This window comes from Cottoperca gobio, chromosome 13 (genome assembly GCF_900634415.1).
Source record: "Cottoperca gobio chromosome 13, fCotGob3.1, whole genome shotgun sequence".
Lineage (NCBI taxonomy): Eukaryota > Metazoa > Chordata > Actinopteri > Perciformes > Bovichtidae > Cottoperca > Cottoperca gobio.
The window spans coordinates 17635850-17707938 of record NC_041367.1 but is presented as its reverse complement, the minus strand read 5'-3'; the positions used below and the strand labels follow the sequence as shown (position 1 = coordinate 17707938).

Sequence of the window (72089 nt, the reverse complement as noted above, 5' to 3'; positions counted from 1 at the left end):
TAGTGCACTCTTAACAATGTCTTTGATTTGCAAAGAAAAATATGCAATTTGTCATAAAAACAAGAGTCTGCTCTTGCAGACTTGATACAATATGACACGAATTTCCACTGCCAGATTATGGATACAGTATCAGTATGTGATGCGTATTTCCATGTGCAGTGAAAAGCTGCTTCTCATAACGCTCCAGTGTTTATAGACCTGTTCTGTGAGACGCCCAGGAGAGGGCGACAGAGGGACTTAAAAAGAGCAGGTACAAAAAAAGTTTAAAAACTGATAAACTTTTTCTGAGGAGTATTTTGGGAGTTCTCTTAATCAAAGCACTGAATAACTTATTCTTTTTTTTCTCTTTCTTTTCTTGAACAAACATTCACAGTTCACACCATGTCATTTCCTCCTTAGTGCTCCTCCTGAGGCATCTCCTCCGTCCCCTCTGAAGACTGCTGTTCCTCTTCCAAAGCCTCCAAGTTCTGGGTTTGTCCCGCGTCCTGTACCTCCTCCAGATCTCCCCTGCCATCTGGGTCACTCTTTGCTACTTCATTCTCTGTTTGCTCACAGTCCTTGTCCTTCTCTTCAGCTTCTTTCAGACTTGCCGGCTGTTCATATTTGAAAACCTGGTCTATGTCCCCATTTTCTTTTGGGCTGTACAGTTCACAGGGGGACAGTAAACTCCCGAAGGCTCCTGCCTCCTCTCCAGCTGATCTCCTGTGAAGTCTCGTGGGCGGTCGCCTTTTGAATGATAGACGTGCACGAGACTGTGTGGAAAAGACAATTTAGATCATGTTATTAAACTCAATTTTAAAACATCAAGACAGCTTAGAGACAGCCAAGAATCTATTAAAAATCTATTTATTTATATCATCAAACTATTTCTGTTAACTGTCAAAGCATATGCGTGAGAGCACTGCACAAAATGGTACCTAGGGACTCTAACTAGGCTAAGGGGATTACATCTTCAATCTCCCTTGCAGCAGCACTCATGCACTACAGGGGCATCTTGGTCCAGATTATCCAACACCTGCTGAGAAACACGTCAACGGGGACTGGGACTATGTGACCGGCTGTGACGACACAGCCCTATTGGCTAATAATGTGAGAAACACATCAGTGGCCTCAATGTGACAGCAGCTGGTGTTTGTCATTTAGTGATTTAGAACTCTGAATGTGCAAAAGCCCCACGCAAATATATGAAATATAAAAGTACTAACAACTCTAAAATTAAAAACAGATTTACAAATGCTTACAAAAATTCTAACTGGAATAACATGATGTAGGATGCTCTTCAACATGACACAAGTATACCTCAAAAGTCCAAATGCATTATAAGGAGATGTTGTAACAAATAGTTCAGATCTATTTGTCCTATATGTCAAGCCAATGTGCAGCTTTGCACAAGTCCATATGTTTACCTTGTTGAAGCTTGGCAGTGGGATGCCTTCAGGAGGGCTGTCGAAGCTGATGGGATCCTCCTCTTCACTGGACAGATGTGAGGACAGCAGGGTGGAGCTCAGGGGGCTCTGCGGGCTGCAGGGTGTGATGGGGGACAACGGCACCGGCTGGAGCTTCACCTCAGGACTCTTGGGTGAAGGCAGCAGAGCAGTTGGTGACAGAGCAAGATTGGCCTATAGGGGAAAGGAAGAACCTGAGTCCTGGACACTATAGTCTCTTTAGTACATTGTTTTATAAAAATATCTAATTGTAATACAATGGAATTTAAATGTATTCAAACAGCACTTTTCAAAATGAATTTATACAACCCTAAAGTGAGATTGTGCCATAAATTCATCATTAGAGTCATTATATTAGGAAATATAATAAAGTGAAGGAAGATTAAACAATGCTATGGTACTTTAAACATGGGTATGTTATTAACATATATAAATAAAAAACAGGAATTATCCCACCTTAAAAGTATACAGGTGTGCACATAGAACATTGTTCTGCTTCACCTGTCACCTTCCTATTTTGAAAACTGCTAGAAGTACGGCCTGAAATTCTCTTTCAAGTGTCACAAGCAAAACATATTCACACTGAGAACTAAAGTACATAAAAGCTCAAATGAGTCTCCAAACCCACTGTTCAAGCTTAGAGTAGAGTATCCTACCTGCACTGGGGAGAAGAGGAAGAGGGAGAAGCGGCAGCCCTTTTGTCCCATGGCTGCCCACCGTGTGAATTGCTAACTAATGGAACGATAATGGCGAAAAGAAGAAAGGATGTTCGAGCCTCACTAGAGGCTGGACGGCCCATGATCCCATTATCTCATTTAACTGAGCCGATTGTGGCATGAGTGACAAGCTCTTCCCCTTTTTCTCAGCATGCACAGGCTCAGGCACTAGTGTCAACTGAACAGTGGGTGGCAGTATTGCTTTACATTATCACAATGTTCTGATTATACAAACTCCTGGCTATTTCTGCTTGTACACTACATCCTATATTACCAAATGATTGGTCAGGCGAGCATTTGTTTTGGTTCCTATTTCCCTTGAAAATTATTATTATGATGAAAGATGCAGCTACCTGAAGTTTCTCAATAACGGAGGAGTTCTTGATCTTGACTTTAAAGGGATTTGGTGAGACGTTAGTTTTCTGCAAGAGAACAGTCAAACCAGAATTAATTAAAAGAAAGATTCACAAAATCATCACGAACCGCATTTAAAACACGGAAGACTAATACGGACATACAAGCACATTTCCCAACAAAGTGTTAAGTCTAAATGATGAAGATTGAATCAATTAAACTACTTTTTATGTACATGTTTGAGATGTATACATTTTTGCACTTTTGTTGTGCTTTCGATTTGCCGTAATTTAAAGATAGGTTTGTTTAGTAGTTATTTCACTGGTAGAAAAACAGCAGCACTAACACTTTCCCAATATTTTAGGCAGAAGAAAACATAGTGTACTGTCGCCAAATCAACTGTGTTAAAATTAAATTGCAATGACAAAACAAAATAATTTCAAGTCTGTTTTCTGGAGACTTCCTTTGTGTATCAAGAAGACAGATTAGTAGCACATGTATTCAGTAAAAGAAAATAATTACTTACATCCGATTCTTCATTATCATCTTTTTGATTTTGCAACTTTAGGGAACATGGGGGTCTTCTTTGAAATGGAAACTAAAAACAAAAGGAGGAGATATTGTGAATAAAATCTTTAAGTACAATCAGTCCGTGTGTAATCACAAACGTCTCTACTTAAGTATGTATAAATAAGGTACCTCGCCATTTGAGGTGGGCATTGTTAGAATGTGACCTTTGAACCTTCCAGCCAGCTCAGCCACAGATGGCTTGGAGGGAGAATCCTGTTGGAAAATATATATATTTGATCCAACAACTGAAATACTTTTAATAAAAGTCTTAACATATAACATATGCTTGTCACATTTTCAAAATATAGTATTGTGTAACTGTAAAACTTTCCAACAGAAGTTTTAATGAATACAATACATATACATGCCTTGTTAGATGAGGCACACAAACAGTATGACGTTATTTAGGGTCAGTGACTTGCTTAACAAAAACAGTATATTCTCATTAAACATTGAATGTGCAGGCAAGCATTTTGTAGCGGAATAAGGAGATGTTCTAAGATAAAGAGCATGTTTCACTTCCCTCTGAAAAATGCAAATGGGTTAAGAAACACAGCAGGGAAGAGGGGGAATATGCAAACAAACCAAAAACAACTTGGTGCTGTTCTCGGAGGAACTCGTCTCTCATCCTGCTAAAGAGCATATTTTTTGGCTTTGGACACAGGAAGTGAGCCCCTCTCTCCACAGCTGTTCAACATCACCCTGCAGCCTGTGACAGGAGGGACCTGTCCTTGCAGCTTCACACTGTTATCACTTCTTGGCCCCTTTGCTTTCCGTCTCTCCCACTATTCCCAAGCTGATTGCATCCCTCCTCTACGCTGCCCTCTAATGACCATTCACTCACTCCACATATCTAAGGCCTAAGTGATAAGTAAGCTGATGTATGAAGGCTGTAATATGCACCAACATGCATGAGCTGTACCAGCTAGGACGGTGCAGCTTCTCATGCATCATGTAGCCATAATTTAATGATTTAAAATGTACGGTAACTGCTTACGGTGCTCCTCTCTTTCTCTTTCTGTTTTAAATTATAGATTTAATTTCCATAATACTTTTATTGATTACTAAGAAACTCATGGGTCTCCTCACAGCAGGCAATCCTGTCAGATTGCCTGCTGTGCACGCTCAGTTCCCTCTCTCTCTGCACTGTTGCCCATGGAAACATGGATCTCCCAAGCTTCCCAGATATACACACATTCCACATTTTAATCACAAGCTTTATTTTCCTTTTTCCCCCTTGTTCTCAACATGACCTCACCACCTTGCTACCGCCATCCAAACGTATTACAGCATCAGATAGCCTCTACTAATGCTCCTCTGCTCCGCCTCTGTGTCCTAATCCACAATCCCAACCCTTTTCCTGAGTTCTCTTTTCTTATCCGTGATAAATAGTAATCACCAGCGACCACCCACCCTCCACACCATTATTTCATAACCTTTAATTGTTTAACTCTTTCCTGTTCTTCAAAAACAAATGCCTCCTTCAGAACAAACACTCTAGTCACAACAGTGCAGGCAAAGGAAGTGGGGCCTCGATTTAGAAGAAAATCAAGGTTTCAGTTTTTCTGAAACTTAATTTAAATGACACACAGGAGAAAGATCCCCCAGCTCCCTCAAACATACAATCATTCATTTCTTTATTCTTTCCAGTCAGTTACTTTTATTCCTAACATATGGTTTGATATTATGTGAAAAGTATATGCTGAGGGTGACTTCCATGATGTTACTGTTAATTTCGGGGATGAAATTTAGTCATGTTCAGCAAAGATGACATTTTCCATATTTTGATTATTTTAGAAAGTATTAGTTACTTGCAAATGTGTGAGAGCTACATGGATATTTAAAAGGCTTCAGCAGCATTAAGAATTCAACAGCTTTTTAGTTTAAGAAGAGGTCATTTCAGATCCATTAAGATCCTTCAATGAGTTCTTTCGAAGCGAGCCCTTATCTTAATGAGCTTCTTCATAAAAAACGAAAATAACGTCAGACTCAGATTTAAACTACACTGACCACGCATACAGAATATAAGGTAAGAAATGCAGTTTTACACATGTTTAGTTAAAGTTACAATGTTGGAGGAATGTATTACAAGTATCAAAAACTTCCACTGTTACTTCAGAACTACAGTCTAGCAAGGTTTGTTGTATGATTTTTATCTGCTATAATTTAAACAAGAATCTTTAACAGAGGCAGTGTCAGCAGCCTTACGCAAAATATACAATATATAAAGTAAACTAATATGAACTAATTGCCTGTTTGTCTGTGTTTTTTAATTGAAAATATCAAAACAATCATCTTTTTCTCTCAGTTAAACACTAACTGTTTCACTCAGATGACAAAGGACACACATTATTTCAATGAGCCATACAAGGCCCAGTATTGCACATGTTTATCTCAGCTGGGACCCCAAGCTCTGTGGAAGAGTGGGAAACTGTGGTTCACTACAGGAGAGAGCAGAGCAAACGCTATTTCTGGGGCTCGAGGCCTGGGAAAAAGCCCCAGAGCTGAGCAGGCAGCCTGGATCACAGCTCTGCTCTGTAACCCCTCAGCTCCTCAGAGAGTGTCCCTGGATATGCTACACCACATCTTAAAACATACTGTAATCTAGCATACAGAGCAATGGTACATGTCTAAACAAGGAAACGTATTATTTTTTTTAAAAGAAGGCTTTTAAAGCATGTGATTCAATGTTCCAAAAATGGGCCTGTGTTGACACTTAAAAGAAACAAGCTATTTCTGAACTCTGCTTTCCATGGAAACAGATCCTTGGATGTGGCTTGCTTTACACAGTTAGTTACACATACAGTACAGACTTAATGCACTGTTATCAAAAAAACAAAAAAACAAGAGCATTTCCATTATTATAAGCAAGACAAAAACTGTAAATTTATGGGAAAATATGGTGTGGTTAATGCACAGATAATACTTTTTTAGTGCAGTACATGGGCACCAATGGTTTTCTTAGTTTGTTTTCCCTCCCCAGACACTCATAGGGCTTCAGTAGTTGCCAGAGACTTTGGTGTCCCTGTAGTGTTGGTATCAAAAAAGACACTGACAAACAGCAATGCATACTTATTCCCCAATGTCACAAAAATAATGCTGCTATAAATCATATAAGAAATCCTACACAAAGTGTCTCTAAATACCTGACAAATCAAAGTACTTAACGACAATGATGCTCTAATATCGGAAACCAAAATACAGAAATAAAGAAGTCTTGCTTTTGAATTAACAACATTGCCCACAACAATCTTGTACAAAGCGAAATAATAAAGGAATTATTCAGCCACAAAATTACCTTTTGTATATCAATTACTCAACCCGTGTAACCTTAAGTTCATGAATAAAACTTGTATGTTCCTGCATGCCTCCACAGTGAACAAAGAATCAAAAAACGGAGACTAAATGGAAGTAAATGGTGGCAGTGTTTAACAGCAACTATAATAAAGCATTAATTTACAAACTGTCATACAACTCGTGCAGTATAATCCAAGTCTCATATATCCATATGCTGACTACTTCACAAACACATTTTTACTAAATGATAGAGGTCTTGGAAGGGGTGGACAACTCTTTATCATCTTATGATATATATACATCATAATCGTACTGTCCAGTCCTACTGAATAGAACTGTTTAAAGATGTAATCAGCGGTTTTGAGCCAATGTTGCTAAAAAGAAATGTTGACCTCCAAAGTGTGTGCATCCTCAATGAGCTGTGTTTGGATAAGACAAGGTTAATCCCAAGTAACCAGCGTCTTACTTTCCAGGCTGTGGCTGGAGACACGAGGTTAACTGTATGACCGGCAGATGTGGAAAGAGAAAACAGAAACCAACAGATCACACAAAGTCTGCTATTGTCCATTCCTGTTCCCAGAGGCAGCGGAGAAGAAGCACATGATATTAGGCTCAGTGAATCCTAACATATCTGCTTGATATAACAGCGATGATCAGAGAGCAACAGACCATGTAATCTACCATGGAACTGATAAAGATGATGTTTGGCTCAGGATCTCTAACCCTGCTCTAGGACCTATCAATCCCCATAAGCTCTCGCTGGTGAGCCACACAAAGTGGAAATATGTTAAAGTGAAGATAAATAAAGCCCAAAAAAGCACAGTTGTTGAGCAAGCGCTTGTTCAATAAGATAACCAAGCGTAATGGCTTCAGTTTCAGTCTGCAGACTCTGTTTTCACAAGTAGCGTCTTCTGCCAGGGGGGAAACCATCAGACAGACACCTTCTCGCTTGCTGCCTTTCCAGGAAAACTTGATGTGTTTTTGGACTGGACCTTATCTGAATATGTCACTTTTCTGTGTGTGTGTGTGTGTGTGTGTGTGTGTGTGTGTGTGTGTGTGTGTGTGTGTGTGTGTGTGTGTGTGTGTGTGTGTGTGTGTGCGGAAGTACACTAGAAAGACCCTCTATCAGAGGGATGATGTAAATGGTCACCCTCATTTACAAGACATGCCCCTGCCTCAAGGAAAATGGGAGGTGCTGCAGACACAGGCTCGTACTGTATGGTGAAGTATGTTATAAATAATAATCATCCAGAGAGAAGGAAAACAAATCCAGATGACCCCTGAGAACACAAAGCTGCTGATGAAGTTAGAATTCCACAGAAAGATCACAAGACCAAAATACGTCTTTTTTCTTAAATGTGACAAAAGCAACAACAAACTAGTCAAAACACTAAAAGTCTTTATAGTTATGCTATTTATCTGCAATTGGAGAAGCAAATTATGAAGATATGAGAACAGAAGATAGAGCCAGGCACTGTGATATTTCAATGTGATAACTACAGTAGCCTGCTAAATCTGAACTGCCGTGCAATGAAAAGGCAGCGAATGGAGAGTGAATGATGAATAACAAAAGATATCAAACAATGTAAACAGCCCACAGCAGACAGTACGTCCTCCAAGTGTTTGAACCTAAGCAAGTAAACGTTGATACAAGCATCTGTCGGGGATTCTACTTTGTGTTCTGGTATTCTCATCCACTCAGATCCAGCGATTACAAAGACCAAAACCATCTGGGCTCAGTGGATCAGATGGTTAATTCAGTGAAGACCTGCACCTTCCACTACAACACTATGTAGTCCCTGCAGAGATCCATCGCCACAGGGTTTGGCATCCATCATCCATGGCAGTCTTAGGACATTTCATACTTTAGTATTAAATATTCTGCATGCAACACTCTGAAAGGGATCATTCTCCATAATGAGTCGGGGTATTTAAATACTTGCGTACATTTTGCTGATAACATTTCTGTCTTTTTACTGTAGTACATGTTTGAAGGCAGGGCTTTTACTTTTTACACATGTTGCTGCTTTTACTTAAGTTAAGGTTCTGGTTAGATAGGCTTTCCTATAATGGAAAGGTCAAAGGTCACAGTCCGTTTCCTAAGCCACTCAATAGTCTCAATAGTACTTATTCGGATACGGAGTTATCTTGGTTTCAATCTTCCAAAAGATTAATGGGTTTCTAAAATGTTTAAACTTGCAGCATGCACCTGCCTTATAAGCCTAAAAAAAGCTAACCTAAAAATCTAGTTCTTTCAAAAAATGCGAAACCTGAGTTAGAAAAAAATGGTACTTGCAAAGTACAAGCAGCGTGCACCACTTAAAGTGTTTGCCCTCCTTTCTGCCAAAAAAGGAAATAAAGAGCATGGCTTGACGCCAAGTTTAGAAGAGGGTGGTTGAGGAGGTGCAGGCAGTATGGTTTAACTGTTCTGCAGGGAGTTGTAGAAGATAGATGTTTTTTTGAGAGTTTGTACTTTCAGTTCTCAAATTTGGTCTGCACGTATCTCACATTTGTAAACTTTATACTGAGTAAATTCAACATGTTTGTCAATCTGCAGATGTCTGAGACAGCTTAAAGACTGACACAGGCTGCCTCAGTCTACATGTGTTCATCCATGACATAACTTCCTTCAAAGCCAACAGCATGTGTGTTTTTTCCTTTTACAGATCACAGCGTCCTCCTCACTATCTTGTCTCTCACCCAGGCTATCTCTCTGCCCCACGCACTGCTTTAGACTGAAACTCAGAGGTGCAGGCCTCTAATCCCTGATGGCAGGACTCAGAGAAAAACACAATTCACGTATAGTATGAGGGTCTGTAATGGCAACACATTATAACAATGTTTAAGAAAATAACCAATAAAACTCTGCAATAAAAACAGCTCAAGAATTATGAGCATTTATAAACCATTTAATTGATCGTAAAGGTGCACATATCCTCCAACGAGCCACACAGGAAGTCAGCTTGGAGATGGAAATACAGGCAACATACCAGAGAGTAAAACTCAACCAATACGATATTTTAGATCAAATTCAGGATGATCACACATTTACTACAAACTATTTTAATGCTTCAGCCATATATTTTCTTTGATAAAGAAAATATGTCTTCTGTTTGTAAGAGCCTGCTGAAAATGTTCCAGCTTGCACTCCATGTCCTCACGTTCAGGGTACACAGTGTTACAGAACCACATTAAAGTTAACAGTTTGAGTTTTCACTGTGACTATGTCCACTAAACACATCATGTGCATCCTTCAGGCCTATAAAACATGTTGAATGCATTTCCCACTTTAGAAAATATTTGCAAAGCCATATTTTTGCAAAGTGCATTGTTTGTATTGACCATGCTAACTGTGGATATGCATTAATGCCCACTGCGGTCAACAGAAATCAATATCACTTCAAATTATTCTTAATGCGACTATAAGTTACTTTTGTGATGAGAGTAACCCAACTCATATGGAAACAACACTAGTTCTAGTTTTCACACTCTTACTGTTATCACCAGGGAAACTAAAGTGAAACAGTGAAGAAAAACTGCAGTAACTTCAGTGAAAATATGAATATTCAGCAGAAACTATGCACCTCCTAATGTTTGCTTCTCTTTCAGAGTAAAGTGCTGGTTTCAAAAGAAAACAGAGTTCAGATTCATCGACAGAAGGTAGGAAACACGCTATAGAGATAATATCAGAAAAAGCTTATGTAGTTTGCAGGAAGCATCAGTGGAGTTGTTTTTCAAAGTCACATGACGTGGTTTATCCTATCATCATTATGTGCTCTTCATCCAGCTCATCTCATCATGGCTCAGAAGCGCGTTTTAATCACGAGACTTTAATGAATTGTATAAGCTGTAAAATCAGATAACATCTGTACATTTTATACATACTGCTGAACAAAAATCAAACCATAACTGTACCGTGACTTAGAGAACGGGTTTAAGTTTCGTAGGCTTTCCTTGATGCTGATGCTTTACATTCCACTGAGCTTCATGGTCAGTTTGATGTCTGTTTTATGTTAAGGACAGAGTGAACCATTCATACTGCGCTGAAACACATACAGCCTAACGTAACGCCCTAACATAGGGCCACATTTCTCATGTTTATGAACTATTTGAATAATAGAAAGGCTTGGATGGAAATGGTGACACTGTCAGGCCATGGGAATTTCAAAATAAGGGTGTGTGTTAAAGATGACAATATGTAGCGATGTTTTCACTTTGCATCGATGATATTGGATGCTTCATCCTTTAATCGATACATCGTTCCATACCAATGTATTGTCACACCCCTAGTCATATTAACACAAGGCTTCAAAGGATGCTACAGTACTCTTATTTATTTACCGTGACACTGGACTATATACTTGGTTCTAATGGTGCTGACTGTAGTACAGGTGGTAGTTGTAGTAAGGATAGAAGTATTTTGTTAAATAGTGTGACACTATTTAAGTGACATACTGTAGAGCAAAATGGGAAAAAACTGACTCATAAGTGTCTGGCTGGTACAGACTGAGTTCCTCTGTTATTGGTCTCTAAACTTTACTTTGGATGACATAATAAATGTGCACACCATATGGTTGGCAAGGCAATCCGAAATACTCACTCCTCCAGCTGTGGTGTTGTTTTTCCATCAAAGGAAAACCACCAACCCACTACACGACATGCACATACAGTACAAATCCTCAGGTGCATGCACACACACATGACACACGAGTGCAAAACATTTCCAGGGTGTCTACTGCGTAGCTTGTCATTGCAACACAGGAAACACAAAATTTAAGAATTTCCATGCGTCAATCTGTTTTTAAGGCTTGCTCAAGGTAGTTGTAAATGAATGTTTGTGAACATGAACAGCTCTTTCATAAAGCTAGAAACAAACTGACTGCATGATTTAAACTAATAGGTGATGTCATCAAAGGGCAAAGTTAACGCAGTTTAAATGATGGTGAGTGTGAGACTGACTTTACAGGCTAGTTTAGCACTTGTTTACAGGTGCTTTAGGCAAAATGCTGCATACAAAAATACCATCCAATCAAACTCAAACCGAGGCTGCAGCAGACGAGAGAGTCCCATTCCCAACAGCGGGGAACATCTGGGAAAACTGATCCATTTTAATACATATTTATAAATACAAATACGTTTTAGGATTGTTTACTGGTAGGAATTCTGAGCAAATAGGAAATGACAGTAGCAACGTGCCTTTGTACAACCAGCTGATTTCCCTTTACTATTGCAAGATTCAATAAGCATTGCTTGGGCTCACTGAATCTCCATGCAGAAGGAAGCGAGCATCTACTTATGGACGAGACGCTTGTGCTCACTCGGTAGAAAGAAAATAGTTCCTACATGAAACTGCTTATAACAAGGTCTGTGGTCGTAACCATGTCACTATTTATGGAAATAGACATTGATGTTGAGTTTTCAAATGTATTTTGAGCACCACAAGTGCCATCTAGTTCCATTATATTAGAGAGAAGACAGACATCTCCACGGGCGATTTCTCCAACACTTGTCAACTCACATAAAAACAATCTAGAGTATGATGAATAGCACTACAGGTAAGAGGAGAAATATGTATTTTTGAATTTGGGATGGACTGTCCCTTTAAGGTTTAAACCACGATGGCTCGCATGAAAGTGTCACGTGTTACCTGAACCATCAACAGCAATGTGTTTCTCATTTAATTTGAGGTGAGAAATCACTGAGCAATAAGCTTGAAGTGAAAACTGAGCTTGTGAGATTTGGGCTGGGTTTGTGAGGCTGCTCTAAGAAAAAGTTTGGAATCACCAATAATAGTTGAACCTGCTTTCTCCATCTCAGTATTATAAGCGTAATCGTGCAAGTTCAGGTTAGTTTTTTTCTCTCTCTCAAAACAGCTTTATCTCACAGAAACTAACTATAACAGAAGAATGCCCCCCCCCCACTCTATATTTTTTATCATTATTTTATCATTTCCAGATCTGGCAGCAGTTCAAATTATTTTCTATAAATTTTGGCAACAGGAAAAGAAGAATAAGGTTATGAATACAAGCTGACCAGGCCTAAAGCACATTTTAGTCCTAACGTTGAATGGTGTAAGTATGTGAGAGTATTTCTGTGGCACATTACTAATATGCTCCCTCACATGCTGTGGGGAAGAACATGGGCGTTTCTCTTCCTATTTGCCGCATGACATTAAATACTGAAAGAAAGTTGTTAAAAGTCAGAGGGAACAGCTTGTTTTGGAGGGAGGAGGCAAACCCTGAAGGAAAAACGGACTTGGACATGAAGAAGCACACTTTGTTTTTCTTTTTTAGCTTCAGTGCATGAACTATTTGGCCTTTGAGAAGTGAAAGCATGGCTTGTCAGCTGAGGGTACGATGGGTGAGATATTGCTGATGTTCAGAATTCCCACCCATAGACAAAATTAGGCTTACAGTGAAGAAAAAATCTACCCATGGCTTTTACTTCACACATTTATCACAGCACAAACACTGGCTCATGACAGATGTTGTGTCAGCTCTATTTCCCTCTACTCACACTGTGGTTAGTTGTTATGAAGTCACTACCACAAACCTGCTACTTATAAACCATATCAGCCTGAGCCAAACAGGTACCATCTTTAAGGTACAGTGTGTGTGTGTGTGGGTGTGTGTGTGTGTGTGTGTGTGTGTGTGTGTGTGTGTGTGTGTGTGTGTTAATAACAGAAGAACCACACCCTCAGGAAACAGAAGTACAGATATCCTTTCACAGAGTTTAAAATGTAAATGATGGGAGTAAAAAGTTAGTATATCAAAGTTATGAGGTAAATAAAGTAAAGCTCATTAGGAACACAAGAGTAGAGAGTAGCAAACACAACTACATGTGCATAGTACTTCATAGGTGTACTAACACAAATGTAGGGCTGCAAATAAGGTAAAAAAAACTGTGAAAAATGTCTTGTTCTGTCAGTCCAAAACCCGATATTTAGTTTAATATGATATAAAACAGAGAAACGCAGAAATATTGGAGAGGTTTAGAGGCTGCATTTTCTGCCATTTGTTCTGGAAAAATTGGTTTGTCGATTATCAATATAGAAGCCGATTAATTTTCTGTCAATCAACTAATCGACTAATAGTTTCAGCTCTACACAAATGCAATATTATTATTTGGTAAACTGTCTCACAGACAGGCCATAGTCCCTCCAGACATATCACAGTAATAACACAGACCCATTAAAAACACTATTCAGTTACTCACTGAGCTCCAATGATGTAATGTTTTCACTTCAACCACACATGGCTGCACAAAACCACATTAAATGTTAAAAACATCTGCTCAAGTGGCCTAAAAGTACAGGATACAACAGAGAACTACGCTCAGACTCATAGAGTTGTTACCTCCATCCTGGGGAATGTGCCAGAGATCGTCCCCTCTTGCTTTTTTTCTCAGCTTTTCGGCCTCTTGGAGCAAACTGCCTGCTAGTTGTGAGGAGACGGAGGAGCGCAGCGAGAACAGAGAGCAGCTCTGTTTTTATATCTGGAGCCAAATGAGCCTCATGGACGAGGAGGAGGAGGAGGAGGAGGAGTGGAACTTTAACGCGCATTTGGCTCCGTCAGCGCTGTCAAGACAGTCATGATAAAATAAAATAAACCTACTTCTGCTAACGACTTTCAAAGTAAAATAAAAAACTGCAACGGCTGCACTGTATTATTAAACCTTCGGGCCTGCATACAACATTATTGAACATCTACTGTATATATAATGTACATGTGTATTACCATTGAATGGATACAGTAACAATTTAAAACCTTGTGGCCGTGCACGCTTTAATGATCGTTGCAAACGAGAAAACATAATTGGATAAAAAAATTATCCGACAACTTTGTTATTCTCACTTCACTTTTCCATCAATTTACCGATCAATCAAAGCCGCAGGCCTGATGTCTGTGAGCACAAACTTTCAGGCATGTATGTATACTTCTGGCCACAACCAAATGAGTTAAATCACTCATGCATTTTGCATTTGCCAGCTGATGGAAAACACCTGCTGTGACATCATTGATTGAAATGTGGCCAGATAGCAACAATTTGAAAGTGTCGATCCACAGTACAGTGTAGTACCAGTTTTCTTTTTATCTTTCAAACTTTAAATGCACTTTCTCCTGGGAAATACCTATAGCCTATATGATACTATTTTATAGCAATGTGTTTTTTCCATTTTGTTTTATTTATACTGAATGAAAAAATGTGTTTGTATTCAAACAAAGTATATGTATGGACAACATGAGTCAGTAAATAAAAAGTCAAAAGAAATAACTAATAATTTCCCTCCATACTTGTAAATATTTATACTTTTATTTTGAAGGCAGTATTTCCTTGCTGGCTGTCTTGACTCCGCTGTGTAAGGTGAGCATCACCAAGTACAAATCTATAATTGGGCTCTAGAATAAAATTTAGATTAACAAAAAAACATCAACATCTACATCTTCAATATCTACAAGCAAAAAAACAGTTTAAATATCAGACATTCAGCCTTGACAACAGAAAAAGGAGACATTAAAGCCTGCAGGATTTTCATTATAAATCCAGGCCTACATGCGTGCATGTCTGAAATGCCGGCACTTTAGGTCTCAATTTCCCCCTGCAAAGACTTTAACAAGTGCATTGTAAGAGTTGGCTTTCACCATTGTATATTTCTAATGCTCCCTGTTCTCTTCCGAAAGTATTGCATTTGGCAGGTTCTCTCTGGTATTCCTATAACGCAAATCCAGGACACTCACAGCTGGAAAGCATGTAAATAATACTATTAGCTGCTTTTTTTTGTCTATTCTCATTTCAATTGTTCATGTAAGGTTGAAAGATATTTAAGTACTGTATCTCTGTTGTCCTGCTCGGGGGCAGGATGAAGGAGAGTCAGTCACTTAAGTGGTTTGTGGTGTAGAAATGTAGAGACTCCATCTAATGGATTGGTTTCTAACTCACCAACAACACACAACACAACTGCAGGAAAGATCCTGCTGGTATATAGACTACACAATATTCTTTACATTATCTTAGTCAATAGTCAGGATGGAGAGGAACAATGTTTACTGGCCTAAATTTGGTAAATTAACAGCTGAATATGCTCTGTTTCTGATCCTCGTCAAATCCTATCATTTTTATTTGACATTACTTCCATATTTTGTTTACTTGTCAAATAGCCTGAAGCAAGATGTGATCTAGCTTCAAAGGTTTGAAAAGGACGGACAAACAGGTTCTGTTTAGAGAGTTTACATTTGTCTGTCAGTAGACCTAATGCCAAACACTGTTCATGAACAAACGTACATTAGCCTCCAAATGGCAAGGCACTGGCAATTTGGAGAAAGAAGCAGGGCATCTGCAATTCTGTGTGCAACATGGTTCATTAAACAATGGAAACTGTTTACTAAAAGTTTTAGAAGGGGTGATGAGAACTTTCATAAATCAAGCCTATTATTAATACTATTATTACTGCCTTTAAAGGCGTCTGAAAGCACTGTGGGAGTGCCTGATGGTTTGCAAAAGCCAAGGACACATTTGTGTTTGTTGTCTCACTGTCACCCAGCTGTGACATCAAGAGCGCAGAGTGAAAGCGAGCTGGCATTGGCACACGCCTGGCTCTTTGTGGCAGGGAGACATGATTGCCAATGGGTGAACTAGACTGACCATTTCAGGCTTATCACACATTACCTTTGGCCACCAAATTCCCTGAACTCTCCATTATAGCAGCTTTCACAGCAAACATTTTCAGATTGGCAACACAGTCAGCTGGGAAAAGCTTTGGGTTTGGGGAAGGAGGAGAGGGAAAGGATGGCACTGGAGGCCATGTAGATAGCAGCAAGACTACAACAGAAACCAGCAAGAAAGATAGTGAAGCCCTGCAGACCATTCTCCTAACTAACCTCCATTTTAATGAAGCTTCCTGTGGCCACATGCAGGGACAAGCAGGCTCAGGGAACCAAACAGGAAGTGAATATGTGTTACTGATAATTTGTGGAAATGGGCTTCAAGGGGGAAGCTGATAAGCTGATTTCTTACAGGGAGGAGTGAAAACAAGAAGTTAAGTTATGTAAGTTAAGTTAAACTAAAAGAGCAATGTTTATGAAGTTTGAAAAGCAACATTTGACCAATCTTAAACCAAGGAAATGTTTGTTATTGTTGTAATTTGTCTTTGAACATGCATACATATACAGCTTGTCTGTGCTGACAGCAGAAGTCCCAGGCTCCCCCCTCTGGTGGAAAAGACCATTACACTGACTGAAGTGACGTTGACATGTCTAGCTGTGTCAAAAAAACATTTATATCCCTGAAGAGATCCACTTAAATTGGAGCAAGTTTAATTTGGGGATTAATGCAAAAGAAAAAAGCATTGACATTACAAGGTTAAAATACATCCAGTGCATTCAATAACTATACTATATTATAAATAATATCAAAACAATCAAAACATGTTCAATTGTGGCAGACACAGCCATCCTAACTCTTTGCTTGCAATCTTTTAGATTGTTGTTATTTCTTTTCTTTTAGTTGTGTTTTGCATGCCTGTGCACTATTTGTTTAATTCTTATCATTGTAATTATATTTTGTATATTGTGCATGTCCATATTGTTTTTGTGTGCTATAAGTGCTGTACAAATAAAGTTATTATTTCTATTATTATTAATATTATAAATCAGTTTAAATAGGTTTTGTGTGTGAATTATAAACATATAACATATAATTAAACCTTTATTTCATCAGATGATTACTTGTCAGTTTTAAATAAAATAGTAGTAAGCTATTTTTGCTCAGGAATCTTAATCCTCATGAACATGAACACCTTTTATTTAGAACTATTTGTAATATTCGAATAAATCACCATCCAAAAGATGAGAGGAAGGTGTGTGCAGTCATGACCTGAAAAGTTGAGTCAAAGCAAACAAACTGTGTATTATATTTCTATTGCTGAATGATTTAAGGTGATGTGAAGAAGGCCCGAGGGAGGTGTTGACAGCTGCGGATGAGCCGCTCACAAACACTCTTCATTATCAGTAAAGAAAATAACCAAGAGAGGGGTCATGCTGCTTGCTGATCTTTCCCCAGGTGATGGCAGGATGGTCTGTGGCATATACGCTTTGACCCGCTGCTTCAGCTCCTCTAGCAGAGATGAATGGCTCTATGAAGTGTCATGAGGATAAGTCAGCCCACAGCGACTTTGTCTCTTTGTATTTGTGCAAACCAAGCCCCGATGATTTATGGGCGAAATCTTGACAGTTCCTTTTAAAGAGACAGAACCTGGAAAACTCTGAGTTTATTTTGGGATTAGACGACGTTCAGGTTAAAAATAGGCTACATACGTTGACGTTACCTTTCTTGCCAGAGTACATGAGATACAAAAGGGTACAATTTCTAATCCAAAATGCAACATCAAGAAGAATTGTACAATGGTGTCAAGATTATGCAAGTGGAAGCAATAAAAGCAATAACCTCTGCCACTGCTGACAACCTAATATATTTTTTCCTCTTTGAAATGCACTTAGAGCAGCCATTACTTTGAATATGGAGATGCAGGGACGTTGGCCGCCAGCCTAAATCTAACTCAGAGCCCAGGTAATATAATAGCTGTGTCAGATTACATGATGGTTGGCACGTACGCAGCCCCAAAACCTCAGGGCTCAGGTGGCCTCACACAGACATCAACTGTCCTATTTTCATATTAATCTGCTTTTATGAAGTTTATGTTCCATCTATTCACTGGAGAGATGGTACACAACACTGTAAACACACACACACACACACACACACACACACACACACACACACACACACACACACACACACACACACACACACACACACACACACACACACACACACACACAAACATCACACAGGAATACTCAATTTCAGATCTGCACAACTAATGGGCCACAGCTAATAGGTTTACTCATTTTCTTGATTTATGAGAACAACAAACGAACCGTCTGATAACAATTGTTCACCATACATTAAACAAATTCAATCTTACAACAGAATCTAGTTGAGACTACAATTAAACTTTATAAATGAAGAGTCATTTCAAATGTGGCTAACGTCATCTGTCATTAACAAAGAGGGATCTCTTATTATTCAGCGCTGTGGATTGATAGTAATTGTTTGATAAGCGCCAACAAATAAAAACATAAAGCAGCAGCACACAATGTTGAGGTAAATATTTTTTGCATGACACTGAAACAGGAAAATGTAAATGGTAATTATTTTTTAGTTTGGAATCCACTGAATTCCTATTTTCTTGACAAAAAAAAAGGAAATGTGACATAGTTGAAAATCATCATCCGGTCTCTGTGAACACAATGCCACTGAGTAGGTGCAGTGGAGCTCTCAACCCACTCATACAATAAAAGGAACAAACATTCCTTCTCAACACATCTTTATCAAGTTTCCTCTTTAGCTGCAACTCTTGAAGCCTGCAACTCTGTCTTTTTGAGGAAATCAAACAAGCCTGTAAAAACACTTCTCAATCGAGGCCCCTCAGACCCCAGTCAGGCTTTCATTCAGGGTGGAGATGTGGTCGATCACGCAGAGCTGTCTCTGGCCGCGGCGGGCTTGTCTTTGCCGCTGGTGCAGCAGGAAGAGGCGTTTGGCTGCGGCCCTGTACTTCCGGGACATGAGGTTGTAGACGACGGGGTTGATGGAGGCGCTGAGGTAGCAGAGCACCATGGAGGCCATGTTGAAGTTCTGGCTCAGCATGGCCGTGTCGTAGTCGTCCACCTGGGCAAAGAGGTTCCTGCCGATGTGGTAAGGCAGCCAGCAGATGATGAAGGCCAGCACCACCACCACTGAGGGGATAACAAAGTTAGGAGAGGGAAATTAGTTTTATTTAGAACGGGTTTTAAGGAACCGTTTAACATTTTAGAAAATACGCTTTGTCCCCTGGATTCAATTTACTTACTTATACTGTATCTCTCAACAATAACATTTGTAGAATAGCCTGTTGTTAAAATAAGATTGTTGTTTTTAACAGCCTTGTCCACTTCAAACCAGTGAGAGGATCAATACGCACAAGTCTGTAAAATAACCAATATTATTCTAACTTTCACAGACCATAATGTATTCATGTTGGTCTTGTTTATAGTAATAGGCTGATTAAGAAAACTGGTTTCAATCTTTAAGTACGTATATGATCTATGGTCTTTGGTCACCCTTGACATTTATTAATGATCATCAGCAATTAACATAAAAATAAATTCTCTTTTATCCCACGCACAAACAAACACACACACACTCGCGCGCGCACACACACACACACACACACACACACACACACACACACACACACACACACCACACACACACACACACACACACACACACACACACACACACACACACACACAACCTCCCTTGTTCCCTTAAGTGATTCTGCAATTAGCCTGCAATTAGCCACAACAACAATGAAGTCACATTTTCACAACTCAGGGATGTAAGCAAGCTAATTAGATCAAATACGCAGCAGAAGTGCTGAGAACAAAACATGTCACAAATCTAAAAAAAGAACAAAGCTTTATTTAGCCATAAATCGCAGCACTGGGTGAGGTCACTGAGTCACTGGTATTGATTAAGGAGCCCTGCAGATACAATCACCATCAATTTGTCTGATGAGGGCAGTAGTTTCTGTACGGATAATAAATGTCCATTCAATAAATAAAAGAGAGGTGTATCTGGCCTCCATAAGCCTAATTATTTATGAATTAACAGTTATCTATAAATTGAAGACCTACATCGTGGACTCACAGAGTGAACAGATGATCATCCAGTGACTCCTGAGTTGTGCGACACCAGCATATTAAGAAGAAGCCCAGGACTGTGGGAGCATGTACATTTCCATTATGGTTGATTTATGAAGTCCTTTGATGACAATCCAATTTGGGATTCAACAAATGTGGATACAAATGGCAGCAAGCCTGACAATATGAGCATATGTTCAGCTAATGAACAGCATTAATATCCGCATCTTGATTAAATATTTGGATAATTCAGATGGCCCGCACGGTCCCTTACTATCAAACAGGGTTTCCTGCCCAGTATGCCAGAGCTGCAAATTAGGCCAATTAGTATGGGTAGTGTCAGGACAGGATTATCTTCCGACAAAACAGAATACGGAACACAATGCCCTGCAAAAACACTTACAGAGAGCTGGATTTAACAGAAAAGGTTAAACTGCTTTAGGTTTTTAAATGTAGTACGCATTAGTTCTTTATATGAAAACTAAAAAAATAACAAAAGTTACATTTTCTATAGCAAACACACACAACAGAGTCAATGCAGAAAACAAGAAATCCTAGATGCTACAGTAATCTGTTTTTTGCTTGATTGTGTAAAACAGATGGATTTCTGGTTTAGGGTTTTTACTGACAAAGAGAGTTTTTTAAGATTAATTATCTGCCTTTTTAAGTTCCTGTCAATGAAAAGCAGAGGAAGGTTTTTGAAAGCATGAAAGAAACACATGTCTGCACTCACCCAGGATCTTGACTGTTTGCCTGTGGGACCTTTCACGGGCCAAAGCACAGGGGCCTTGCAGGTCCATTTTGCTTTTCCACAACTTGCATCCGATGGAGCCATAGAGGAAGATGAGGCAGAGCATGGGGCAGAAAAAGTAGGTAGTGGACACCCAGAGCATAATGTGCAGCTGCCCGGAGCTGATGGCGTAGTTGGTGTGTTTGCACTGCCCAGTATTGTAGTCCGGGTGTGTGTCATTGTCGTACTCCACCCCAACCAGGAACAGTGTGGGAGCAGCAGACCCCAGGGCGAAAACCCACAGGGCGAAGATGATGTACTGGACCCTGCGTCTAGTCACCACCACCTTGCTCCTGAGGGGGAAGCTGATGGCCAGGTAGCGCTCAATGCTCAGGGCCGTGATGTGAAGGATGGTGGCCGAGGTGCAGCCCTCAAAGATGTAGTGATAGAAGCGGCACACCACCTCCCCAAACAGCCAGGGCACATACTTCCACAGGCGGTAGAGGTCAAAGGGCAGGCAGAGGAAGATGATAAGGTCGGACACCGCCATGCTGGACAGATAGAGGTTGGTGGTGGTCTTCATGTCCTTGAAGTGCTGGATGATGAGGATGGTCATGGTGTTGCCCGTCACTCCGATGATAAAGATGAGGATGCAGATGACAGTGACAGGGATGAGGGTTGAGGTGGGGAACAGGGACCCCTCATAGTGGTGGTCGTCTATGTTGTACTGGTCCATAGCCTCTGCTCCGCCAGCATGAAGGTCCACCTGGGGTCTGGTCCAGGGCATGCCAATCTCCACTTAGTGCTGGCCCAGCAAAGTGGGAAATCAAGACTCAACAAGCAGCTGAGGAGAAAAAAGCCACAATAGATATGATAGGTAAACTGGTGTTTTAAAACATAATAATTATCCCTCCCTAACTACACATTATGTAGACTTTACATTTCTGCTGACATGCTTTATAATTTGTATTAAGTATTTATTTTAATTCCAGGCAGCTGTTGGTTTGTATTCATATATGTAAATTATGAACACGTACATGTGAATACTACAGATAAGTAATTCATAACAGTGATAATAAAGTCTGCATTTTTTAGATTATTGTTGCAAGGTATGGGTGTAAATTCAAATTATTGCTTTGCTTTTAATAATGTAAATTCTGACAAAGATAACTGCACAATCTATCATTACACAACTCAAGTGTCTACCAGCAGAAAGGAATACAATAACAGTGGATGCCTGGGAAAAACATATATTAAAAAATACAATAACATGATTGTTAGAAAAATTGTTTGCTTTAATATAAAATAAAAACAAGTTGTTGTAAAAGAGCTAACACATGCATGGTATGATCCTTTCACTTCAACTCTAAAATCCCAAAACAACATCCTTGTGTAAAAGAAAATCGATGGTGGTGACTTTACCTTTAAAACTGAACAGGATCTCTCAAATCTTTTAACTTTTTCTTGGTCTCTGTTGTGTTGCTGTGTGTCGAAAGAGAGCAGCAGCTGCAGCAGGAGGATCTCATGAAGTGGCAGAGCTGGTCTCTGATGCTCAATAACCGGTGGAGCTCTGGTGAAAGATGAAGAGAGGAGCACCTCCTCCACAGTATCCTGAAGAGTGTGTGTGTGTGTGTGTGTGTGTGTGTGTGTGTGTGTGTGTGTGTGTGTGTGTGTGATCTTCGTAATCAAATGATGATGAGACGGATGACGGTAAAAGGCATAGAATGGAGGGAATAAGATTTGAGGGAACCCCCCCCACCACTGCTGCTCCTCTGGGAAAATAAATGTAGATTGAGTATCATACTTATCTGGATTAATCATATATACGTACATAAGAAAAATACATAAGAGGAATATAACATTATTAATGAATGAATTAATGTATCAATCACTAAAATCCCAGCATGTTTGCAAAGCTGTCTGAGAGTAGTCACTGAAAAATGTTTGCTTAATTGTCCACCAGGCCCATCTGTCTTTCTGCTTGGCTTCATCACTCCACACACCCACCAGCTCATCTCGTCCTCCTCGTCACCCTCATGTTACCTATCAGGCTTGTTATAATAAACCCAACTTCAACAATGCTGGTTAAAGAGGAATGGCATTCTAAGAATTTACATAAAGTTAAGTCTGAGGTGTAAGCAAGCCTAAAAAGGTCAGAAGTTTTGTGAGTTCTTCCACCTGGTTTTCAATATTAGAAAACAAGCTTTACTTTAGTGTGACCTCCATCAACATAGTGCACAGTGTTCTTGACTTCACATCCCACTAATCTTTTCATTTTAAGGTTTTCAGTCTGATTTAAAGTTTTGGAGTGAGAAAAAGTGTGCGAGCTCTGCAGATCAACGACAATGTTGCCATTTCTGCCTCTGTGTGAATTGAACTGTACTTATTTTTTTATCAAGTCAAAGTTCTGTGTCGTGAACATGAACAGAAGTGTATTTTCAGTTCCTGATCTACAGGTTTTCCTATTTTGTGTCAAAAGAAACATTAGTCACCAAAGCCCAGATCACCTGCTGGATGAGCAGCAGTGTGCTCTGTTGGTTCAGAGCCACCATATCCACTAGATCTAAATGAACCTTTGTAACCAGAGTCACACTGACATCAGGGTGTATTTATGTGTTTACACTGAGCTGATCCACGGCCAGATGCACCACTCGGACCTAAGGAGCAGCAGGAATGTCCCTCCTCTTTCATTGTTTACTCATGTCAAAGAAACAAAGCAGGTAAGGCTTGTTTGCCCCCTTTTTTTTACACTTTTTAAATTAGTGTCCAGTCTGTCTCTCAACAAGAGCCATTTTTTACACAGAATGGTGAGATGAGTAAATCCACTTTCACCCTCATTAATCGTGGCTCTCCTGTTTACACCACTTAGGTGCGCTTGTGCAGTGAACAGAAAGTCTTATACTTTACTCCAGAAGCTTTCATTCAACAGGGTAACACATGCACATTCGGTCCATAATGTGGAGCGCAGCTGATTTTTGTTGGTAAAGATTTTTTGTCCCTTTGTTCAATTTAAATATAGTCAACATAGATTAAAGTTACTTTACATATTTTTCCCACTGCTCATTTTCTTGGTTGGATGTGAGGTTTTTAATCTCTGGTGGAACTCAATGTTTTTGAGACATTAGCTCGGCCATAAAACGGTCATATCAGATGTTATGTAATTATATACATTTATGATGATATAAAAATAATGGACAAGGCAGAAGGCCACCAGGGCGTGGTGATCTTTCAGATTTTCTTTATCGATACATCTTTTCCATGGCCACCTACTACCTGGGAGGCTGTGGTCTCTTCTTCTGTTGTGTTTCCCGTTAGTTTAACCCATGGTTAAATGTTGTTTTGATATCGATATAGAAAAAGGTGATACAATTGTTTATTGGAACTATGCTATATTTGATGAATAATCCAAAAACAAAACATAAACCAGAACGTCAAGCACGATTAAGAATTATAAATCTTTTATTGTGCATGGATCCTTTGTAGATATCATGGCTATACAGATACACTTTAGATACATATCTATGATTATACATTTTTCCCCATAACGAACATTTTAAAGTGATATGTCTGGTAGTATGTATAGTATAACAAATTTTCATTTTGGAATGTACGGTGTATGAGGTAACTGCAAACATTAAAATTACATTAAAATGGTCTCTATTGTTGTGCATATTTTACTAATTTTTGTAGCATTTTGTTAATCTCCCGAAACAAAAGGTAGTAAGCCCAGCGTGAAGAGGTGTTAAAATGGCACACGTTGCAATCGCTATCAAAAATAGGAATTTGAATTCTTTAAATGACAAAGAGAAGACATTTGCAGAATGTCTGAAAGACCAAATCATGTAATTATCCGAGACGTTTTGCAAGGTACCTGTATTTCATTTTTACGGCTGCAACAGCAGTTATCTGCCCAAAACCAAACAACACTAGACCCTACAGCCAGATTACCACTGAAAACTCAGCGTTAGAAATCTGTTACAAATAGTTAACACAGAGAAAAGGCAAATTTAGATTCACAGGAAGTACATGATATAACACATATTGTATCTGCCATTTGCGTTCCATGATTCATGAGTACTCAGGATTTATTATTTTCTCTGGAGAGTATTAACTTATATTACTTCAATATTATAAAAAAATATACTTCACACATGTATGACCTGACAAAAGAAATCAAAAGAAATCATAAGTAATACATAGAACTACTTTCCATTTCTCTCCCGATTACGTACGTTTACTACCATCAAATAAATGTTGCCAAAATAAAAGTAAATAAAACACATTTTAAAGTAGTCTAACACTAAAAGAAAAACATCAACACTTAAGAGAAATTAAGAAAATTCTCCCGAGATTTTTTTTCCTCTCCAATTAAGGCCTCTGAAACAACTGGTACATACTTTTTTTTTCCTCTCTTTTTTTTTGCTGAGAAAGATCAGCTGTTTCAGTGACACATTATGTGGTACTACAACTTTTAAAACACCCAAAACACAAGTAGGGTTGCACAATCTCAAAGTGTGATCTATAAAATGCATCACAAGACCTAGACGCAGTCAGTCAAGTTTTCTTTCACTAAAGGTGCAAAATTAATTACTGGGGAAAAAGAAAAGAAACGAAAACGCACAGGTAAGCATACATTTTTTGTGCTGAACAACAATATTTCGGAGTAAAGCAGCAGTATAACTATATGATAGTAAAAATAATTAATTAGAATTCACTGTTAGTTTGGTTTTTGTTTGTTTTCTAACTTTATACTGAGCATTTTTGTCCTCAAACTTACAGGTCCTTGTGTCTTCACTGTACAAAAATATACTAACATTTCTCCAGTCATTTTTGCATCCTTAAACATTCTGAACATCAAAAAGGTTGGAAAGTGCTAAATGAATGCTTTATCGTGTGAACAAGATTTTCATTTCAGTTTTTTCTCTCACTAAACCCACCTTAAACTCCAGCAGGGGGTTGAGTCCCTTCATCTAGCCCTGAAGCCCTCCCAGCCGTGTACCTCTGTGGCACTAACTACAAAGAGTATACATATCTGGACACACACCCCACTGTGCAAACACTGGCCCACCAGGTCCCACAATCAAATAGCACATAGGCAAATGACACACCTACATACTATTTTTGGAACACATCTATCAAAAAACAAGTACTGGACACATAAATGGAAATATAAATAATGACTATTTCTATACACACACATATATACTGTATATCTATACTGTATATTTATATACATATATATCTATAGATCTATAGAGATCTAGATAGATCTATATCTATATCTATCTAGATATAGATATATATATCTATATATAATCTATATAATATATATATATATATAATCCTATATCTCTATATATCTTCTATTAGATAGATATATCTTAATATCTTATATATTATATTAGATATATATATCTATATAATCTATATATATATAGATATATATATAATATATATTATTATATATATAATCTATATAATATATCTAATATCTATATAGATATATATATATATAGATATATATATATATATATATATAGATATATCATATATATATATATATTATATATAGATATAGATATAGATAGATATATCATATATATATATATATATACTGTATATCTATATATACTGTAATAAACGCGTACACAAGTCGAGATGGCCCTTCTCTCCCCTCTACCCCCGACCCTTTCCCAAACAAACCATATCCCTGCTCTTTCAGAGTTCTTTTTGCGCAGGAAGCCGATCATGAACTGAAATTTTAATTGAACAACAGATACCACAAAGTTGGGTCGGGGTGACAAAGGCAGGAAGGTATCACAGGTGCCAAATAAGGTGTTACATCCTCAATTTTTTACTGATATTCAGCTCACCAGCCCACCCTCCCGCTGCACCCCAATGTGGCTTTTGCGATTACTCTGTTGACAGCGGGGAAGAAAAATAAAAGAAGTACAAAACGAAGAATACAAAACAACAGAGAGAGGGGGAAAGAATAAAGCTATTACCCTGCAGCTGGGTGGCGCAAACTGCTTATTTAATGACAAAGTACTGGATGACAAAAGCGATGAGGATGGCGATGACAGCAAAAACCATGAGGAGGAGGAAAGCGCACTGCTCATCCGTCAAGCTCCGTCTGGCTCGGTTGGACTCTGTGCCGGCCCTGGCCCCGGACGCACCGCCGCTCACAGCCACGTCGTTTCGCTGGGGGGAGAGTGTCACTGTGGGACTGTAGGGGCCGCTCAGCTCAGGGGCGTCCTGGCACTGCCGGATAGCACACACCCGGAAACGGTAATCGCTGTTGGGCTGCAGGCTCTGGACATGAAAGGACGTTGCAGAGCCTTTGTATGCCTGCGCACAGAGGAGGGAAGAGGAGAGGAAGTGTGATTAAACATGTTGTGTTACGAAAAATGTGTTTGTTTTTGTGAGATATTTTGGACAAATTATTTGCGTGTTATTCATCTTTCATTGTAATGTTTATGATAATATGTCACAGAGGGAATAATTCAGCTGCTTTAAGGATGTAAGCCTGAACCTGGTGACCAATAGCCTATTGGTGAATTTAGGTTAGTTTGTTGAATTGTATTGAACTTTTACTGGGAAATAAAAGCAGTCAAAATATTTCCTATTTGATGGCCCTTGCCTAACTGGATGATCTTTCAAGTGTCAGGCTTAATGGGGAGAAAAACAGATAAGCATCCCTCTTTCATTTTCGACTATTTTTCAATTTACAGACTAGTTTCTGCTTTACTTGTAAGAGTGAAGTTGTTAGTCGCCTTGGGAGAAAGGGGGAAGCCATCTGCCTTGGCCGTTTGCTCAGCCGACACACCCACACGATTTTAGAGAGCCATGGGAACCTGATCCGTTTGGTTGCTGGAGTGACACTTATTTGAATCTCTTTACTGAGTGACCTAAGCCTAAACTTGTTTTAACAAATTCCCAGTTTTCATTAGTTATAAATTGGGAATGTAATAAAGAAATATGGAGAGACAGCCTATTCAAACTAAAGTAAAGTACAAAGAATATCGAATTATCCATTATAAACCGGCCTGGTTGATGCAAAGACCCTATCAAACTCCTAAACTCTTTCATGAGCTTTCGAGTCCAGGATGGGAACAAAGTCGTGCAGGATGGCAATAACACATCTCAACTCACTGATTTAATTGCCATGTATGATGTGGTGACATTAGCATAAGCCTGTCGTGGCCATTACTGCCTGTTAACATGTCTGGAGGCCACTGAGAGAGATGGATGTGCTGGCAGGGACAAGACACCTGGGATACCTCATGGATCAATGACCTTTGCATAATGGGAAACTTAAAGCCAGCGGTGACTAATAAAGAACGCCACGAAGCCATGAAGAAAACATTAAGCCTCTTGATCCATCTGTATCCTGATCTGCATAAAAAGGCCACTGTGATGAATGGCAGGTCAGGACAGAAAATAGAGTGAGTACCGAAACTTCCCACAACAACGTCAGTACCTGTTTAAACTCGGAGTTTCCCATCATGCACTGCAATGTGTAGATGATAGGGTCCCCCTTCATGGGCGGCAGGGCCTCCCATGTGACTTCACACGAGTTGTCATCAAGACGCTCCACTTTAGGGACTGGAGGGAGGAAGAGAGAGCAGATGTAATGATAAGTACTGCTGGAGGTGAGCGATACCTGCAGTAACTCAACGTCTGCACCTTCAAACAGAAGATCAATCAATGTGAGGGTCAAAGACTTTTTTTAAAGGAGGAGGAATACGAGTTGCTGTAGATTTACTTCATGAATCATAATGTTAAAAAGTGGAGATAACACCAACATCTGGCAACAAGAGCTCTTGTTAGGCATCACTGACACAATTTGTAAATGAAATGCTTTGAAATTAAATATTATGTACGTATATATATATATATATATATATATATATATATATATATATATATATATATATATATATATATATATAAAAAGAAAATATCTGCAACACTTCTTGGTTTGAACTCATGCAGTGTAATCTGCCAAACCTGGACGTAACTTTCAATGCTTTAATATTAAAAAGGAAAAACCTATAACTCAAAATAGACTAAAACAATATTTTAATACGTGTTGTGAACTTTCTGTTTGAATTAGAACCTTGAGGGATTTTTCGAAGGGGGGCTACTACAGAAAACCATTCGCTTTAATAGATGATAACTTACTTTGATATGCGAAGTGGCTCAGCTGATGAATTAAGAGTGCATTCTAGACAACTATATATAACTTTTCCCAAATAGCAGAGTACCATAACAATGAGTCATGCGCTTATTTAGTTAGGTGGCATTTTAGGCAAAAACAACAAAAATAAGTGGTTGTTTTTGAACTAGTAAAGTGGCCGGGTTATCGTGACAAAACAGTGGCAGAGAGGATTTGAATCACTTTTGGCATTATGATAATAGGCGTCGGGTTCTACTGAATTCGAACAGTTAATGGTTGAGAGTCCACTTCACTGTGTGGAGAGGCAAACATTGTAGAGTAACTCTGACACAACTGACTGCGTAAATCAAAAGAGATGGAGCATTGAGAATAAAACCCACATCCTTATTACTGACTTCAACGTGTAGGATCAAAAGAGGCTTTGCAGAGGCTGGTTGAGACCAAAGCACAGTGCTGAAAAACCCGACTCATGATGACAGCAGACAAGTGAATCTCGGGGCAGCTGTGTCTTCATCAAATGCAAGACAAACTTGGGTCAACGGAGGTTAAAAGGTGAGCACACTGGCTGTCTGTATGCCAGAGTTTGTAAAGCTAATAAGAGCTGATCTACATCGGGTAGAGATAGCGAGATAGGAAAAGATATATTGAGACAGAGATATAGAGAGAAAGACAGAACGAACGGGCTGCCACTGTACCTTTCACAGGGGCTGGAGGAGAGCGTGGGGTGGAGAATGTGTAAACATTGGAGAAGGGCCCTTCGCCCGCCTCATTAAAGGCCTGGATGCGGAACGTATAAGAGGTAGACTCATTAAGCCTCTGGACTTTGTGTGTGTGGCAGGGTCCTTTATACAAGGATATAAATCTGCAATGACAGGAACATGAAAGATAGAGAGAGAGAGAGAGAGAGAGAGAGAGAGAGAGAGAGAGAGAGAGAGAGCGAGAGAGAGAGAGAGAGAGCGAGAGAGAGAGAGAGAGAGCGAGAGAGAGATAGAGAGCGATAGAGAGATAGAGAGAGAGAGAGAGAGAGAGAGATTTAATGAGCAAAATATGACAAAAAGCAAACTAGACGAGTGACTCCTCTGTCAAGAAATATACAGAGGCATAAAGCACATCATCAGTTCCTGCCTCCTTAAACTGTAAAGACACTCCATCTGGCGCATTGCTTCCTATGAAGCCCGCCCTCCTCGATTCCCTTATCTGATGATTTTCTTCTCCTCTTTCATCGGTTTCTCTCTGATCAGGTCACTTCCCCTTCGTCTGACTAATAGGCCACTGACCTGCCGCTCTTGTCCCCCATCTGCAGCTGATACTGGAGGGCGTCTGAGGTGGCGGCTTTGGCAGGGCCATCGCCCCACTTGAGCCTGAGGGTCTGGTGGCTGAAGGCGGTGCACTCCAGGCGGGGTGGCTGCGGGGGCAGGGGCTTCGTCTTCAGCTTAAAGGTGTGACTAAAGGGGCCTGCTCCCAGGCTGTTCAGGGCTTGGATTCGGATCCTGAGGAGGAAGAAGAAGAGATATGTCAACATTGGAGAGCTGCATGATCTGAGCTGACCTGAGCAGGAACGCTGCAGTAGCCGTCAACGTGGCATCAAGAGTTTTCTTTATCTTAGTTCAATGTATAGATACACAATGTTGTCGACCCATGATAGGTTTGTGAAGGGAAAAGGTGTTTTCTAAACATCTGCCAGAACAAACGAGTGTGTGTGTGTGTGTGCGTGTGTGTGTGTGTGTGTGTGTGTGTATGATTGGTATCACATTCTATGACTTGTGAGCATTAAGATCTAAAGGTTTCAAAAAACTGTTAGCTCTTGTTGACATCTGAAAAGCTCAAAGTTGTGTAGTAGCGTAACGGAACATTTTGTAACCATTTTAAGTTTGATGAGGAAGCACCAACCTGTAGCTGGTGTCAGGCTGCAGATGCTGGATGACATGTTTGGTGACGGGATCAACAACAATGGGCTGGCGCTCTCCGAGGTCAATCAGGTAGGACGTTATCTCAGAGCCATGATCACACTGGGGGGTCCCAGCTAATGCCCAGGCAGGTGGACGGAGAGTAGAGCGGTGGCGGTTGGGAACTGCCGTCCTCATCTTCCTCGTCTTCATCTGCATCCACTGGGGTCTCGTACCTTTGCAGTTCGGACTCCTTCAGTGCGTAGATGTTGCTGACGGCTGCAGGCACAGAGCAGGGCGTCTGGCACAACACAGCCTCACTGAAGGGCCCCACACCAGCCACATTCACAGCCTGCACAACAGCAAGACAAAAGAGTCAGCTGATTAAGTCGACGTCAACTCTCACTTGTGACGTGAAAGGACATGTGTAATGTCCACATTTGACCACAAGGTGGCATTCCAATGTAAACATAACTGCTAAAGGTTTCAACAAGTCCTGACATATCTGACTATATCCGGACTATATTGTTTTTATGTCCAAACCAACCATAAAGTCAAAAGAAATAATAAAAAAAAGACACATTTGAGAATCTACAACCATATGGGTCAGGTTTTTAGTCAACTATTTAATTCAGCCTGACCCGAGTGTAATATTTAGGGGTGGTTCTGGTACGAGTACTGCCTGTACTGTTGACAAATAGCGGGAGTGGGGAAAATAAACACTGCAAGTGAAATAACCCATAAGCAACCAGGGTCTGAGATTCTAGCCTTAACCAGACCCAAAAGGACAAAGCCAATGTTTTAATGCCAGAATCTCTCTTTTTTTCATGCCCGTTCATCATGATGAAGTAACCAGTGAGCCAACCAACTGTAATTAAGATCATGAACAGTGGTAATGTAGCTCTTAGCAAGCCAATCATTGCAGGCAAGCACACACAATCAAACCTCTGCCCACCATTACTGCAAATCCTAAAAAGTAATCATCTTCCAGTAATCAACTCAATTAATGAATTAAAGCAGATTTAACACTTTGCACTGATGTGAGAAGATCACGTCAAGAGATTTTGATTGTAGTTAATTTTTCATATTCTTCATTTTATCATTCAAAACACAGCTGTAACCTGTTGGCCTGATGTCATTTACCTTGGGTGCAATGTTTTTAAATGATTACAATCCCAATGACCAGTACTGAGGTGCGACGGGAATGTTTCACATCTCATCTTGCCATGTATTTCTTACTTAGCAAAAGGCCTTAGCAAACCTGTTAGGCCAATGAAATCCCTTATATGATCAGATTTATTTGCATACGCCCACATGGAACATCTTCTGTTGTTTCACTGATCTTTGCTGTTCTTATCGCACAAACTCTAGTCAACATCATTTGTACTATTGGGTACAAATTACAAACTTCTTCATTGTAATGGCGGGCCCTAGATTCTGAAGTGTTCACAAAAGTAATGGTGCTGAAATGATTTAAACAGAGTTTGTACGGTGAGATCTGATTGTATTTCCATGGAGTTTTGCCTAGGCTTTATAAAATAAATAATATGTTCATCGGTGCTCACCTGTACCCGGCAGAAGTAGTTGGTTGCAGGCAGCAGCCCCTTCATTTCATGGCTGAGCCCGGGCCCACTGTAACACACCTGCATGCTGCCCTCAGCAGCTCCCCACTCTAGACGAAACTCTGTCACTGGAGCTCCATTGCAAGGAGGGGCCTGGAAGACAAACACCAATGAGAATGCAGCACCGGTTAATTATAACGATCCTCGAAATGAGGCGAGTGATATTATAAATGATCATCAGTGGGGGAATGGAAGTGGTGCTACTCTTACCTCCCAGCTCACAACAACACAGCTGGGGGATTTGCATGTGGTGGAAGGAGCCTTGCACTGCTCGGGGGCCCCGGGGCCAGTTGTGACGTCACAGCGCTCCGAAAGAGGTCCAAACTATCCAGAAACAAAAACGGGAGAGAGGGGTGAAAGCAGGAAAAAACAACAATCTCTTCTGTTGTTATTGATGGATCAGCTTTGACAGTCTTTCTCACCCCAGCCTTGTTTGCTGCCTTGAGCCGGAAGCTGTAGGTTTTGCCAGGCATTAAGCCTCCCACAGAGCAGTCCAGCTCTGGACCCTGGTAAACCTCTCTGCTCTCCTCAGACTGCAGCCCACTCACTTCTACACTGTAGCAGGACACCGGGCTACCTCCATCTACCTGAGGGGGACCTAGGAAATATGTGCAGCCAGTGTTTATAGATCAATATACTTTAAAAGAAATAATCATAAAGACAAATGTACAAACAGCAAGCAAATCAAAACTGCATTATCAAAACTCACATCTTTGAGGTTGTTTGCTAGACAAATAAATGCATCAACAGAAGCTAGAATACATCCCACACAGATCTGAGTTGGAGAGGAATGACTCACCCCAGCGCAGTTGCACCTCCCTGGCTTTGGGTTTGCCCACCAGCCGAGGGGGCTGGCAGGGCCCTGGGGGCACTGCGGGAGTCTGGACCTGCAGGGTCTCCGACAGCTTGCAAGGGAAGACAACACACCAATTAAGACCCAGCGAAAACAACAAATTGACAATCTCACCCCCCTCTTCTCCTTCTCTCTAACGCAACACAAACACAGTGGATACATTTTTTTTAATTTTCAACCAGCTTATCACACTGATTAAGTATGAAACAGACCAAAAGGGAGACAAATGTGGATGCATCGTTTAAGGTACACCAGCGTACAGAGAGACACGCTGCTGTATTCCTTTCAAAGCTGTGGATAAAGTTCGACAAGCTACTGGAGAGTGATCAAAAAAATAAGACTCTCAGCTTCTGTGACAAAAGGAAAACATGCGAGTGTTATGTCACATTGTGCTGCACCAGAAAGCAGAATCTCGCCACCATGAGTCATGTTTCTTTACAAGGCCCATAATGAATAAATGCATGCTCTAACAGCTGATGAAGAAATTAATGAAGAGTGTCTGTGAACTGAACTAATTAGGAAAAACATCCTCTGACACATGCAGGGAGGGTTAATCGATTAGCGGGCTTTGTCTTGTTCTTACACACCAGGAAGCATAGTCTAATCTCCCAACATAGAACACTGACTGAATCACAATTTCCTATTAAAACTCACCATAAATAGAGTGCATATCTAGAATTATTCATGTTAAATGTATCAGATCAACCATGGGATGTGGTGAGATGCGTGGCTTCCTGCCCAAGCAATTACAGTGAATGCACCAGTCCAGAAATGTATCAATAATAAAAGAGCCAATAGAGAAAATGTGCAAAGTAATCAGGTTTTATACCATGTATAGCTACATCGTTGTTTACAGCACCAACCAGTACGCTGGTCTGTGTCTGTTCACATATTGTTTGTGTATATGGAGTGATCCTGCTTTGTACATTTAATTTAAGTTACACAAAAGATGTAAGCGAAATCTTGGTATATTTACATTGATTTAAAAAGCAGGTGCAACTTTGTGATCTCTTTCTACCTGAGAGCAAATTGAATCATAACTGATCAGCAAACTCTTAGAATTCTTGTGGCAAAACACAAGGGCGCGACTGTGTGTGCACGTGTGCTGATGCTGAATGACTCACCGGGCTCTGCCCCCCCTCGCTCATGCAGTAAACTCGGGTCTGGTAGGAGCAGCCGGGCTTCAAGCCTTCACACACGTGCTCCATAGCTGGCCCCGAGTACACCAGCTCCCATGACAAGCCTGAGTATGAACACATTGCAAATACATTTAAATTATTCAAATAAACTCAAGTTTTTAAAAACTCAACTTAAATGCATTTTATTTATTATCACCATTTGCAACTTACCGCTTAAGCCCTCAGACAGCTCAACAACATACTTTGTGACTTCCGCTCCGCCATTATCCTTCGGGGGCTCTAAATTGCAAAAGAAACAAAATAAACAAACAAACAATAATTATTGAACTGCACTAACTAATAACTTGATAATTGATTCATTGCAGTAAGACGTGTACTGCAGCAAATACACAGATAATGAGATTTGGGGAGATAATAGAGGAACTTGCTGCCTCTTAAAACGTATTAATATGTGTTATAACTAAGACGTTTAAATACAATGTGGCCTTTTTCTCACCTCAGAAATTATTCAGAAACTCATTTTGGAGGAAATTACGCAAATTGCATACTATTTCCAGCGACACATTACAGTATGCAAACACTGGACACTATGCCGGCATATCCCACAATGCAATGCAGGAGTGACGACATTGTTCATAACAGACAATGGTGGACCAATGCAAAGTCTATATATTGTATGCATTTGTAGTCTCTCTCCATTTGTCACTGCTTTTCGTTTTACTTTCTCAATGCTTCATCTGTATGTGCGAGATTCTGAGGTTTTAAAAAAAAAAACTATGTAAGTTGACAGTTTGAAAAAAAGATAAGACATTTTAAAAAGACAGCGATCAAGGAAGCTCTGTAACGAGATACACAAGTTCGCCTGCCGTTCGCATTTTCCAACAGCTGAAGTACTTCTACAGAGGTGAAGAAAAAACAAAAGCTCAAGGGGTTTATTATGTTTGCCGTCAGTTATTGCAGATACCAGTAGGGCTGAGGTTGGCATGGGTTACTATGGTTACGCGTCTCCAACCGGCACGAATGCTCTCAGGAAGGGACTTGGTAATTACAGTTCAGTGCCTCCGAAAAGATGCATACTACGGTCTCTTTGCACAACAGTAAGTTGAACAATAATGCACACAGTTTGTAGTGCGTAGTATGCCATTTCAGACGCAGCACATTTATTTATTTCCATTTTTTAATGTGGAAGCAAAGAAACAAGTACAGCAGTTTGTCCAGTGAGGATCTATGCTGATGTCTGAATGAAGGAGAGCCATCACCTGTACAGCTGAATCGGAATGTCTTCGGTCTTTTTAGATTCATATATATAGTCAGACAAAGCTCAATGAGAAAAGTGAAATTGTAATATCAGGCTGTGAACTACATGGAAGACTGAGGAGTTTTGATAAGGGAACAAAAAACCTCACCCCAGGTCATCTTGAAGCTGTTGGGCAGGACTCTTCCTCTGATGACAGGCCTGCAGGGACTGCTGGGTCTGTCTGGGTTTGTGATGAACTCGACCACCTGGCTGGGGTTACTCTTCCCCTCTGAGTTGTATGCTGCCACCTGGAGGAAGTGCATGAACACAGTCAGCGAAGAGCCCTATTATTCCGCGGGTTGGAATATTGTCCCGAGTATAAAACACTATGCCTGCAACTAAAATGGCCACAGACAAACACCGTATCATCAAAAAAGATTCAGCTCCTTAAATCTACAAATCAACTCCCACTACTGTGGGACTGTTTAGACACCACAAGCATTGCAATTTAAAAGAAACGATGCAATAACCTTTAGTGCCATTTGCATTTCAGTGCCGCACATCTGCAATAATATGGAAATCTCATTGAGCCTGCAGAGAACAGCTCATCCAAAAAGTGTACCAAGACAAACCTGCACAGCACCCAGCTTCCCCTCGCACTGCACAGCTGGATAATTGGAAATGATGGAGGCAGCGGAGTCTTGAGAATGACTAATGAACATTTCTATCATTTGGGCATATGGTGGTTGTGTTTGGGTAATAAAATACCTTTCTGTCAATATCATGTTTAGGAATGCTGTGGTGCTGCTTTTTACAACAACGGAGATTTGTGCACAGAGGACACACACAGGCAATACAAAACAGAGAATATTACCAGCCTTATCCTTAAACAGTGGTTCCCTACCTTTTTCCTTAATAGACCCTTTTTCTATCATTAAGTAAACTAGCGACTCCTGCCTAAGGGACATATGCTATGGTTATTTCATATTAAATTCAATGCATAACAATAACAGTAAAGAACAACGGTTCAACTGTACAATTAACCCATTAAGAGAAGGCAACAACTGCAGGACGTTTGTGCAAAACAAACTATTTAGATGAATTTTCAGCAGGTTATTTCCTGTGAATTTTGCATCAGGGATTAGTTTTGTTGTTATTTTTAGAAACTTCTATTGTACTCTGTATTATCTTTTTTTCATTCACACTTAATAGGCTTTTTCTTTTCTTGTTGATCAAAGCTCAGAAACAAAAAAATTACATGCAGATATAACGCAGAACTTCCATGTATCCATCTATTACATTACAGGTCATTTAGCAGCCGCTCTTATCCAGAGCGACTTACAGTGAACTAACTATAGGGACAGTCTCCCTGGAGCAACTCAGGGTTAAGTACCTTGCTCAGGGGTACAATGGTGGCAGCCCTGGTATTGAACTCCCGACCTTCTAGTGTTTTGTTTGGAAGGCTCACCACTGTCCTCCCACCCACCGATCTATAAAGCTACGCTAACCTTTCTCACTGGATTGCCACTGTTCATCTTACTATGAGGAGCATCACGTGTCCTTCTTGCAATTGTCTCAGTCTATAACAGGTGAAGGATTGCCACCTGTGATTCATCAAAGCCATTTAGTAAATAGTAAAACACTTAAGAGAACGTGAGAACGAGAGATGAGGAGATGAGGCAGAGGCTGAGAGACAAAGAGAGAAAGACATGTCAGTCCATAAACTCCGTCAGTTTACTACCGGCCAAAAAGCCACCGTTGCTCAAGCGCTTTGTTTGACTAGCTTCTCACCGGGGGCCTGCATGTGATGAGCAGCGAAGTTCTCCTGTTTATGCTGTCAGATGCCCACTGCCCTGCTGGCAGAATCCTGCTAATGGATGAGTCATATGGCCACTGTGGGCCTCAGCACCCCCCACTGTCTGAAGCCTGTCCCCTCCACACATACACTGCCGCCTAATTTAAACCTGTGGATCACCAGCTTTGACTGCAAACATCACAGGACCTCTTACCCTAAACTTGTACTTGGTACTCCTGTGGAGATTCTTGACAGTGCAGGAGAGCTCATCGCCGTCGTAGCTTGGCTGGAAGCCATATCCCTGGGACAAAGACAAATGAGAAAGGGAGAAAGAAAAAAGCCAAGTGAGCAACGACTTACAAGACAACCATTGTAGCACAGGAAAAAAAGCGGCCTGTAGGAGACAAACAGCTACAGGGGATAGGAGGATTGTTTTGTGTTTTCCCTGGCAGGCACTATGTCTGCAGGTAGCTGCTAGAGGACAGTAGCTACAAGATCTTCCCCTTGGATCTTAGGACAGCAAACAAATAAATTAAAGTAAAGACCTATCTTTTGAAGTTGGGATTTTTATTCAATGGTAACCGTGTGGCTGTGTTAAAATAAATAACACTTGAAAACTCTACGTAGCTGCACTGGGATGTACATCAACCAGGAAAATAGATGTAGACAATGTATTAAATGATTACAATCATGAAAACTGTAAGTGTACTTTGATAATGGCCTACATGTTTCATGCCAGTCTGCAGCACCTTGCATAGAAGGGAAATAATATTTCTAATATTTTACAGAAAACCTTCAGAAGCAGATATCGCTGTATTATTTCTTCCTTTTGATCTCAGATGAGCAGATTTTTCTTTTTAAAAAGAGACAGAGACAGAGACATACCGAGCCTTCCTCCTCCATCTCCAAAATATAGTAGATGTCATCCTCCTTTGGAGAGCTAGTGGGCCTCTGCCACTTCATACACAGCCAGGTCACCCCTGCCATCTCCAGCTCTGGAGGGAAGGGTGGCAATGGCACACTGCATGAGGTGAACAGGTCCACCACTTCACTGAACTCGCTGGGGAGGGCAGAGAGAGACAGAGGGTGGGAGAGAATGGGAGAAAGAGACAGGAGAGACAGAGTGAGAGACACACATACACACACAGATGGAGACAGTGAATGGAAGAAACAGTAACATAAAAATAGACAACACGGAGGGCGCCATCCAGGAAATAATCCAGCATTATCTTGCGTGCCTACCTTGCACCCATGTCATTCTTAGCTGCAAGGCGGAAGGAGTATCTTGAAGCTGGGGAAAGCTTGGTCACTCTGTACTGCTTCTGAGGTCCATAGTAGCACTGCTCATAAATCCCAGTGCCCTTCCCCTTCAGAGAACAACAATTTTAGTTTTAAGGACAAGTAACTTGAAATCTCAGTAGCACAGAAAACGTGGTGCGGTGGGGGGGTGCAGTGCTCAACATTTTCTTCATGACAAATACAAACATTACCTCATCCCATTGAAGAATGTAGTTTTGGATTTTAGAACCGTTGTCGCATGGAGCCTGTAGATAAACCATGCATAGATTATTATATCTCAATCAGATAAATATAGAAAATACACATACCACTAATATAGTTATTTGTTTGACTTTAAATGTATGCACAATAATTTCATTAACTAAAACTATGACAAAATGTTCGTCAACCTTTTCTTTTTTCACCAATCGTTCCCCAAAAAAAAGATGAGACTGTAATTAAAGTTTTCTTTGACCAAGACTTTATGTCAACTAAACCTTGACAAAACAAAAAACAGGATAAGCTTGACTAAATATGATAAACTAACAAGGACACACACAGTACTAAGACTAAACAGAATGCTGACTAAATTAACTAATGAACACAGAGTGACAAAAAGCATTTCATTGCCAAACTAAAATTTTAAGAGAGCTTAAGCCCCACCACCCTTCATTTAAAATCTTGTGCTAAACATTTCCTATTACTGCCACTAATTACAAGAAAGCAATTCAGCCCTACTAATAACAAATAAGGTGCATCCAGGTGTGCACACTCTTCTATGGTGTAATTAATTTGTTGAAGTTGGCTGAGCATACATGGCTGTCCTTGAAATGCCTCGCTAAAGTCTCACACATTTACACTCACACCTGGGAGGTAATTTGTGTAACCATTAGCTTTTACTGCTAGCAATGAAGCTATGTTAATGAAGCCACAGAAGGTAAAGTACCACACTGAAGGGGATATCAGTAATGGCTGTCATTTTTTAATTCTGAATCCCTTTTTTCTTTCTGTTGGTTTTCTCATTTACCCATTTTTCCTACCATATAGCTACTTAAGAGGACAGGTATGCGTGTGGCAGGTACCACACACGCAAAACCTGTATTAAAAAGATGCTATGGCTTCCAATTAAAAACACATTTGTAACACAAAGGTAATGTGGCTGCACGCTAAAGATCCCATGGTCTAAAGGTTTGGTTCATCTGTTTTTTGCTTCATGTCCAACCCGAAAATTGTGGTTTTAAATCCCAACTCCATCAATCCTCCGACTTGCTTTCACCTTCCACTGGAGTACGAGTGTGTTCTTGGTCCCACTGGCCTTCCTGGGAGCATTGGGAGGCTCCGGCTCACAGCTTAAAGTGGTGAAGCTCACAGCCTCTGACGGGCTTCCCTGTAAACAGTTACACATGGCCTGGACCCTATGGAGAGACGAACAAAGTGTTTACAAAATGTTCTTCTGTGTGCTAACACTGTAGTTTAAACAAAAGCAGGTAGAGGGTTATGCCAACCTGACATGGTAGTCTGTTGCTGGTCGAAGGTCTTCTAAAGGAGCACTTAGTTCTTCTCCACTGCATCAAAAGTAAAACAGGAAAAAACTAACATTTAGTGTCGTTTCACATAGCTGTCTATGTAAAATCTTGTTAGAGAATGTGGTGTTACATTGTGTAGCATCTTGCTGCTATTGCTCACCAGTACATGCTGTTGTACTTCCCATCTTTGCCACTAAATGAGATGGAGACCTCGTAACTGAGGGGCTCCAGTGGTCTGCATTCGCCCTCCACACTGCTGTTCTCACCGTCTGGCTTGGTGGGCGCACTCCAGCTTGCTACTGCTCCTCTGGCCTGGGTGTCTGACACCTATCATATAAAAGTCACAATCAAGTCGACATAAGACCATCAAACCTGGACATGGAACGAAAGCCTTTATTCCTCCAACCACGACACCTGCCACATCGCAAAATATCACTTTTCTAAAATGTTACCAACGTCTAAAGAATCTGGTTATCAGTCCTGTACCAAGTTTTCAAGAACATTTGCTGTTCTTGAAATTGCTAAGAACAACACAAAAGTCAAGGAAATTAAAATATTCAAGATGACGTCACATTGGGAAAACGTCTTCAGCACTTGGCAGGGATGTGCTGCGCAACCCTAAGATTTTTCATTCCGTTTTGAGGAAGCTTAAAAATAGCCTGAGCTTCACTGCAGGTGGGATTCATATGTGGAAGAACTCAAAATCAGGTCAATTCTGTACTTCTTCCCTTTCCATCTCCATCATCTTTCCAATAGATTTGTTTTCTACTTTTAAAAGGAGGTCAGACCTTGGCGACCGATGAATCCCATCTAGGGAGGTCAAGGAAATTATATATTTCTAGTTCAAGTGATTCTCAGCCAGCTGCTGTTAACCTCTCTATTTATCCACAGAACTGTTGTGAGCCCAGCACCCTTAAATAAAGGGTCATTTCAAAGAAAACAGGACTTTAGCATTCATGTATATTTCTATCATATTTAAGTATTTTACCAGGAATATTCCTAATGAAATTCAGAATCTATTTCACAAGGGACTCCTGACAAAGACAGCAGCATAACGTTTCACATACATGAACAAACAGACTCAAAACAAAACAGTATAAAACATTTCATATGTAATCTAAATTGTCGTCTATGAGACACCAAGCAAGCCATGAAGATGTGAGAGCTTGGTAATTGATTAGTTAGAAATTTGTCAAAGCAAAAGCTGAAACCTTTTATTAACTGCTAGCATAGTTGTTTGCTGGCACATTTGGGAATAGAAATGCCCACATGGATGCTAGTCAGCAGGTCTAACTCCATTAGCAAGATGTCAGCGAGAATTCATCATGGATGTTAATAGAATGTTTAATGACGCAACACATTTGCATCATTAAAGGGTTTTTCATGAATACAGCGCTAATAGAGTCACATAAAAGCATGCAAATTGTATTAAGATGAAGAAAAACAACTTAAGAAAAGATAGCAGAAGTAAATACTAACCACTGGTGTACTGATGGTACTCATTAGTGCTTGCAGGGCCTGAGCTTCCTCGTCCAGCTCTGAGGAGAGAAATACAGGTAAATAAGGAAAGAAAACAGCTGTCTCTGTAAAAGAAAGACAACATTAAGAATAATTAAAGATTGTGGCAAATAATGTGCCAGTTTCGATCTAAATATGTAAACAGACTCATTCTCTGCCGGCAATTGTTTTCTGCAGGATTCTTTGGCCACTGTAAAAGCTATATTGCTGTTGTAATATTTTTTAATGTCACGCCAGCGTGCTTCTTGGACAGTGTAGTAATGGGTGTCACGGTGGCACCATCTATCCAACATGTTATCTGGTGGCATAACTAGCAACACTGAGAATATTTCACTGCATTAATTACAGATCAACAATTATAAATCAGCAGGTAAACTGAGGGTTTTATTGTGCAAAAACTAAATGGTACGAATTGTGTTCGCCACAGTAGCCTCACTGGACCTGAATCTAATGCATTGCAGTTAAAATAAATGATGCAATCATGAGTGGGTTGCTGCCACAGTCATAGTAAGTAAGTTAAGAGTAAATTCAAAATCTAGTTTGCTAATTAAGCACATTTGTATGCAAATCTCTAATAGAATGCAACCTACCCCGCCTTTAATTATCAAAAGTTAAAAAAGAAAAACTCAGGCATGATCTTTTAAACATCGCATTACCTTTTAGTGCCAGTTTTCTCATAATTCTTTTCCCCCTAAATTTAATCAAGTACAGTGGACCCTGTTTTCTAAAGTTTCACACCCTCAGGATTGCTGTGGCCGACAGCCGTAATTCTGCACATTAATAAGCCATGTGCTTATGTTTGTCTAAGAAACGATGGAAGATTCAGTGTGAAAGTCAGATGAAGAAAGATACATTTATATTATATATATTTATTAAAATTATTATTCAGAGATATCTATATAAACTCCCCCCCCCCCCCAAACCTCCTTACCTCCCGACTCTCCATTCTTCCCCCTGCCTGTCTGCTTGTCCGGGCCGGCCACTGCATGGCTGAGCTGCCCCTGCTCCGCCTCCACCCCTTTCCCCCCGACCCCGTTGTGAATGTCCACTGTTGGGGGGCTGCTGCAAGTCTTCTGCGGCGAAGGGGGAGGGCTGTCCTTCACCTGCCCTCCTCCTCCGCCTCCATGACGGTCCTTCAGTTTCTTCTGCAGACGCTCGTACGTTTTGCTAGTTCTGTCATCTCTGTGAGAAAACAGCGGCCGTCCATGTTGGGAGTGAGAATCTGTAGAGACTGCGGGAACAAAATAGCAACACTTGTGAGTTTGTACAGACAGGAGTACAAAACAATCATTTCCCACTGGACAAAAGCCCCTAAATAACACCCGGCTTTTGTCTTTAGTGGGAAAGGCATTCATTCTCAGGTCAAATGACTCTGCAGTAGTCACAGGTATTTATCGGTGAGGTAAACCCCCTCAGAATAAGAAACTGAAAGACTGAACAGTTTGACTTAGGCCTTCATTGTATTACACAACTGTGCAAATGAAGTGTCGGTTACAAAAGAATAACATCTTATTATAACAATACAGCCCAAGCACTGCTGGCTCCAACTCACCCTGCTCTGAGTAGATATGAGCCGGATGGTACTGGGAGATGTACTGAGAGCTCATGTCGCCCACGCCCCCCGCCATGCCCGTGTACAGGTGGGGTGGCGGCGGCATCATGGCAGGGTGTGGGATGAAGGCAGGCAGGTGGGCATGGGGTGGAGGTGGAGGGTGGTGGAGAGGGGAGTGGCCCCCTGGGTGGAACTCTGGTTGCTGAGGTAAAACCAGAACCCGCCGCACTCCGTTCTCTTCTATGATCTAAGAGGAAACACACAAGAGCACAGAAAGCAGATATCAAAGCTGCTCCGAGTTTGACCAGACACCAATGACAAACATTGCACCGGAAATAGAATAGAATGAATACCTGTGAAACATATCCAGGAGGCACATAGATTGGAGGCACTGAACCATTTGGAGACATCATGGGAACCTGAGCAGGACCTGTGAAGAAGGAAGGAGTGAGATCAAACACTTTCCCTGAGGGCGCACAGCCGTTTCATCTGTGGTAAATGTGTTGAACGTATTGGACTAGTGCAGAGTTGAAATTTTAGTCCTAGTCTGACCTGATTCATTCAAGTTCTAGCCTTGGCCCAACAAACGTTTTCAAACCAAACCAAATTGTTTATACCAACCGATTTGGAAAGTCATTCTTTCGACTTTGTTGTGTGTTCATGAGATTTAAGTCGTAATGTGGAAACAAGATGGACTCTACAAATGTATTGTGTTTTGTTGCTCAGAGCGTTTAAACAACAATAGCCGTTTCAGAATTGTTGTTCAGGTTTGACGAGATGTTCAATTTTGATTTGACACTTTAACTAGAGCCAACCTCAAAATTCCTTCAGTCCATTCACTCTCCTAAACCAGCTGCATTTTCAGCTTCATCTTCTTTTCTTTCTTTCTTTAAACCTATGAGTATGAAAAGTCAGAGAAATGCAATATCTATCTATCTATCTACACACACACACACACACACACACACTACAAAAGTGCTGAGAAACAACAAAGATTCCTGCGTGGCTACGTTGTAGGGAAAAATGCAGCGGCTTAGCGCAGAGAAGTGACAGCTCAGCAGAAAGCCTGGAAGAGAATAAAAGAGACGGACCTCTGTGCTAAGTTTGCACTTTCACACATTTCTCCTCTTACAAACCTAAGACATAAACACTGTGGCCACAATGCCAGATGTCATGCAGGAGAGCAGAACAGATCCAGAACACACACTGACCTCCCTGCAGCCTGCTCGAGGAAGAGTTTTCCTTCATTTTGTCAAAGATGGCAGAGAGAAGGCACTAAACGAGCAGCCATAATGGGCCCACGACTACAGAGGCTGGCTTTGTAATGATACAATGAAACCTCCCCTTTCTAACCTCTGGTCCCACCTCCCCAGGTGCTGAAGTCCAGACTCCACCTCTCAGAGGAGAACAACAACAAGTGAGTGTTGATACATGGACAGTTGCCAGTTTGTTAGGCAAACATAGTGAAAGCTAATACAGTCCAACACAACAGCCCTGCAATAAATCATACCTTTATGAAGGTTATAAAGTTCACTTATTGTTGAAACTGATTTTTGAACGTGTTGATTCAAAGGTATAGTCTTTTTGGAGGTTGAAGTTTGAGGTGTTTTTAGATTGTATTGCACTATACTGAGAGGTGTTTCTAATATTTTGTCCACCCTATTTATACAGAGGATACACTAAATATTAGAAACGCCTCTCAGTATTAAAAAGAAACGATCGGTAGTACCATAAACTACAACCTCCAAATGATAATAAAGTTTATTGTAGGGCTGTAGTTTTAGCTTTTAGGATATGTGTTCAAGGCAATATAGCTAGGTTTTGTAGTTAAAAGTAGTGATGCACAACTCGAATTCTAACCTGGCATTTGTTACATGCTTCAATGCTGCCAAGCACTTAGCATATTATAGCATCTGTTAGATGAAGAGCCGCAGGTGACAGGTGTTTACTGCAGTTTGTGTGAACCAGAAAACCTTCCATACATCATCAAGGTAAGTAACATCTGCCCTGTTCACAGTTGTCCCAACTCATAACTTTTTTATTATTTACTAGATTAGTGGCACAGTGGTTGGCATTGGTCAAATGTAAATTAGGTTGACAGAGCTCATCTGAAGTAATTAGAGATGAAATGGTGTTGTTATAATGTAATGAATGTGTAAGCAGCAGTTGAGTTATATTTACTACTCTATCATACTATGTGTATGTGTATGCAGTGTGTATACATACATGTTTAAACATACGTCTATGTGCGTGTTTGTGTATATACGAGCATGCCGGCAAGTCTTACTGTTGTTCCTATAAAATATCAATCAGGGTTCAGGTTGGCACTGGCATGGGTTAGATGTTAAAATGGGTTTAATGTGAATCATGCGTGCAGACGCCCCGTAATTCAGATCCCTCCAAAAATATAATGGGTTCTTTCTTGACCCATGCCGCACCCTCCCAACATGAGAACTGGGCCTCTGTTGGTATAAACATCTTTGGAAATATACTGCCTTAGTCTACTTGTTAATAACTTCATTGGAAAAGAAAGATCGCAGATAGGCCTCTTAAACTGGTATCAAAAGGGCAAAAAGCTTTGAAGCCCCTCTACTGAGACAGCAGACTGATAGGTAGGGAAGTGACTCACTGCCTCAGTCAGAACAAAGGGTGAGCAAGGACAAAAACCTCTATGCAGGGAGCATGGGAGAGCTCTGCCTGATGAAGGCAGTCACACTGGCTCAGCCCTCATTGATTTCAGATTACAATATCATTTGAGTGGGAGTATAAAGTGTGAACGGTTAACTCCACTCACTTTTAAGACTAATAAAATATGTTGTGCTTATGCAAAGTGCCGCTGTGCACCTGCATTATGTCCGATTAAGTCAATTTAAGTTAGGGCCACAAATGTAGACTAACAGGAAATATAATGAATCACACTAGCATTCAATATGCCATTGTGTGTCCATTTAGAATGAAGGACTTGGTGTGTACCGACTTGGAGAGTTAAGGGAGAAGACGACCAGTGGAGAGCCTAGGGTGAGGGAGGTAGGATGAGGGAGCCACACACATCCACCAGAGAGAGAAAAGATGTAGGGTGGAGAATTGTGTGTGTGTGTGGGGGGGGGTTAAAAAAAACCACCCACTCTTTTACATCCGACTGACGCACGAGTGCTGACAGAGATCAGATAGAAAAGGCCACATCCCCTCTCCCCTCCCCCGAGTCAACTGGAGCATTGGTTATGCTGACGTGGCCGTGGAGTGCCAGCCTCAGGAAGCAGCCACGGGAAAAAACATCAGTCCTCCTCCACAAAACTGCAGGCTGCCACTGAGCCAAGAATAGCCATAAACAAGCTGCCCGTACTGGCAGTGTAAACAGAGGCTAGGAATGTCATCATCTCCCGTCCAACATCACATAATTCATCTTCACCGCCTCCTGGGGCAGGCCGACAGGATCAACTGGTGTGGCGTGGGGTTATACGAGAAGATGGGGATAATTGTTGTTGTGAAAAAGCACAGGGAGAGACTTGTCAAAAGGTCAGACACATGTCCAAACATGTAGTAGGGCCACTTTGAGGACCCGCCTGCCTGCTTCCTCTTCCTTAAAAAGGGATAGAGATCACAACAAATAAATTGGGACTTTGCGCAGGTATAATAAGGCATAATACAAACAGAGGAAACTTGGCAGATGTGGCTCTGAAATAACAGCAACAAATTCTCTTTGCATTGCATGGCACACCTTTCTTGCAGGCAGGAAAGATCTTTCAACAATTAAGAGGGTAGTAATTTGCAATAAGCGTAACATTCTATTAGCAGATTATGAAGCCACGAATGTGTTCGCTCATCCTCGGCCAACCTATTTCTCCACAATATGCTCTTGAGCATCAAACCACCTCCAATCCAGGCAAAGAGAGGAGGGAGCCCTTTTCATCAAAAAAGAGGAAAAGGGTATTTTGTGTTGCTTAGTGTGTAAACCCGAGCCGGAGGGAGGAAGCTGTACAGTAAACGGAACAATTTAATAGGAATAACAAATGTTGGTGAAAGTAAACTTTGTCTGAATTCCTGATATTTTAAAAAAGGCATCCGCATGGCTCTTACAACGCCAACTGCATGAATGACGTTTACAGGAGGGGAGGGAATCAGTAACCTTCATGCTTGTGCTTATTACAGAACATTACACTGCTGCTGCTCTCAGCCAGAAAAACCCAGAATGAGAGAAGGGCCATGACCACAGGGGCTGGATTTCTTTTCTTAAATAATGAATTATTTGGCTGCGTTCAGGATATGAGGATTCCACTCTAAAACCACTGTCTCCTCCTGTACCGAGAAGCTAACCTCACAAACCCCAGTGATGTTGATCATTTAATAAATACAAAAAGCAGCCGAGTGGACACAGAATCGCCCTGTTCCTCCACATCGCACCTCCGACTAAACTTAGAAGATGATGGGAGGGGTGTTTACCTTGTTGTTTTTCTTCCATCATCCTCTTTACCTTTTCCCCCCTCCCCCTTCGTATTAACGCAGCAAAGGGAGATTTAGTCACAAGCTCAATCATTCTTAGAGCCACTCACTGCAGAAGCTGTAAATGAACCTTATGCGTGTGCGTCGGCATGCACGTTTGCGTACATGTACTTGGAGTTAGGTGGGGAGTATAAAACCAAAGTGGCTAATGTGTCTGATGTTCGCGGTCCAATTGTGTGAACCATATGTGGCGAGTTGTTTGGTAGAGGGTGCTGGGGGTGAGGAAACACGCAACCACCACAAAATTGTACGTATGAGTTTGAATCTTAAGGGATACGAAAATGCAAGCCCATGCAATTTTATATGCCGTGTATTCTCAGTTAAAATAATGGACTGACCAGTACAATACCTGCACCACCAGTGCATGCCCACTGTTTAATGATGGTTACGTATCCTTACTGCCCACTCACTAGCCACAATGTAAACTCAATGGAAGGCTTTGAATCAATTGAGGGGTAGGAATGAAGACAGGGAGGAAGACCACATGTCAACAAACATAAGGAGAGATAGCACGGATGTGACTACTATTGTTGGAACACATCGTCACAGGCAGCGGGTGATTTTGAATCTAAATGTATTTAAATCTTTGAACTTTAATGTAACTGATTGCAAAATATTATAATCTTCATTTCTCCTATACGTCTATTGAACATCGAGATTTTAAGCAGAGTTTGAACGTCACTCTTTTTTCATCTATTTGTGGCACTTTTCATGTGTACAACCAAGTGAAATACTATGAATGCCTTTCAGGGGAGACTGTCTGAAAATGTATGTTAAACACATTTTAAAACAATATTGCATGTTTTGCCTCTTGCCTCTCAAGACAGACTGTACTAGTGTATCGACAGTATCACCCCCTAACCTCACAGTGTCAAATGTTCAGCAGTGCACATCGTGGCTGCTCAGTTTCAGGAACAGGGGACATGACAGCTTCAAGTCCCTCTGATAAAAATAAAAAAAATAGACTAGCACCATCAGGAATTAGATGAGGTGTTTCACAGCTATGGCATCTGAGATAAGGGACAAGTAGGCAGATGGGTTGACTGACCAACCGGTATCTAACGGAGAGGCAGAGGACGCTGGTAAAATGTCTACAAACTGAGCCAGGTGTACGCATGCAAACACACTCTCGCGCTTTAGCTCCTTGTCGAGATGCCAGAATGGCTGTCTTGGCTTTTGTGAGAGAAGGCACATCTCTATCAGGCTCAATAAGCCCAGTGGAAATAGACAGAGCTTTTGCCCGTCATCCAGAGACTGAATCATCCAAAGTGAGGTGAATCACCGGCAGGCTAAGTCAGATAAAGAAGTGGATCTAATCAACCCTATGGTCCTGATGCAGACTTGCCTCATCAGTCACCAAGCTTATCAGGTGGTCCATTGCTTTGTGCCAGTGATACAGCCTTCAGATTTACAATGGCAGACCATAAAACCATAACACAACTCAGGGAGCACTGGGAGTCATGAGGGTATGTCCACACACAAACAGAACTCCTCTTTTGGCAAAGAGGTCAGCTAGTAGGAAGATACTAAATGGCTACTCTAATTATCCTCCCTCGCTAAAGGCCCTTCCTCCAAGGCAGATATAAACAATAATAAACTACTGCCTTCCATAAACTACATTTTACAAGATTATCTGTTCATACTGAGCAGGCTGTCATGCACTAACACGTAGCAATTACAAACATCCAGCTGCTAAAAATACATAACTGAATGCACAAATTGGTGTGGGATAGAGCAAATTCTGAAAAACATGTTTAAAACAGATCTGGCTTTGTAACCGTGTCACGCCGTCCCCGTCAATACGTACTAGGGTAAAAGGTGAAAGCATGAATAGGCACAACAGACACTTAAGTGAATAAGGATAATGTGTGGCTGTGAACACACAACAAACCAAGCCAACCAATGTGCATACATGCATACATACATACCCGCACGCACACTCATACACTCTTCTTCCTTCCTCCCTCCTTGCACCGCAAGCGGTGAGTCATCCCTCTATTCACGTCACCGAGAGATGAGTGCACCCTGTGACAGGCCAGTTAGACGCAGTCACACTGATCTATGTGGCACCTCTCTCCCTTTGTTTCTCCTCTGATGGAGAGAGACTATGTATGCTCGCTCCCTATTAGGAAGGTTTACTCAGCTCATAATGGGGGGCCGGTGTGGAAGTTCAGTCAGACAGGAGTAGGGAGAAGAGCCCTTGTGTGAGGAAACTGTATGATGGCTTAATGTCTGGGCAGGATCCTTTGTAATCTCATGCCTGAGAATCTTTTTGTTATTCATATACGTCACAAGGCGTAGTACAAGGATACGGACAAGAAATACCAGTGTCTTTTAACAATGAGATACTAAGCTCTGGTCTATACTTTTGTCATTAAATGTATGCTAAAATGTCGAGCATCTGCCTGCTATAGTCACAAAGGGTAGGAATTATTCACCCCCAAAACCTTTATTATGAAAACATCCTTTATCTTTCTTTATTACAGCAAATAGAACATTTAACAGGGGAAAAAAAGTGGCAGTGAGCTCACAGAAATGTCAATACGCGGAGGGATGTCCGTGGAGCATAACAAACAAAGCAAATCATTTTCAGATCTATGTTTTTCCGGGCAACTACATTTTATCATAATCGTTTACAATTACGGCCCCAGAGCTCTACCTCCTACTACTCCAGCTGTCTTCCCGTTCACAATGTCAGCGACGTGTTGGAGCCCGACTTCATTGTTGCTGTCACAAAGCCAGCGCAATCACCAACAATCGAGGATAAGGAAATGACTGTCATGAGGACAAATCACAATGTGTAACACATCTCACTCAAACACAGGCTTTCTGCCCTAGGTGCTCTACCAACACACTCTAAATCATACCATATGCTTATTTTACATTATGATAATATATACAGTCAATTTTGTCATCTGTCAAATTAAACTGGAAGAGTACGACAGTCCGGGAAGAAGAAAAAAGGGGGTGACACTGTCTGTACGACAGGAAGCTTTGCAATACAATCGCTAGAAATCAATGGGGACGCATTTACGTGCACACAACATCACAGTTACTGAACCGAAGAATGAAGATGATGGTACATTTTATGGGGCAAGGAAGCATTTTGTGTGTCTGACTTTGATCCATTATCTTCTACATGTATTGCCTATAATTTATCATGTTAGGATATACGTTTTATTCAACTCCTTTTTGTTCAGGTACTATGCATATTAAGCAAGTGTAATGTGATCAAGCTTGATCAGCTCAGTGTTCCTTAAAAGCCATCTAAATTCATTAAAACATATTGATGCACTTGCATGACACATTCATAAAATGCAATCATGTCATTGAGCAGCCTGGAGGCTGTGAGACACGACTGTCTGTCATCCTGTTGTCATTCCTTTAAAAATACGTCAATGCATCCTGGCCAATCCCCTCCCTTTTCACTGCACACACTAAAAAAAAAAAAAAAAGATGAATGAATCCGGATGAAGGCAATTGCTGGAAATAAAAGGAGGTTAAGCAAAATCTAGCTCTGTTATTCCGATGATGTTTACACCTATTATAATCCTATACTTGTTAAAATGATCAGTCTTAAGCACCTACATGAAATTTGCTTTCAGCTGCATGAACCTTTAGCAATCTCAGAAATAGATTACAATTTATGGGTTGTCAACATTGGATTTGACTTGATTCGTCATAATTATCTACACCTAAAAAGGCAGAGAGGATCTATGCATTATATGTATGTACATTTTATCAATTAGCCAAACACACATGTACAGCAAAACCCTCTTTTTAGGAGTTAATACTTTTTAATTGTTTTCTACACAAGTGTGCATTTTTACAGATGACCAAATATAAATAATACCAAAGATTTGTAGTTAATAACAAAATGAGATATTCAAGTTTTTATTTTGCCCTATTTGGAAGAGTTATGTGATGTTATGCATAACAGAAGAACAATCAATTGCACTTAACATCATTTAGATTTTCTTTCAATGTGGTTTTGTATACATGTATATCATCAGGATACACCTTAATATTAGGATTCTGTTATTAACATTGAGATATTCACTTTAACTATAAATCGCCTACCCTGGTTATTACATTTCATATTTGCTGTATTACTTAATTTAGACAAGTCCCTTAGCTTTCCATAGATGTCAAGGCAAAAGCAGAGTACTAAACATTTTTAAATGAGTTACATTTCCTGGAGATTTTCAGCAGGCCTGTTAAGAGTGAAGCCAAGAAGGCATTTGTTGTAGTCACAAATGCCCTGAAACTCACAATTCAATATGTTGTCTGCTCTCATTGGGCACTCTCTGCTGGAACAGTAGCACTTAACCCACTGAATATACTGTATCTCCTGCATCATTTCACATCAAAAGCTAGTACAATTACTGGTAAATGCAATAAGCCTGTGCACATGTTGAATGTCTTCACATTTAGGAGATAACGCTAGAACTTGAATAAGACTTTAATCAAACAATTGTATTCATCTTGTTGCTTTTGGGATCGGCATATCTCTATCATATACGCCTAAACCATTTTGTGGAAAGGGTGCGCTCTAAAAATTGATTAATAGATGCCAACATATAAACCGGTTTGATTTTTTCAAGATTAAAAACCTGGTGTGCCGCAAGTGAGATATTTATGTACAAATAAAAGAAAGTCTCCTTGCAAAAAGGGGGATAATGAATGAACATGGGTCCACATATACCCATAGGTATTATAATAAACATTATACAATTAACATTTTGTAATCAATCTTTAAAGACTGGATTATAGGCATTTGAATCCAAGATTACAGTGAAAATATATACATGTAATAACAGAACAGCTTTCTTACCTGTGATACACTGAAACTGACCATCCTCTCGTCGAATAGTGAAGGCTTCACCTGGGTTTACCTGCACCAGGATTACCTTTTGAGAAACAAAACAACATTTCATTTTCTTATCCAAGTTAACTTTCACTCTTTTTTTTTTTAATGAGAATAAAAAAAAGCTGCAACATTTGCGTGAAAAGCTCACAACAGTGTTTAGTGACGATAAGGTCACCTGGAAATCATACTGGGGAAAAGTCTCTCCATTGAGAGCCTTTCTGTGATGCATAATACGTAGGCAACACTGGTAGAGGAAGGTACAAGCAACAGAAGCAACACAGCATCAATATGAACCCAAACACACAAAGCTGCCATGGGACAAGTGCTGCAGCCTGCTTTGTTTTCAGGACAAACCGGGTATTAACTGAGAGCAAGACTGTGGTGGCTAAAGAGGGGGGGGGGGGGGGGACAAGCCTTTCTCCAGTGTTGTTCTTAATTAAACTGCAAAAATTTATTAAATTGGAAACTAAAGTATGAACACCAATAACCACAGCCATAGCTGGACAAGGATGGCCACGGTCGTCTGTGTTACCGCTGTTTCATGGCGTACGGGCATACACCGATTAACCTACATTACTTGTCCACCGCCATTTTGCTTTTTTTGTTTTTAAAGTGATAAACCCATTTACTTCAATATTCACATAGGCTGCCAGAAGCCACGTTCATCAAATAAACATTTATTTATAAAGTGTGTTATCAATACTAGTCGGACAACAGAAGCTATAATTAGCGTTAAAGGTCAAAGTAAGCACTCTGAGCATCACCGACGAATATTTTTCCTTGTAAAATGTCCGGTGTAAATCGGTAACACAGATGTTACAGGTTTATAACCGGTAGGAAATGTTCCATCACCATGGCAATCACCATGGCATTCTAAACCTGGACACTTGAATTCATCCATAGTGCACTTTGTGTGTGTGACAGGGGTGAGTGTAACACTAACACACACTAACACACACACTAACACACACACTAACACACACACGCAGATGCTCTACACCAACTTTCACTGTCAATTTCAAGCGTCATCATCCATAGAATCTGGGATTGTCTCCAAGAAGCAGTACAGTTTAAGAACAACTGCTCGAATTTCACATCGAATATGCATTTTCAGTTCATTTTGGTTGCAGAAAACATATTCAAGACTGGATAAATTGACTAAATTGACCGGACAAGGCGACAAAAGGGACAATTATCAGTTTGGCATGAAACCGTCGTCTCTGGGAACAGCTAATCATAAAATTATGGTTGGGGTGTTTGTCACAATGTATTTAAACAGCTGCTCATTTTGTAAATTGATGACATGAATTTGTATATATTTATATTACGTTCAAAGTATGCCATGTAAATACTTGTATCTTTTACATGTGATTAGAGCCAGTGTCCCTGCGGTACGGTACACATGACATAAAAATAACAACCACCTGTAAATTTCAGGAACATTCAACACATGTGTGAATTGTGAAATTGAAAGCAACTGAAGCGATTCTTATTTCAACCCACTTTTAACAAATAGCCGACATGTTTATACAATATTGTGTCAATTTCTTTTATAAAATCCATAAACAAAGGATTCAGGGTTTTTACCTGAACTGTTTCTCTTCGAGTTATTCATTTTTACAAGACTGTTTTTTAAAGCTTTAACCATAAACCTAACAAAGTCTAAACTCTAATCTTAATCTCTCCATCTCCCATTCATGGAGTTCACTATGCCGGTTGGAAATATCAGGTACAATGCCACCCTACACTGAGTCATGCTGCTTCTGTCATTACAAAAGGCTTGAGCATCAGGAAAGATGAATAAGGTGCATTTGTCCAAGAAACACACTTTTAAAACCATTCAACATACCTGACAACGTGACCTTATTCTGACAACAGCCAAATACAAATTATTAACAGAACTGAAGACAAACAATCTTTTTTTTTTCTTCCTATTCAACAGGTCAGATTATGTTAATGAAATCAAGATCCCAATGAAACTCCTTCTGAATCATCTCACATGTTCTTAATTTATTCATCTTAAATCCCAAAGAAATTACATGATTAGGTTTTTGTTGCCCGGCACTGTGTGGGCGCTAGTTACCTCACTCTTGTGGAAGTCGCTGTCATAGAATCTACACTCCCCTGGCAAAGGGCTTTGGCTACGGTTCTCTTCAAGCACAGAAATCATCAGCACCTCCATCTCTGACACTGCTCCCATTCATGTGCTCAGCAGGGAGAGGAAAGAGCCCTTTGACTGCCACACACACACACACGTTCATACACACCCACACAGGCAGCGTCAGCAGCAAGTGTAGATGGTGGTGGGAGGGGTATTCGGGGCAATGAAGGTCTAATTGAATCAAAGTCTAGGCACTTCACAGTCGGGTGCATGTGTAGGCTTGTTGTCCACCCCCCTTCTGTGTGAAGCAAACACCCCTCCTAGGTCGATGTCTCGCTTTCCCAATTTAATCTTAACATTGGAAGTTACATTGAAATCAATACTGAGACACTCATTGGAACATGTTCATGAAATCAAACAGGAAAATGTTGCTTACAAAAGATCTGACTGCTACTTACTGTTGCCCGCATTGCTTTTTCTCATTCAGGCGTCGCTACTCACGCAGTCAGAGAGAAAAAAAGAAAAGAAAAAAGATGCTCCCGGGTCTACCAGACCCTCCACCACTTTACCCAACCCTCATGAGAAATCACATGACCTGCAATGCTAACACATCTGGTTGGGCTGATCCTTTACAACCTGCACTTCCATCAACTCCTGCACAAAATCCAGGAAGAAACTGTCGAGAGAGACGAGGAGTGCAGGAGGAGCTATGTAGGCGGATGGGGCTTAGCCTCTTGCGCTGGATGTAGCCTTCACAGAAAGTGTGGCGTAAATCTCATGTTTGCTTAGCCTGGTTCAGCCTCATCTGCTCCATAGCGGCGCAGTCTGCAGCAGGCAGCTTGTTCACTCTCGCCTCTGGCTCCAGTGCAGCCTCCCTACCGTCAGTATCCACAGCAACCCGTTCAACAAATAAGCCACAGCGATGTCCGTGCCAAACCTTCAGAGAAGGGATTGAAACCTTATCAGCAGTGGACACTCTCTGGAAAAGGAGGCGGATGACGCCAAGAAAACGGGACCAAATATGAGAAGGATGATGCCTCAGTTTGCTATTCAGTTCCTCTGTTACTGACTGTGCGCCAGCTCAGTTAACGCTTGCTGTGATCCTTAATATGGTTAATTTCAACAGCATTCCATCAGGGCGTGATCATAATACAGCTCAGCCGGCAAAGGTATAAGGGTTCCACAGCGTGGGGAGTCCTTTGTTCTGCCTTTTTTCACAACAACAACAACAATGGCGTGAGGGAGCTGTGCGACCCACGCAGCTTCTGAGGCTGACATATACGACTACGCTACAGTCCCTCTCCCTCCCCCCGCTTCTCTCCCTCCCCCTCATACTCTCTCTGGCTCTCTCTCCCATTCACAGAGCGACATGCCATACACCCTCTCTTAATACTCCGATCGATGCGAGAGGAGATGAGGTTGTGGGAGTTCAATTTTGGAGCTTCAGCGCTCGGTGACAATTGCACCCTCGAGTTCTCTCTACTGTCTTCAAAGATCACAAAGCAGCCCAGTGACAGTTAAAACAGAGACACCATTTGTACAGCGACACAATAAACAAGAGCTTGCAAGTATTCACTGCTTCTGTAACATCTGTCCTCATTCATTCTAAATAGATCATTCCTTAAAGCGACAGTGCTGATCAGTTGAAAAAAAGAAAAGAAAAAAGTATGAAGTAAAAATGTATTTTGGAAGAAGAATGCTAAGAAAGAGAAACAACACACGGCACAGACTGTAATAAGAAACATTTAGCTTGGATCAAATCAATGATCCCTTACGGTCATGATGCTGAGAATCTGTTGAAATAAGGATGTATTGTTCAATCAATACACACACAATCAAGGAACAAATCACGGTGAAGCAAGAATAGCGCCCCTTTAAAAGGATACAAGATTTTTCTATACATCTAAAATACATGTTGGAATAAACCACATTTTTAGACATGTTGATTTTGCTGATGTCTTTTTGGCAGAAAAAAAACTGCATAACATTGTTCTGTATTGTGTGATGTTATTAGTGCTTTTGTGGTTAGGAATATAAACAAGACTTTTATTAGGCATTTTCATTCATTTATGCTTAGACTACTAATATTCTCTTGACTATTTTGCTTTGGATTTCAAAGAATTGCCTCATAACGTTACATCAATGTCAGACATTCAACAGATGCAAAACCTCCAGCTGTCCCAGTTTTTGAGTAGCATTGTCGACAACATATTTAGTACAAATACGTACAGTAGCGAAACGCATAGTTCTCTTCCGATCCTTCAAGTTCCTCTTCTGATAACTGCCAAACATTACCCTCATCCATACGCAAAACCAAGCTATTAAATCCCACTGAATGAAGATCAGCTCCACAGTGCTACTGTCAAATACATTCAAGCTCTGCCCAAGCCATTCCTCTGCTATAGAATGAACGTGACACTGAATGTGTCGCTGCCATCAAAAAACAACTGTATTATGACTTCGTTTGGAAGTGGATAGACTCAGTAATAGTGCGAGGACACTGCAAAGGTTATTTTTTCCACACAGACGACTAAGCAAAGCAATGTGAAATGGTCACATGCACGACAGGGATGATCTTTTTAACGGAGCATTGGATGGAAGAAACCATGCGAACAATGGAAATTAAATTACACTGCCACAAATGCATAGAACAGTATGTCCAAACAATACATCTTGTTCCCACCATTGTAAAGATTTCCATCCATGTATGAACCCCTATGCAAAGAGAGTGTGGATCAATTAGCACACACTGTCACACAGGTGGCCACTGCTGTGTTTTATTACCCAGGGGAATGGGCCTGCTCTGTACGTTCACGGCTGTTAGCTCTGACGTTTCTCAGCCGTTGGTGACTCAGAGTTCAGGTTTCTCACTATTTGTTCCTCTTAATTGTTTACTGTGCGTTGATGTGAACTCGCAGCTGGGTGGACAGGAAACAGGAGCCAAATGACACAGGGAAAATCCTGCCAGCAGCGGAACTAGCCAGGAACTAACAGTCTGTCTGCAGACGATGGCATACGCTTACATGCGCAATGATAATTCAAGGCAATTTGATGATCCTCCAGCCTGCAGGATCCCCTGGAAACGTTGAAAAGGGAAAGGAGCATAGAAACAGACGGGACAAAAATATATTTTCAAGGTGTTCATGCTGTAGCAAATCTTTGTGAATATAAGTAATATCCTTTAGCAATATGAAAAGTCACAGGAGATAATCTGTTATCTGTAAACATCAGAGGAAATGTTATCAAAAGCAGTCAACCTGTATGATCTGAAGCCACACAGAAGCTTTCTGTTGACTATGTTAATTAGTGTTCATGTTTCCACTCGATGTCTATATTTATTTCTATGAAATCATGAACAGTCGCCAACCACTATTGAGACTTAAGTCTCAGGTGAATATTAGTGTACAGTATACTAGACCTGCAAAGATTAAATCTATGAGTCGTCAACTATTAAATGAATCTGCAATTACTTTTGATAATAGAAGTATCGGTTTGAGCAATTGTTTTAAGGAAAGAAAAAATAGGAAAATGCTCTGATTCCAGCTTAAATGTGATTATTAACTGTGATGTCTATTCACTCTATAACAGTAAACTAAATAACCTTTTGGGATGTCATCTTTTTCACTATTTTCTGACATTTTATAGACCAAACAACTAAATCGAGAAAATAATCGTTAGTTGCAACCTTTTAGTATACTAAGTTTAAAAGGGGCTCTATTATATTAATGTTATATGGTAATGTCCATTTCAGGTACGTAAATTAATGATACTAAGAACAAAAGAAGAGAAACTCAAATTTCTGACAAAATGACATCGAGCATTTTATTTTTTCCAATAACTATTCAACCACTGACTGACTCTGCAGTCGTTTGGTCCACCTGGACTTTGTCATGTCGAAATGTCTTCATGCAACTCATTTTAAATATGATTTATTATAGAATCAATCAAGGAAACAAGCTACTCCAGTATTGATCTGGGTACATGGTTAGGATCATTGTCCTACTAAATGTCAAATCAGCATCCAAATAAATAAGGATTGCTACTGTGAAGCAGATTTTACTTGTGACTTTGACTCTGGTCTTTGCTCGCTTTAACATCTCACCCCCCCCCCCCCCCCAGTCGGCTGCTGCCACCACCATGCTTCAACAGTGGAGCTGGTGTTAGATAGGTGATAGGCTATCATAGTCCTCATACCGAGATCTCAAGCTGAACTATTCATTTCTGTTAAATCAGAGCACATTATCTTTTGGCTTGTGCCTTCTGAAAATTTCACATGCATTTCTGCAAACTCCAGGCATGCTGTCATGTGCTTTTTTCTCCTCAGGAGTGCCTACCATCTGGCTCCTCTAGCACAATTCCCAGACTTGTGAAGTACTGTACCGAGTGTAGTCCTTCCAGAGGAATCTCTCATCATAGCTAAGACACTTTAGACTAATGTCACAGCTTCCTGGCTAAGGTCCTTGTCGCTTGGTCCCTTTGTTTGGTCAACCTGCTCTAAAAGAAAAGTCGAGGTAGTTTCGCATATTGGCCACTTCACAATTTTTATTCATTTATTTTTCTTCTAGGATTGTCATCCAGAGTTTTAGCAGTAAAATACCAATGAGGAAATTGTTAATTCAAATTGAAGGAATAAGAAATTAATACAGATTTGTCATTATAGTGCGAAAAAAGCAATTAGGCGATTGAGTTACAAACATTTCTTACTCTAAAATGTACGATAATATCCCTGCTCATTCATTTAGGCACTTTGTATTATTATTATTTCGGCCATTATGACATAAATGCCATTTAAAACATTCTCCTAATCCGTTTAGTTGATGCACTTAATATGTACGAGACCATGTGCTATAATATTACAAATATATAGGTTGACATCTTGATCAATGCAGTACTTGAATGGCTCTTGAGTGGAGCTCAGATCAGTATTTGTATCGGTTGATTTAATATATTCAATACTTCGGGGCTGTTCTGAATATTGGTGCAGTAATAATGTTAAGGTTTGTCTCGCTGGCTTAGAAGAAAGTGTCCTAAACACTGCTGAGTCACGCACCTCCTCACAATAGTTGACCAATAGCGGGCTCACCCCAATCTTCACAGATGATTCAGTGGCTGACCAGGAGATAAGCAGAGTGGGTTGTGTTTTTGTCACAACATCTCCAGCCTTCTGGCAACTTGTGACGGGCACATGTCCAAGGCCCTGTCTCCTGTGTCTGGCTATAGCATACAAGGCCAGCACTAAAGACGGCTGAGTCGACTCTGGAGTGAGGTCTCACTATCCCACAGTAACATTAGCCCACGCATGGCACGTAGCCACAAGCAGGCCACACATACTCACGGCTGTGTGCTCCCTGTTCAATTTGTGTAGTTACTATTTAATGCCGAGTGTTCTCTCACACAACCAGAGCAAACAGTGGTTGGTTTTTTTATGGTTAACTCTCAGCTCATGTCATAGAAGATTTAAAAGAGACATGATTATGTTTGAATAACGACGTTAGAATAGAAAGGAAATTAAAATAAAAGCTTTTTTTTAACAGTTTATGACATTTTTCTGAAAAGGTATTTTTATCACTTTCAGTCCGTCAAGTTAAAAACACAAGAAAAAAAGAAGAATATAAAGACACAAAGAACATTAAAATGGCAGGTCTAATGAAAAAGGGTGAGGAACAAAATGGAAAAAAATATACATACCCATCAGCACAGACAACAGCTAAGTACATAAGCCATTAGCTGGGCTTAAACATTGACAGAAAGAGCCTGATTCATCCGTTACCAATTTAGCCACGAACCAAACGGCAAGAGCTGGAAAAACTTGGGAGGGGGGCTTAGATTCATAGACGCAGTGAATCATACTGTAGCCAAAGTCATATCTTAAAAAGAATCATCTCAGGTAATGACCCCAAGACAACAGCTTCCTTTCTGACTCAGAATAATTGGTTAATACCAAGCCAAGACTGGGATAAAGAAACCCAGAACAAAGAATGAGGTGTCCTTGCAGCTTCTCCAACTAAAAAAGGTCAAAAACTAAAGGGGTCAGCCATCACTGTGAATCCTCTTCACTGTCACCACAGTCCTGCCTCGTTCTGTCAGGGCCCAGACCCCTCCAGTGGTTTCTGCTCCTCACTCTGCAGCTGTCATGATATTTACACACCTCCTTAGTCACACACATAAGCTAGGTCTTATTCAGAGCGACGCTCAAACAACAGCCCTACATCGAATAGTTCAAAACGGATATCTTTTTTGCATCAGTCACATCAAAAATCGCCAGATGCGCTTTCGCAAGGTAATAAAAACTCCCATAATAAAAAGGGAAAACTGTATTTAGTGTCAATTTCTAGTGTCAATAAGTAAACTAACACAACTGAAAGGCTAATGCAATGAAAAGGTTTATGCAATCAAAATCAGACACTGCGATGATAGACGTGCAAACAGTATATTCACAGTATACTGCAGAACCGCCAGCTGTAGGTTACAAAGTTCTTCTGATTCCGCAAACAGTGACTCAAACATAAAAAAAACAGTAGAACCATGTAAAAAAAACATTAAATACTGAAATATGTATTGGTGCACATAATATTACCTGCAGGTGAAGTCAATCTGAGGAAAGTTAAGCATGGTAGCATTAGCAACTGCACACACCCAGCTCCTCACGGTCTAAGGTAATAACTGAAGTAATAAGCCATTATATTTGCAAGGACATGCTCCCATATAGCGTTGTTGAAAATGATGGCGACAGATGGATGATATGACCCTGGAACTGTAGTGCATAATATGAAGTTCTAGCAGTATTTCAGTGAAAAATACAAACATAATTGGTGCTGCCCAAAAGGTTTGGCCTTGTGCATCAATGCCCATTGTTCGCCGTTGTTGATGCGGCAGTGGCCAATGGGTCCGTAATACTCGATATATTTTTGCCTTTTTGTCATTGATAATATTGGTTTTAAGCTACCGCCATTACAACTTCATATACACTTTACATAATGTAAAATTAAAAATCATATGAATTCTTAGCTCAATAGCAAGGAATTGTCTCTATCTAATTGTAAATCATGTATCTGTGTATGGATGGATACACTAATACCGCTAATGCAAAAACAACATAATATGAAAAACACAGTAACTGCTCTGTGTTATCCGATACTTGTTATTCCTCCTCATAGTACATTTTGCCGATCATGACCATGCAGTGTCTCAAATTGGTCTGAGCATCAGGGTGGTAATGATGTAAGCTGGCGAGGAACAGCAGCATTTTATTCCTTTAGCTCTAATAGAAGCGCTGTAAACACTGACCAGGGTTTACAGCGAGTACAGGTAATCAGGTGACCTTTGTGGGAGGTGGTAAGGTAACTGAATTCCATGAGAACAATGCCCTCACAGCACGACACAACCAGCCAAATTTGATCTCTCCGTGAACAAAGCCTGATTCAGGTGAGGGATTTTCCACTGTGGAAAATGACAAGACGGCCGGAATTTATAGGGCAGCGTTAATATTAACAAGTCTTATCTCGACAAACTGCATATGACTAAGGAAATTACGGAAAACATATCACTATGGGTTCCATGCTATCCCCCGGGAAGTCACAGAAACTTAAGCAAATCGAACTGATGACCATCAAAATGACAGGGAAATCACCCAGGCTTGTCAGGGCCACTCCATCTCACTCTGATACTGACGACAGATGATGGGGGGGGGGGGGTATCACCCCATATCTTGTACCCATACAGCAAAGGCTGATATCACAACCGAGAGAGTTGTGGTTCCTGACTAACAAGCACCTGTTGCCTATGAAATATGTTCCATGAGAAATATTGCCGAGTGAGGACAGAAAATTTGTTTGGGTTGTTTCAATACTTAACTGAGTAAGTGCCATACGAGCATATTTTGTTTAGCATCTGAAAGAAGCCACCACACGCATCAGGTTGAAGGAGGGGTTGAAAATCACTGCAATAGAGTTGTTGTAAGTTTCAAGAGTTAAATATAAAATAAAATGTTTGACAAAATTAAACAAATTCAAACAGTGGCATCTCACTTTTCTACAATCATTATAATAACCAACTCTAAATGCCCCTTCAAACACCTTTTGATTTATTATTGCCTGACACACACAATCCTAGCTCAAGCCTCTTTTGAACTACAAATCAGGCCAAATACCACATTAGTGTTTCCCTGCTGTGCTGGTCAAACCATACACTATCTCACTGCCTCTAGTGTTACTACTTAAGTAAGTGCTCAAGTGCTTTAAGTGCACCTTCTAAAATTTGTCAATTTCACTGATTAGGTGCATGAATGTAGTGCATTTTGTAGTGCTTTTAAAAAAGGCATCAATATTCATGGCACATTTTTCTGGAAAGCACAAAAAAAAGCTACTGCCAAACTATAATGGACACGAACACACAACACTTGAAGACTTTAAGGCGAACAACAGACACAAAAAGCCAGAGGCAACACTTCTAATGAATCCCTTCAACTGTAATTACAAGGCAGATCGCTAAAAGTCAATTTGGGCATAACAGACATGATGCAGCAACTGTGACTAATAGCAGAGAGACATGAGGGCAGAGGGGTCTGCGTGTACCTGCTGGGGGCCATCCCCATTGACCATGGCTGGGGGTGGTGGTGAGGCCAGAATTGGGAGTTCAGGGCTGAGAAGCTGGCCGGACTCCAGAGGTGGGGTGTGGTCTGCCATATCTCCGTCATTCACACCACTGAAGAGGTACTCCTGCAACAAAGACACGGTGATCAATAGAAATGCACCAAAGAGATTTGAGGTGTCATCGTCTTGAGTCTTCCAGCCAGTGATTAGACCTGTGCTGAGAACTACATTTACCCAGAATGTGTACAGGATGCGGCTTCTCTCTCCCCTCTCCTTGTAGTGATCACATCATCACCAATATTTGTACAATGTGACTGCTTTTATTATGAAGTAGACAAGAATTGTGTAACCATATATGCATATTAAAATTACGATTAACTATGTTCACTCTGAATACCATGAAAAAAATGCTTTAGGTTTTGCAGGTATATTCAATAATAGAGCAAGAATGTTAAACATTCTAATATTGTTATGAAATCATATGGATCATATTGATCATTACAACATATCTATCAATTTCTGGAGATGTTGCAATTGTTTTTTATATTACAAACAATATGACAGAGTGACTGAATAATGAATATACAAAGACGTTGAAAATATTATTTGGATAAGATTGTTGGGCAATAGGACACATTATCTGATTTCCCCCTCCACAATTGGATGATGATATTAAGGTTTATATTTAGTGATTTGAATTTCTGCTTTTTCTAGTATACAAGATATCCGGCATGAGTCAAATAACCTCTAAATGCACACCTGTTTCCAGTGAAGAGGTTGTGACATGCTGAATCGTGGGTGAGTAAGATATTTTCTGATGCCATCAATGAGCGGCCAGGTTTGACCAGCTGTTCCACCCAAATTAAACCGGCCTGATCACAGACCAAAGAGTAGAAAGGAAAAAAAAAAGAAAAATATATTTTTAAAAACCACAGCATCAATGGATTAAAAACAAATGTTTCCATCATGTCACAATGTAAGAAGAAAAGACAAACCAGGCATCAGGTGGCATACTGTATTGTGCACAATGTCAGTCAGGTATCGTCAACTTACGAAGCATAACAATATAATGTTTAACAATGATTTCAGGGGAGGGTGCATATGAAAAGAGAGTAGGAAATTAGTAGGCTAATTGTGACATGACAAACAAATATCCAAAAGCTGACCATGGAGGCATATAATGTCTACTAAATTCAAGCAATACAGAGATAATATACAGCTACTTTTAAAAGGCTGTAATTAAATAAGAGTAAAAAAGGGCCACACAGAGGACTGACCACTTGTGAAAATAAAATACATGAAAAGTTAACATGGCAAACACATATTTGTTTCGTCAAAAAACAACACAGAACACCATGAGAGAAATGTAACATGTGTCCTTGAACCTAATTACAATCGAGCGCATGCGTCCCTGAACCTCCCAGTGATCTGGCTTATCTGTTATAGCTTAAGCCCCTCCCCTCCTTAAGCTTAAACTACAAAGTCAGTTTACAGTGTGATGGACAGTGCACTGGGTTTGAAGGAACTGTTGCTACACTAGAGGAGTGACATGTGATTAGCGTAGTATTACAGGCAGGCTTCTTTTGTAGTTTCTAGGCCTCCAAGTTAATCATAGCAATCACTTGGCATATTACTCTATAACAAGACAATTTCAAGTAAATTCATGTCTAAAGTCTGAATCTAAAAGTATGGCCAAGAACACTCATACAACAGCTAGATGATCACAAGTGCTGAATATAACATAATTATATTAGGGTGAATGGGTTACATTAAATGTTTTGTTTACTCCAGTTATTAAGTACTTGGAATTACCTGTGAAGACTGCATGAGTGCCACCATTACTGCACTAAAATATAAACATATAGTCCACGTACTTTCCCTCTTTGCACCTATGCCTTTTCTCGGAAGAGATGAGGCAATAAAAGATGTTGATTAATCATCAGCAATCACCTCAGCCTCCTATTAAAAACCTGTGAAAAACACCAGCCAACACTGGCTGAAAACGTTTGTTGCATTACACTAAAGCCTGTGCAAAGGCTTTCCTGTAAACATTACTTTGACCTCGATATTGTTGTAACATCTGGTGTTGGCTGATGGTTATATTTGACTGTGGCTAAGAGAGCAGTCAATTAGGACAACAGCTGTCTTATGGTAACAGTTTGGTGAGAAGGGGAAAAAACCCTGAATGAGTCGAATAATAGGACATTGTATCATATTCTTCATTAATGGTTAAGTATTTGACAAAGGCATTGGCAAAATCACGATAATGTTGAGTGGAAAAATAAGGCTTGGTGTGGAAATGATGGTCATCAGTTTCTAATAACGTCTAAAAATGTATCCAGGTTTGAGCAAATACTGTAATGTGGCAGTTTAACTGGAACACCTGGAGAAATGTTTTCCTATGCCAGACAGCTTCACGCGGTGTAACAGCTGCTTATGCATTTAGTGCATGTATTTCCTTCGCCTTAACCACCATCTCTGCCTTACTTACGAGGTCTATCAACTACAAACATGAACTCTGTTGTATTTAACATGTCACACTAGAACTACTAAAAATGAATGTTAAGAGGTAATTTTCCTTATTCGCCATAGCAAAGTTAACTAGGTTAGCTTGTTGCAGCCAAGACAAGTGTTTACTCTAGCTACAGGTGTGTGTGTGTGTGTGTGTGTGTGTGTGCTTAGCGTTGTGTCATAGCTGCTCGTTATCTAACGCTAACTTAACAGTCAGCTAATTCACAACCTTAGAGTTTACTTCGAGTTAACTTAGGATATACAGTTAATACACCATAGACTGTCTGTCAGCAAAATAAATGGGTTATTACCAGCTAACGTTACTCACTCAGTCAGTCGGCACAGGAGCAGCAGTCTGGACTGACACGCCGATTTACAGTGATGATTTCTATGCAGCTCTTCCCGAAAGGTTAACGTCAGCGACCCCCGATGATTAGCTACTTTCTGCAACACCTGAGCCGGATACCTACCTAGCTACCTTGATAAACACAAGACCAGGCGAAATGTAACATGCTAGTGTTAGCTACCTAATGCTACCTAGCTAAGAGTTAGCAAGAGGAAGATGTGCTTTACTCTTAATATGAACGACGATCGCGCGTATTGACTACACCTAAACAGATCGGCGTGACTAGCGAGTGACAGTGACGATGCTAAGTATCGATAATGTTAGCCTGATAGCCAGTTTTATCGAGATAACTTTCCATCCAACCCTGCACATCGCTTAAAAGTCAGGAATTTTACCATCGCTTGCAGGGCTCTGTGCGCATGCGTGTAACTGCAAATCATGACGATTCCAGGATACCAGGATAGCGAAGCCAAATATTTATAATACTGTAATTGTTTTAATTTAGCTTGTGTTGTGGTCATTAGTCCACACAGTTATAATTAACTTCATCTGTCGACCTATATTTTAATAATTTTAAGGAAGACCTTAAGGTTGACGTGTTTGTGATCGGTTCGTTCACCAAGTCAGTCGCAGAAAAACCTGCTTATCGGTTTATTGTGGTCAAACAAAAAGATATAAACACCTTTCAGTCCTGCCCTGCCGAGCTGCAGGGGTCTTCAGAGTTCAGACAACACTGAACTTTGGCAGCTACTTATAGGACATTTCCGGTCCACCTTAACAGTATCATGTCGCCTTTAAAGGGCACTATTAGTACTGTTCATTCATGTTTACCGGGTTTCCTGTATGGAAAATATAATAATAATAATTATTATTATTATTATACTATACTATGGGTACCAATAAGTAAAATGGAAATACATACATTCAAAATATATTGTCAACACTGATTTATTTTAATTTAATTAAATATTCCTATATCACTCCCACTAAATGTTCAAATTCCAAGAATTTGTTGTGACTTTGACAATTTTTCTATCATGGTCCAAATTGTATGAAAGGAAATTACAACTGTGTTGCAAATAGCTAGCTCTACCTGTTTAGAGTAAACCCTGTGGATAAATACTATGCTCTTATTCTGTCTAATCTTGTACTAATTATTATGTTTTTGCTGTGAAGCACTTTGGGCTGCAATTCTTGTATGAAAGGTGCTATACAAATAAAGCTTATTATTATTATTATTATATAGGCCTATACTTAAACTAGTTTCATATCCCTGGACAATCCAGTACTTTACCGCATATAACATTATCTATTGACTTGCACTACTAATGATGCTGTAATACTTCAATTTGCCTTTCTTTCTTTCTTTCTTTCTTTCTTTCTATCTATCTATCTGTCTGTCTGTCTGTCTGTCTGTCTATCTATCTATCTATATATATATATATATATATATATATATATATATATATATCTATCTATCTATCTATCTATCTATCTCTCTCTCTCTCTCTCTCTCTCTCTCTCTCTCTCTCTCTCTCTCTCTCTCTCTCTCTCTCTCTCTCTATCTATCTATCTATCTATCTATCTATCTATCTATCTATCTATCTAATAATATTACAAAGTTTATTAGTGGACCTAATCCATGACAACCCAGAGTTGAGACCAGGAGAAAGAGCTGCAGTCTTACACACTTCTCTGTGCTTCTTTCCGGGCAGTCACCCACTCAAATCCCCATAGTGACTGTGTCTGCCCCACGACCACTGAAATTAATCAAATCTATGGTTAACAGAAGAGGAGTTATACATGAAAACCTAATTAAAATAAACACCACCGCTGCAAAAGTGCAACTAAATCGAAAAATTAAATGTGGGCTCTTAAACATCAGATCTTTATCAACGAAAGCTGGATTGGTAAATGATTTAATATCAGATAATAAGATTGATTTATTTTGTCTCACTGAAACCTGGCTGAGACATGAAGAATATGTCAGTCTAAACGAATCCACTCCACCTGGTCATATAATACTCACATTCCTCGAGGCACAGGCCGAGGAGGTGGAGTTGCGGCCATATTTGACTCAAACCTCTTGATCAATCCTAAGCCTAAACTAAAATATAACTCTTTTGAAAGCCTTGTTCTTACGCTCTCAAACCCAATATGGAAAACAATAAAGCCAGTTTTATTTGTTACTGTGTATCGCCCTCCTGGTCCGTATTCTGAATTTCTATCTGAATTCTCAGAATTTTTATCAAGTTTAGTCCTTAAAACAAGTACATTAAAGTAATTAATGTAGGTGACTTTAATATTCATGTGGATGTTGATAGTGACAGCCTTAATAATAACTGACAGAGAGCCACAGCTCTACAGAGCCTTCTATTCCTATATCTCTCAGTAGTGACGACTTTATGAGTTTCTTTAACGATAAAATTATAATTATTAGAGACAAAATTAATCTCCTCCTGAACTCAATTGGTAATGACTTAACTTCAACCGCCGGAATTTTAAAAACATTAGTAACTCCTGAAATATATCTAGACTGTTTTACTCCAATCAACCTTAACCAACTAACTTCAACAATCTCATCTTCTAAGCCATCAACCTTTCTTTTAGACCCGATTCCAACTAAACTGTTTAAAGAAGTTTTACCCTTAATTAACACCTCGTTATTAAATATGACCAACCTGTCTCTATTATCTGGCTACGTACCACAATCCTTTAAAGTAGCTGTAATAAAACCACTTCTTAAAAAGCCTAGTCTTGATCCAGAGGTTTTAGCCAACTATAGGCCGATATCTAACGTACCCTTTCTCGCTAAGATCCTTGAGAAAGCAGTTGCAAAACAGTTATGTGATTTTTTACATAATAATAGTTTATTTAAGGTATTTCAATCTGGATTTAGAGTTCATCATAGCACAGAGACGGCACGGGTGAAAGTTACCAATGACCTTCTATTGGCATCAGACAAAGGACTTGTCTCTGTTCTTGTCTTGTTAGACCTCAGTGCTGCTTTCGACACTGTTGATCATGACATTCTACTACAGAGACTGGAACATTGTGTTGGCATAAAAGGAATCGCACTAAGCTGGTTCAAGTCCTATTTATCTGAGCGATCTCAATTTGTACTTGTTAACAATAAATCCTCCATGACAGCCAAAGTCAGTCTTGGAGTTCCGCAGGGTTCTGTACTTGGACCGATTCTATTCACCTTATATATGCTTCCTTTGGGCAATATTATAAGGAACCACTCTATAAACTTTCATTGCTATGTGGATGATACCCAATTATATCTATCAATTAAACCAGATGAAACCAATCAATTGGCTAAACTTCAAGCATGCCTTAAGGACATGAAAACTGAAAAACTGTCAAATTTTATATTTGTACTATGTTGTTTATCCTGTACATACGACATCTATTGCACGTCTGTCCGTCCTGGGAGAGGGATCTCTCATCAGTTGCTCTCCCTGAGGTTTCTTCCATTTTTCACCCTTTAATTTTGGGGTTTCTTTTAGGAAGTTTTCACTTGTGCAAGTGTCTAAGGACAGAGGGTGTCGTAACCTGTACAGTCTGTAAAGCACACTGAGACAAATGTATAATTTGTGATATTGGGCTATACAAATAAATTAGATTTTATTTTATTTGATCTACCTATCTCTCTCTCTCTCTCTCTCTCGATATAGAGAGAGATAGAGAGAGAGAGAGGAGAGATGAGAGAGAGCGGAGCAGCGAGCGAGCGCGCGCGCGAGAGCGAGCGAGGGAGGAGCGATGGAGCGGGGAGGAAGGAGCGAGCGAGCGAGAGAGCGAGGCGAGTCGAGCGGGAGCGAGCGAGCGAGCGAGCGAGCGAGCGAGCGAGCGAGAGAGGAGAGAGCCAGCGCGAGCAGCAGCAGAGCGAGCGAGGTGGGGGCGAGGCGCGCGCGCGCAGCGCGCGGCGAGCCCAGAGGCAGAGGTAGCAGCGAGGCGAGCAGCGAGCGAAGCGAGCGATAGAGAGAGCGAGAGGAGAGCGCGGGAGAGGGTAGAGGGAGAGAGAGAGGAGGATGGCCGCGCGCGAGGGCGCGAGGCGGAGAGGAGAGAGATGAGGGAGACGAGAGAGCGAGAGGAAGAGAGAGAGAGAGAGGAGAGAGAGAGAGGAGAGAGAGAGAGAGAGAGAGAGAGAGTGAGAGAGCAGGAAGAGAGAGAGAGCTATATCTATCTTGATAGAGACGAGAGAGAGAGAGAGAGAGGAGCGAGAGAGAGAGAGAGTAGAGCGAGAGAGCGCTCTATCTATCTCTCTCTCTCTATTACCCTCACTATCTCTCTTCTCTCTCTCTCTCTCTCTCTCTCTCTCTCTCTCTCTCCTCTCTCTCTCTCTCTATCCTACCTACCTCTCTCTCTCTCTTTCTGCTCTCTCTCTCTCTCTCTATCTCTCTCTCTCTTCATCTTTCGCTCTCTCTTCTCCTCTCTTCTCTCTCTCTTCTTCTCTCTCTCTCTCTCTATCTACCTATCTATCATCTATCTATCTATCTATCTATCTATCTTTCTACCTGATTACCAATCTATTATCACATCACCTCACCTAACTCCAAGCTCACTATAGCATATCTTGGTTGTGTGAAGCCCTTTTTCATCTCATAGGATGCTGCAGTGCCAAACTAATAATAATAATAATAATACATTTGTAAAGCGCCTTTCAAAGCTAAAAGCAATCTCAAGGTGCAAAACTCTAACTTAGACTTACAGAACATTTGTTAAACCACAGCCTTTGTTACAGTGAAAATGACTGCATTAAAATTGGTAGCATTTAAATGCCTTATTTCAGTAACCTGCTTTAATTTTACTTAAGAAACAATCGCAATCACACTTTTAGTAAGTCTATAATATACCAAGCCACTATTTATCCACCAAACGGTGCACAAGAAAATGGAAATGCATGTATTGGAAATAAAACCTGTTGGAAAAATATTCCTAATAACGCCACGAAGTCAGGATCCAAATAAAATAAAAGGGTTTAATCTATATTCTTGCAAGAAGGAGCGAGTTTATACATACAAAGGATGATCAAACTCACACACATACAAGTTTGTAAGATCTGCTGTGTTGCTCAGAGAAGCAACTGTCCCCGCCTCCGTATTTATACTATTAATGTATACTATACGTATTTATAAAAGGACAGGAAGTCATGAAGAGCTTCCAGGTCAGTCTTCCTTTGTTCACCGAAAATGAGGGTTTACTGCTGAGTCTATTGCAGAGATGAAAGGTACGAACTTACAGAGATCAAAAGGACTGAACCTATTCAGATCAGGTTGTCCTTGGGTTATTACTTGTTTACAGTAAATAACAGATGTACTGGTCAATCAACTGCTTTGATTGATCTACAGTTCGTCAGCAGTTTGTCTCCTGTCCCCTGCTGTGTTTAGCCCTCAGTTTAACCTCTTGCCTTGTGCTGTGTTAATTACTTAGTTACTGGATTTTTCTTATTCAACCTCACCATTTTTTTTAAAGACACAATATATATGAATGTATCTTCATATAAAATATGAACATGTCAAATGAGGGTCAGTAAAGCTTTGTCAAAACAAGTGCAATGTGTCATTCACTGACATGCACAATACTATCAATGGCTCCACCTGCTGGTTGCTATGTATTGCATTCATGACACTTTAATTTACAGTTTAAATTATGTATTTGTTAGTTTAGTTTTAATTTCAGTTCTCACTAATAAAGCAGGTTTGTGTTCCAGTATTGTTTGGTATGT

At 40.3% G+C, this 72089-nt stretch overlaps 3 protein-coding genes across 5 annotated transcripts; all 3 read right to left on the bottom strand.

Moving 5' to 3' along the window:
• Positions 1-7: 7 nt before the first annotated feature.
• Positions 8-13917, bottom strand: LOC115017757 (capZ-interacting protein). 3 transcript variants are annotated; one of them, XM_029446443.1, is made up of 6 exons: positions 13738-13917; positions 3215-3298; positions 3042-3113; positions 2515-2583; positions 1407-1619; positions 8-752 (listed from the first exon to the last, which is right to left on the bottom strand). In XM_029446443.1, the coding sequence occupies exons 1-6, from the start codon at positions 13741-13743 to the stop codon at positions 396-398; spliced, it is 801 nt and encodes a 266-aa protein (XP_029302303.1). In that variant the 5' UTR covers positions 13744-13917; the 3' UTR covers positions 8-395. The 3 variants fall into 3 exon arrangements, with proteins under 3 accessions (XP_029302303.1, XP_029302304.1, XP_029302305.1); XM_029446444.1 differs by lacking the exon at positions 3215-3298 and having other exon boundaries at positions 13738-13916; XM_029446445.1 differs by lacking the exon at positions 13738-13917 and having other exon boundaries at positions 3215-4465.
• A 4951-nt stretch (positions 13918-18868) lies between these two features.
• On the bottom strand, positions 18869-22318 carry mlnr (motilin receptor). The gene is made up of 3 exons (XM_029446718.1): positions 22277-22318; positions 20858-21698; positions 18869-19176 (listed from the first exon to the last, which is right to left on the bottom strand). The coding sequence occupies exons 2-3, from the start codon at positions 21639-21641 to the stop codon at positions 18869-18871; spliced, it is 1092 nt and encodes a 363-aa protein (XP_029302578.1). The 5' UTR covers positions 21642-21698; positions 22277-22318.
• Positions 22319-26884: 4566 nt separating this feature from the next.
• Positions 26885-66816, bottom strand: fndc3a (fibronectin type III domain containing 3A). The gene is given in 28 exon segments (XM_029446326.1): positions 26885-27202; positions 28335-28459; positions 29729-29895; positions 30311-30523; positions 30924-31042; positions 31044-31271; positions 32485-32634; positions 32752-32865; positions 32964-33139; positions 33341-33446; positions 34519-34637; positions 34744-34812; positions 35940-36078; positions 37780-37866; positions 38451-38625; positions 38808-38932; positions 39056-39109; positions 40120-40258; positions 40349-40408; positions 40530-40696; positions 41849-41907; positions 42819-43118; positions 43440-43686; positions 43793-43869; positions 52774-52849; positions 63484-63627; positions 64261-64373; positions 66341-66816. Coding segments are annotated over 27 exon segments (3780 nt in total). The 5' UTR covers positions 64288-64373; positions 66341-66816.
• Between the last annotated feature and the right edge of the window lie 5273 nt (positions 66817-72089).

What these genes read in the sequence shown, in the direction of transcription:
- LOC115017757 (XM_029446445.1), bottom strand. Translation starts at nt 3,367, where the DNA reads ATGTTATATGTTAAGACTTTTATTAAAAGTATTTCAGTTGTTGGATCA. An exon ending in TGCCCACCTCAAATGGCGAG is followed by an intron (nt 3,114 to 3,214) that starts GTACCTTATTTA and finishes TTTTGTTTTTAG; the next exon opens with TTTCCATTTCAAAGAAGACC. An exon ending in CACTGCCAAGCTTCAACAAG is followed by an intron (nt 753 to 1,406) that starts GTAAACATATGG and finishes TTTTCCACACAG; the next exon opens with TCTCGTGCACGTCTATCATT.
- mlnr (XM_029446718.1), bottom strand. Translation starts at nt 21,641, where the DNA reads ATGCCCTGGACCAGACCCCAGGTGGACCTTCATGCTGGCGGAGCAGAG. An exon ending in GCAAACAGTCAAGATCCTGG is followed by an intron (nt 19,177 to 20,857) that starts GTGAGTGCAGAC and finishes TTATCCCCTCAG; the next exon opens with TGGTGGTGGTGCTGGCCTTC.